At 34.4% G+C, this 72089-nt stretch overlaps 4 long non-coding RNA genes across 12 annotated transcripts; 1 reads left to right on the forward strand and 3 right to left on the reverse strand.

Moving 5' to 3' along the window:
• Positions 1-9902: 9902 nt before the first annotated feature.
• On the reverse strand, positions 9903-10282 carry LOC127069853 (uncharacterized). Its single transcript, XR_007783761.1, has 3 exons — positions 10227-10282; positions 9980-10115; positions 9903-9943 (listed from the first exon to the last, which is right to left on the reverse strand). It is a non-coding gene; the product is annotated as an uncharacterized LOC127069853 (long non-coding RNA).
• Positions 10283-13780: 3498 nt separating this feature from the next.
• On the reverse strand, positions 13781-18508 carry LOC127069836 (uncharacterized). The gene is made up of 3 exons (XR_007783757.1): positions 17857-18508; positions 17125-17308; positions 13781-13893 (listed from the first exon to the last, which is right to left on the reverse strand). It is a non-coding gene; the product is annotated as an uncharacterized LOC127069836 (long non-coding RNA).
• A 780-nt stretch (positions 18509-19288) lies between these two features.
• Positions 19289-30283, forward strand: LOC127069834 (uncharacterized). Of its 4 annotated transcripts, none has more exons than XR_007783750.1 (3): positions 19289-19528; positions 19596-19826; positions 29310-30283. It is a non-coding gene; the product is annotated as an uncharacterized LOC127069834 (long non-coding RNA). The 4 variants fall into 4 exon arrangements; XR_007783749.1 differs by lacking the exon at positions 29310-30283 and adding an exon at positions 27226-28143; XR_007783748.1 differs by lacking the exon at positions 29310-30283 and adding an exon at positions 25156-26063.
• LOC127069835 (uncharacterized) lies at positions 20411-56422 on the reverse strand. Of its 6 annotated transcripts, none has more exons than XR_007783756.1 (4): positions 56097-56422; positions 54181-54502; positions 39718-40000; positions 20411-23273 (listed from the first exon to the last, which is right to left on the reverse strand). It is a non-coding gene; the product is annotated as an uncharacterized LOC127069835 (long non-coding RNA). The 6 variants fall into 6 exon arrangements; XR_007783755.1 differs by lacking the exon at positions 39718-40000 and adding an exon at positions 43298-43580; XR_007783753.1 differs by lacking the exon at positions 54181-54502 and having other exon boundaries at positions 39718-40310.
• Between the last annotated feature and the right edge of the window lie 15667 nt (positions 56423-72089).

The raw sequence follows: 72089 nt of genomic DNA on the forward strand, positions 1-72089 counted from the left end.
GCAACCCAGACGCAACCCAGACGCAACCCAGACGCAACCCAGACGCAACCCAGACGCAACCCAGACGCAACCCAGACGCAACCCAGACGCAACCCAGACGCAACCCAGACGCAACCCAGACGCAACCCAGACGCAACCCAGACGCAACCCAGACGCAACCCAGACGCAACCCAGACGCAACCCAGACGCAACCCAGACGCAACCCAGACGCAACCCAGACGCAACCCAGACGCAACCCAGACGCAACCCAGACGCAACCCAGACGCAACCCAGACGCAACCCAGACGCAACCCAGACGCAACCCAGACGCAACCCAGACGCAACCCAGACGCAACCCAGACGCAACCCAGACGCAACCCAGACGCAACCCAGACGCAACCCAGACGCAACCCAGACGCAACCCAGACGCAACCCAGACGCAACCCAGACGCAACCCAGACGCAACCCAGACGCAACCCAGACGCAACCCAGACGCAACCCAGACGCAACCCAGACGCAACCCAGACGCAACCCAGACGCAACCCAGACGCAACCCAGACGCAACCCAGACGCAACCCAGACGCAACCCAGACGCAACCCAGACGCAACCCAGACGCAACCCAGACGCAACCCAGACGCAACCCAGACGCAACCCAGACGCAACCCAGACGCAACCCAGACGCAACCCAGACGCAACCCAGACGCAACCCAGACGCAACCCAGACGCAACCCAGACGCAACCCAGACGCAACCCAGACGCAACCCAGACGCAACCCAGACGCAACCCAGACGCAACCCAGACGCAACCCAGACGCAACCCAGACGCAACCCAGACGCAACCCAGACGCAACCCAGACGCAACCCAGACGCAACCCAGACGCAACCCAGACGCAACCCAGACGCAACCCAGACGCAACCCAGACGCAACCCAGACGCAACCCAGACGCAACCCAGACGCAACCCAGACGCAACCCAGACGCAACCCAGACGCAACCCAGACGCAACCCAGACGCAACCCAGACGCAACCCAGACGCAACCCAGACGCAACCCAGACGCAACCCAGACGCAACCCAGACGCAACCCAGACGCAACCCAGACGCAACCCAGACGCAACCCAGACGCAACCCAGACGCAACCCAGACGCAACCCAGACGCAACCCAGACGCAACCCAGACGCAACCCAGACGCAACCCAGACGCAACCCAGACGCAACCCAGACGCAACCCAGACGCAACCCAGACGCAACCCAGACGCAACCCAGACGCAACCCAGACGCAACCCAGACGCAACCCAGACGCAACCCAGACGCAACCCAGACGCAACCCAGACGCAACCCAGACGCAACCCAGACGCAACCCAGACGCAACCCAGACGCAACCCAGACGCAACCCAGACGCAACCCAGACGCAACCCAGACGCAACCCAGACGCAACCCAGACGCAACCCAGACGCAACCCAGACGCAACCCAGACGCAACCCAGACGCAACCCAGACGCAACCCAGACGCAACCCAGACGCAACCCAGACGCAACCCAGACGCAACCCAGACGCAACCCAGACGCAACCCAGACGCAACCCAGACGCAACCCAGACGCAACCCAGACGCAACCCAGACGCAACCCAGACGCAACCCAGACGCAACCCAGACGCAACCCAGACGCAACCCAGACGCAACCCAGACGCAACCCAGACGCAACCCAGACGCAACCCAGACGCAACCCAGACGCAACCCAGACGCAACCCAGACGCAACCCAGACGCAACCCAGACGCAACCCAGACGCAACCCAGACGCAACCCAGACGCAACCCAGACGCAACCCAGACGCAACCCAGACGCAACCCAGACGCAACCCAGACGCAACCCAGACGCAACCCAGACGCAACCCAGACGCAACCCAGACGCAACCCAGACGCAACCCAGACGCAACCCAGACGCAACCCAGACGCAACCCAGACGCAACCCAGACGCAACCCAGACGCAACCCAGACGCAACCCAGACGCAACCCAGACGCAACCCAGACGCAACCCAGACGCAACCCAGACGCAACCCAGACGCAACCCAGACGCAACCCAGACGCAACCCAGACGCAACCCAGACGCAACCCAGACGCAACCCAGACGCAACCCAGACGCAACCCAGACGCAACCCAGACGCAACCCAGACGCAACCCAGACGCAACCCAGACGCAACCCAGACGCAACCCAGACGCAACCCAGACGCAACCCAGACGCAACCCAGACGCAACCCAGACGCAACCCAGACGCAACCCAGACGCAACCCAGACGCAACCCAGACGCAACCCAGACGCAACCCAGACGCAACCCAGACGCAACCCAGACGCAACCCAGACGCAACCCAGACGCAACCCAGACGCAACCCAGACGCAACCCAGACGCAACCCAGACGCAACCCAGACGCAACCCAGACGCAACCCAGACGCAACCCAGACGCAACCCAGACGCAACCCAGACGCAACCCAGACGCAACCCAGACGCAACCCAGACGCAACCCAGACGCAACCCAGACGCAACCCAGACGCAACCCAGACGCAACCCAGACGCAACCCAGACGCAACCCAGACGCAACCCAGACGCAACCCAGACGCAACCCAGACGCAACCCAGACGCAACCCAGACGCAACCCAGACGCAACCCAGACGCAACCCAGACGCAACCCAGACGCAACCCAGACGCAACCCAGACGCAACCCAGACGCAACCCAGACGCAACCCAGACGCAACCCAGACGCAACCCAGACGCAACCCAGACGCAACCCAGACGCAACCCAGACGCAACCCAGACGCAACCCAGACGCAACCCAGACGCAACCCAGACGCAACCCAGACGCAACCCAGACGCAACCCAGACGCAACCCAGACGCAACCCAGACGCAACCCAGACGCAACCCAGACGCAACCCAGACGCAACCCAGACGCAACCCAGACGCAACCCAGACGCAACCCAGACGCAACCCAGACGCAACCCAGACGCAACCCAGACGCAACCCAGACGCAACCCAGACGCAACCCAGACGCAACCCAGACGCAACCCAGACGCAACCCAGACGCAACCCAGACGCAACCCAGACGCAACCCAGACGCAACCCAGACGCAACCCAGACGCAACCCAGACGCAACCCAGACGCAACCCAGACGCAACCCAGACGCAACCCAGACGCAACCCAGACGCAACCCAGACGCAACCCAGACGCAACCCAGACGCAACCCAGACGCAACCCAGACGCAACCCAGACGCAACCCAGACGCAACCCAGACGCAACCCAGACGCAACCCAGACGCAACCCAGACGCAACCCAGACGCAACCCAGACGCAACCCAGACGCAACCCAGACGCAACCCAGACGCAACCCAGACGCAACCCAGACGCAACCCAGACGCAACCCAGACGCAACCCAGACGCAACCCAGACGCAACCCAGACGCAACCCAGACGCAACCCAGACGCAACCCAGACGCAACCCAGACGCAACCCAGACGCAACCCAGACGCAACCCAGACGCAACCCAGACGCAACCCAGACGCAACCCAGACGCAACCCAGACGCAACCCAGACGCAACCCAGACGCAACCCAGACGCAACCCAGACGCAACCCAGACGCAACCCAGACGCAACCCAGACGCAACCCAGACGCAACCCAGACGCAACCCAGACGCAACCCAGACGCAACCCAGACGCAACCCAGACGCAACCCAGACGCAACCCAGACGCAACCCAGACGCAACCCAGACGCAACCCAGACGCAACCCAGACGCAACCCAGACGCAACCCAGACGCAACCCAGACGCAACCCAGACGCAACCCAGACGCAACCCAGACGCAACCCAGACGCAACCCAGACGCAACCCAGACGCAACCCAGACGCAACCCAGACGCAACCCAGACGCAACCCAGACGCAACCCAGACGCAACCCAGACGCAACCCAGACGCAACCCAGACGCAACCCAGACGCAACCCAGACGCAACCCAGACGCAACCCAGACGCAACCCAGACGCAACCCAGACGCAACCCAGACGCAACCCAGACGCAACCCAGACGCAACCCAGACGCAACCCAGACGCAACCCAGACGCAACCCAGACGCAACCCAGACGCAACCCAGACGCAACCCAGACGCAACCCAGACGCAACCCAGACGCAACCCAGACGCAACCCAGACGCAACCCAGACGCAACCCAGACGCAACCCAGACGCAACCCAGACGCAACCCAGACGCAACCCAGACGCAACCCAGACGCAACCCAGACGCAACCCAGACGCAACCCAGACGCAACCCAGACGCAACCCAGACGCAACCCAGACGCAACCCAGACGCAACCCAGACGCAACCCAGACGCAACCCAGACGCAACCCAGACGCAACCCAGACGCAACCCAGACGCAACCCAGACGCAACCCAGACGCAACCCAGACGCAACCCAGACGCAACCCAGACGCAACCCAGACGCAACCCAGACGCAACCCAGACGCAACCCAGACGCAACCCAGACGCAACCCAGACGCAACCCAGACGCAACCCAGACGCAACCCAGACGCAACCCAGACGCAACCCAGACGCAACCCAGACGCAACCCAGACGCAACCCAGACGCAACCCAGACGCAACCCAGACGCAACCCAGACGCAACCCAGACGCAACCCAGACGCAACCCAGACGCAACCCAGACGCAACCCAGACGCAACCCAGACGCAACCCAGACGCAACCCAGACGCAACCCAGACGCAACCCAGACGCAACCCAGACGCAACCCAGACGCAACCCAGACGCAACCCAGACGCAACCCAGACGCAACCCAGACGCAACCCAGACGCAACCCAGACGCAACCCAGACGCAACCCAGACGCAACCCAGACGCAACCCAGACGCAACCCAGACGCAACCCAGACGCAACCCAGACGCAACCCAGACGCAACCCAGACGCAACCCAGACGCAACCCAGACGCAACCCAGACGCAACCCAGACGCAACCCAGACGCAACCCAGACGCAACCCAGACGCAACCCAGACGCAACCCAGACGCAACCCAGACGCAACCCAGACGCAACCCAGACGCAACCCAGACGCAACCCAGACGCAACCCAGACGCAACCCAGACGCAACCCAGACGCAACCCAGACGCAACCCAGACGCAACCCAGACGCAACCCAGACGCAACCCAGACGCAACCCAGACGCAACCCAGACGCAACCCAGACGCAACCCAGACGCAACCCAGACGCAACCCAGACGCAACCCAGACGCAACCCAGACGCAACCCAGACGCAACCCAGACGCAACCCAGACGCAACCCAGACGCAACCCAGACGCAACCCAGACGCAACCCAGACGCAACCCAGACGCAACCCAGACGCAACCCAGACGCAACCCAGACGCAACCCAGACGCAACCCAGACGCAACCCAGACGCAACCCAGACGCAACCCAGACGCAACCCAGACGCAACCCAGACGCAACCCAGACGCAACCCAGACGCAACCCAGACGCAACCCAGACGCAACCCAGACGCAACCCAGACGCAACCCAGACGCAACCCAGACGCAACCCAGACGCAACCCAGACGCAACCCAGACGCAACCCAGACGCAACCCAGACGCAACCCAGACGCAACCCAGACGCAACCCAGACGCAACCCAGACGCAACCCAGACGCAACCCAGACGCAACCCAGACGCAACCCAGACGCAACCCAGACGCAACCCAGACGCAACCCAGACGCAACCCAGACGCAACCCAGACGCAACCCAGACGCAACCCAGACGCAACCCAGACGCAACCCAGACGCAACCCAGACGCAACCCAGACGCAACCCAGACGCAACCCAGACGCAACCCAGACGCAACCCAGACGCAACCCAGACGCAACCCAGACGCAACCCAGACGCAACCCAGACGCAACCCAGACGCAACCCAGACGCAACCCAGACGCAACCCAGACGCAACCCAGACGCAACCCAGACGCAACCCAGACGCAACCCAGACGCAACCCAGACGCAACCCAGACGCAACCCAGACGCAACCCAGACGCAACCCAGACGCAACCCAGACGCAACCCAGACGCAACCCAGACGCAACCCAGACGCAACCCAGACGCAACCCAGACGCAACCCAGACGCAACCCAGACGCAACCCAGACGCAACCCAGACGCAACCCAGACGCAACCCAGACGCAACCCAGACGCAACCCAGACGCAACCCAGACGCAACCCAGACGCAACCCAGACGCAACCCAGACGCAACCCAGACGCAACCCAGACGCAACCCAGACGCAACCCAGACGCAACCCAGACGCAACCCAGACGCAACCCAGACGCAACCCAGACGCAACCCAGACGCAACCCAGACGCAACCCAGACGCAACCCAGACGCAACCCAGACGCAACCCAGACGCAACCCAGACGCAACCCAGACGCAACCCAGACGCAACCCAGACGCAACCCAGACGCAACCCAGACGCAACCCAGACGCAACCCAGACGCAACCCAGACGCAACCCAGACGCAACCCAGACGCAACCCAGACGCAACCCAGACGCAACCCAGACGCAACCCAGACGCAACCCAGACGCAACCCAGACGCAACCCAGACGCAACCCAGACGCAACCCAGACGCAACCCAGACGCAACCCAGACGCAACCCAGACGCAACCCAGACGCAACCCAGACGCAACCCAGACGCAACCCAGACGCAACCCAGACGCAACCCAGACGCAACCCAGACGCAACCCAGACGCAACCCAGACGCAACCCAGACGCAACCCAGACGCAACCCAGACGCAACCCAGACGCAACCCAGACGCAACCCAGACGCAACCCAGACGCAACCCAGACGCAACCCAGACGCAACCCAGACGCAACCCAGACGCAACCCAGACGCAACCCAGACGCAACCCAGACGCAACCCAGACGCAACCCAGACGCAACCCAGACGCAACCCAGACGCAACCCAGACGCAACCCAGACGCAACCCAGACGCAACCCAGACGCAACCCAGACGCAACCCAGACGCAACCCAGACGCAACCCAGACGCAACCCAGACGCAACCCAGACGCAACCCAGACGCAACCCAGACGCAACCCAGACGCAACCCAGACGCAACCCAGACGCAACCCAGACGCAACCCAGACGCAACCCAGACGCAACCCAGACGCAACCCAGACGCAACCCAGACGCAACCCAGACGCAACCCAGACGCAACCCAGACGCAACCCAGACGCAACCCAGACGCAACCCAGACGCAACCCAGACGCAACCCAGACGCAACCCAGACGCAACCCAGACGCAACCCAGACGCAACCCAGACGCAACCCAGACGCAACCCAGACGCAACCCAGACGCAACCCAGACGCAACCCAGACGCAACCCAGACGCAACCCAGACGCAACCCAGACGCAACCCAGACGCAACCCAGACGCAACCCAGACGCAACCCAGACGCAACCCAGACGCAACCCAGACGCAACCCAGACGCAACCCAGACGCAACCCAGACGCAACCCAGACGCAACCCAGACGCAACCCAGACGCAACCCAGACGCAACCCAGACGCAACCCAGACGCAACCCAGACGCAACCCAGACGCAACCCAGACGCAACCCAGACGCAACCCAGACGCAACCCAGACGCAACCCAGACGCAACCCAGACGCAACCCAGACGCAACCCAGACGCAACCCAGACGCAACCCAGACGCAACCCAGACGCAACCCAGACGCAACCCAGACGCAACCCAGACGCAACCCAGACGCAACCCAGACGCAACCCAGACGCAACCCAGACGCAACCCAGACGCAACCCAGACGCAACCCAGACGCAACCCAGACGCAACCCAGACGCAACCCAGACGCAACCCAGACGCAACCCAGACGCAACCCAGACGCAACCCAGACGCAACCCAGACGCAACCCAGACGCAACCCAGACGCAACCCAGACGCAACCCAGACGCAACCCAGACGCAACCCAGACGCAACCCAGACGCAACCCAGACGCAACCCAGACGCAACCCAGACGCAACCCAGACGCAACCCAGACGCAACCCAGACGCAACCCAGACGCAACCCAGACGCAACCCAGACGCAACCCAGACGCAACCCAGACGCAACCCAGACGCAACCCAGACGCAACCCAGACGCAACCCAGACGCAACCCAGACGCAACCCAGACGCAACCCAGACGCAACCCAGACGCAACCCAGACGCAACCCAGACGCAACCCAGACGCAACCCAGACGCAACCCAGACGCAACCCAGACGCAACCCAGACGCAACCCAGACGCAACCCAGACGCAACCCAGACGCAACCCAGACGCAACCCAGACGCAACCCAGACGCAACCCAGACGCAACCCAGACGCAACCCAGACGCAACCCAGACGCAACCCAGACGCAACCCAGACGCAACCCAGACGCAACCCAGACGCAACCCAGACGCAACCCAGACGCAACCCAGACGCAACCCAGACGCAACCCAGACGCAACCCAGACGCAACCCAGACGCAACCCAGACGCAACCCAGACGCAACCCAGACGCAACCCAGACGCAACCCAGACGCAACCCAGACGCAACCCAGACGCAACCCAGACGCAACCCAGACGCAACCCAGACGCAACCCAGACGCAACCCAGACGCAACCCAGACGCAACCCAGACGCAACCCAGACGCAACCCAGACGCAACCCAGACGCAACCCAGACGCAACCCAGACGCAACCCAGACGCAACCCAGACGCAACCCAGACGCAACCCAGACGCAACCCAGACGCAACCCAGACGCAACCCAGACGCAACCCAGACGCAACCCAGACGCAACCCAGACGCAACCCAGACGCAACCCAGACGCAACCCAGACGCAACCCAGACGCAACCCAGACGCAACCCAGACGCAACCCAGACGCAACCCAGACGCAACCCAGACGCAACCCAGACGCAACCCAGACGCAACCCAGACGCAACCCAGACGCAACCCAGACGCAACCCAGACGCAACCCAGACGCAACCCAGACGCAACCCAGACGCAACCCAGACGCAACCCAGACGCAACCCAGACGCAACCCAGACGCAACCCAGACGCAACCCAGACGCAACCCAGACGCAACCCAGACGCAACCCAGACGCAACCCAGACGCAACCCAGACGCAACCCAGACGCAACCCAGACGCAACCCAGACGCAACCCAGACGCAACCCAGACGCAACCCAGACGCAACCCAGACGCAACCCAGACGCAACCCAGACGCAACCCAGACGCAACCCAGACGCAACCCAGACGCAACCCAGACGCAACCCAGACGCAACCCAGACGCAACCCAGACGCAACCCAGACGCAACCCAGACGCAACCCAGACGCAACCCAGACGCAACCCAGACGCAACCCAGACGCAACCCAGACGCAACCCAGACGCAACCCAGACGCAACCCAGACGCAACCCAGACGCAACCCAGACGCAACCCAGACGCAACCCAGACGCAACCCAGACGCAACCCAGACGCAACCCAGACGCAACCCAGACGCAACCCAGACGCAACCCAGACGCAACCCAGACGCAACCCAGACGCAACCCAGACGCAACCCAGACGCAACCCAGACGCAACCCAGACGCAACCCAGACGCAACCCAGACGCAACCCAGACGCAACCCAGACGCAACCCAGACGCAACCCAGACGCAACCCAGACGCAACCCAGACGCAACCCAGACGCAACCCAGACGCAACCCAGACGCAACCCAGACGCAACCCAGACGCAACCCAGACGCAACCCAGACGCAACCCAGACGCAACCCAGACGCAACCCAGACGCAACCCAGACGCAACCCAGACGCAACCCAGACGCAACCCAGACGCAACCCAGACGCAACCCAGACGCAACCCAGACGCAACCCAGACGCAACCCAGACGCAACCCAGACGCAACCCAGACGCAACCTTCAGACACAACCTCGGACACAACCTTCAGACACAACCTCGGACACAACCTCGGACACAACCTCGGACACAACCTCGGACACAACCTCGGACACAACCTTCAGACACAACCTCGGACACAACCTTCAGACACAACCTCGGACACAACCTCGGACACAACCTCGGACACAACCTTCAGACACAACCTCGGACACAACCTTCAGACACAACCTCGGACACAACCTCGGACGCAACCTCGGACACAACCTCGGACACAACCTTCAGACACAACCTCGGACACAACCTTCAGACACAACCTCGGACACAACCTTCAGACGCAACCTCGGACACAACCTCGGACACAACCTCGGACACAACCTTCAGACACAACCTCGGACATAACCTTCAGACACAACCTCGGACACAACCTCGGACGCAACCTCGGACACAACCTTCAGACACAACCTCGGACACAACCTTCGGACTAAACTTTTTACACAACTTCTACAGAATTTTCTCACAAGTTGTACGTATCTTTCACATAAGTCTCACACAACTTTTACACACATATTGGACTTCTTTCAAACAACGTTTTCTCAACTCTCATACTGTTCTTACACGTCTCTCTTACAATCTTTCCGCAGCTTATGACGCATAATTTAACATGAAACAGAAGAAAGTCTGGTAGAGTACTGATCGCAAATCAGACGTAACGCAAGTGGAATGTCATTGCTTCTCAGTCGCTTCTCTTATACAATAAAGACACAGGCTTGACGTAACCTTTTTCTCTTTAAGCGATTATTCGAAAGTGTCGTATAAATGATCAATAACAAACATTCCTATTCTGATGTCTACTTATAGCTTCTCCTGTGTTTAATATTATATAATAAAATCAGACAAATGTCATGCAAAAAATTAGACAAATATTATATATTAAAATAAAACAAAAATTATACAATAAAATCGGCAAATAGTATACAATAAAGTCAGACAAATATTATACTGTAGAATCAGACTAACACTGATTACTCGGAAATTACGGAGTCCCACTACCTGTTTCAGAAACCGGCCGATAGATGTACTCTACGCTCTCATTTTTACGTACACACGTTCACAGGCATATGGCGGTGCCCCTAGGATTATGCAAATATGTTGTCATTTTTCGATTCTACGTAATATTAAGAAAAATAAGCTGGGCATTACAGATAAACAGGAAATTATGCCTGCTTGCTAGGAGATATGAAATACCTATTAATTACCTAAGAGAGAGGAACATAAGAAAAATAATTACTCCACGTCACTGGATGGATTCGACACCATTTGTGTGGAATTACGTTTATCCACTGTAAACCAATGTAATACGAACTACAATTTTTGCAAAATTTGCTAGGGTACATAGAGACGAGCTTTATGGAAATGCTGATAGTTCCGCCGATTTTTCGATAATAACGCATACGCCACACGGTACATGCTTTTTATCAAATAATCACGTTAATATTTAGGATTAGTAAGTTGATGGAATAAGATACCCTGGAAATTACACGAACATCAACGAATGATGCAAAATTAACAAGAATTTTGACAAGCATTTGGTAAAAACATATTTATTCGCTTATGCGGACACTATGACGTTTCGCCTGACACTTGGAGGCCACCTAGATACGTTCTAGGATTGACGAAAAACTTGGGAATTGACGGCAAGTCAGGGACATCAGACGGACGTTGCGGACGTCAGAGACGTCAGACGGACGTCACGGCGTTGATACGGTCATCAGTGACATCACGGACCAGTGACAGAAATTAAGGCGTTGTTTCTATCATCTGTGACGTCACTGATCTCTGAGTGACGTTACGGCTTTGTTTCGACCATCTGTGACGTCACGGACCTGTGACAGAAATTACAGCGTTGTTTCTATCATCTGTGACGTCACCGATCTATTAGAGACGTTACGGCGTTGTTTTTCTATCATCTGTGACGTCACGGACTTGTGACAGAAATTACGGCGTTGTTTCTATCATCTGTGACGTCACGGACCTGTGACAGAAATTACGGCGTTGTTACGACCATCTGTGACGTCACGGACCTGTGACAGAAATTACGGCGTTGTTTCTATCATCTGTGACGTCACGGACCTGTGACAGAACTTACGGCGTTGTTTCTATCATCTGTGACGTCACAGATCTCTGAGAGACGTTACAGCGTTGTTTCGATCATCTATGACGTCACGGTCCTGTGACAGAAGTTACGGCCTTGTTTCGATCATCTGTGACGTCACGGACCTGTGACAGAAATTACGGCGTTGTTTCTATCATCTGTGACGTCACGGACCTGTGACAGAAATTACAGCGTTGTTTCTATCATCTGTGACGTCACCGATCTATTAGAGACGTTACGGCGTTGTTTTTCTATCATCCGTGACGTCACGGACTTGTGACAGAAATTACGGCGTTGTTTCTATCATTTGTGACGTCACGGACCTGTGACAGAAATTACAGCGTTGTTTCTATCATCTGTGACGTCACCGATCTATTAGAGACGTTACGGCGTTGTTTTTCTATCATCCGTGACGTCACGGACTTGTGACAGAAATTACGGCGTTGTTTCTATCATCTGTGACGTCACGGACCTGTGACAGAAATTACGCCGTTGTTTCTATCATCTGTGACGTCACGGACCTTTGACAGAAATTACAGCGTTGTTTCTATCATCTGTGACGTCACAGATCTATTAGAGATGTTACGGCGTTGTTTTTCTATCATCTGTGACGTCACGGACCTGTGACAGAAATTACGGCGCTGTTTCGACCATCTGTGACGTCACGGACCTTTGACAGAAATTACGGCGTTGTTTCTATCATCTGTGACGTCACGGACCTGTGAGAGAAATTACGGCGTTTTTTCTATCATCTGTGACGTCACAGATCTATTAGAGACGTTACGGCGTTGTTTATATCATCTGTGACGTCACCGATCTATTAGAGACGTTACGGCGTTGTTTTTCTATCATCTGTGACGTCACGTAGCTGTGACAGAAATTACGGCGCTGTTTCGACCATCTGTGAAGTCACGGACCTGTGACAGAAATTACGGCGTTGTTTCTATCATCTGTGACGTCACAGATCTATTAGAGACGTTGCGGCGTTGTTTCTACCATCTGTGACGTCACGGACCTGTGACAGAAATTACGGCGTTGTTTCTATCATCTGTGACGTCAACGATCTATTAGAGACGTTACGGCGTTGTTTTTCTATCATCTCTGACGTCACGGACCTGTAACAGAAATTACGGCGTTGTTTCTATCATCTGTGACGTCACGGACCTGTGACAGAAATTACGGCGTTGTTTCTATCATCTGTGACGTCTCAGATCTATTAGAGACGTTGCGGCGTTGTTTCTACCATCTGTGACGTCACGGACCTGTGACAGAAATTACGGCGTTGTTTCTATCATCTGTGACGTCAACGATCTATTAGAGACGTTACGGCGTTGTTTTTCTATCATCTCTGACGTCACGGACCTGTAACAGAAATTACGGCGTTGTTTCTATCATCTGTGACGTCACGGACCTGTGACAGAAATTACGGCGTTGTTTCTATCATCTGTGACGTCACAGATCTATTAGAGACGTTGCGGCGTTGTTTCTACCATCTGTGACGTCACGGACCTGTGACAGAAATTACGGCGTTGTTTCTATCATCTGTGACGTCACGGACATGTGACAGAAATTACGGCGTTGTTTCTATCATCTGTGACGTCACGGACCTGTTACAGAAATTACGGTGTTGTTTCTATCATCTGTGACGTCACAGATCTATTAGAGACGTTGCGGCGTTGTTTCTACCATCTGTGACGTCACGGACCTGTGACAGAAATTACGGCGTTGTTTCTATCATCTGTGACGTCACGGACCTGTTACAGGAGTTTCGGCGTTGTTTTTCTATCATCTGTGACGTCACAGATCTCTGAGATAAGTTACAGCGTTGTTTCGATCATCTATGACGTCACGGACCTGTGTCAGGACTTACGGCGTTGTTTTTCTATCATCTGTGACGTCACAGATCTCTGAGAGACGTTACGGCCTTGTTTCTATCATCTGTGACGTCACCGATCTATTAGAGACGTTACGGCGTTGTTTTTCTATCTTCTCTGACGTCACGGACCTGTAACAGAAATTACGGCGTTGTTTCTATCATCTGTGACGTCACGGACATGTGACAGAAATTACGGCGTTGTTTCTATCATCTGTGACGTCACGGACATGTGACAGAAATTACGGCGTTGTTTCTATCATCTGTGACGTCACGGACATGTGACAGAAATTACGGCCTTGTCTCTATCATCTGTGACGTCACAGATCTATTAGAGACGTTACAGCGTTGTTTTTCTATCATCTTTGACGACACGGACCTGTGACAGAAATTGCGACGTTTTTTCTATCATCTGTGACGTCACAAATCTATTAGAGACGTTACGGCGTTGTTTTTCTATCATCTGTGACGTCACGGACGTGTGACAGAAATTACGGCGTTGTTTCTATCATCTGTGACGTCACGGACATGTGACAGAAATTACGGCGTTGTTTCTATCATCTGTGACGTCACGGACATGTGACAGAAATTACGGCGTTGTCTCTATCATCTGTGACGTCACAGATCTATTAGAGACGTTACAGCGTTGTTTTTCTATCATCTTTGACGACACGGACCTGTGACAGAAATTGCGACGTTTTTTCTATCATCTGTGACGTCACAAATCTATTAGAGACGTTACGGCGTTGTTTTTCTATCATCTGTGACGTCACGGACGTGTGACAGAAATTACGGCGTTGTTTCTATCATCTGTGTCGTCACCGATCTATTAGAGACGTTACGGCGTTGTTTTTCTATCATCTGTGACGTCACGGAGCTGTGACAGAAGTTACGGCGTTGTCTCTATCATCTGTGACGTCACGGACCTGTGACAGAAATTACGGCGTTGTTTCGACCATCTGTGACGTCACGGACCTGTGACAGAAATTACGGCGTTGTTTCTATCATCTGTGACGTCACCGATCTATTAGAGACGTTACGGCGTTGTTTTTCTATCATCTGTGACGTCACGGACCTGTGACAGAAGTTACGGCGTTGTTTCTACCATCTCTGACGTCACCGATCTATCAGAGACGTTACGGCGTTGTTTTTCTATCACCTGTGACGTCACGGACCTGTGACAGAAGTTACGGCGTTGTTTCTATCATCTGTGACGTCACGGACCTGTGACAGAAATTACGGCGTTGTTTCTATCATCTGTGACGTCACGGACCTGTGACAGAAATTACGGCATTGTTTCTATCATCTGTGACGTCACAGATCTATTAGAGACGTTACGGCGATGTTTTTCTACCATCTGTGACGTCACGGACCTGTGACAGAAATTACGGCGTTGTTTCTATCATCTGTGACGTCACGGACCTGTGACAGAAGTTACGGCGTTGTTTATATCATCTGTGACGTCACAGATCTATTAGAGACGTTACGGCGTTGTTTTTTTATCATCTGTGACGTCACGGACCTGTTACAGAAGTTACGGCCTTGTTTCGATCATCTATGACGTCACGGACCTGTGTCAGGAGTTACGGCGTTGTTTTTCTATCATCTGTGACGTCACACATCTCTGAGAGACGTTACGGCCTTGCTTCTATCATCTGTGACGTCACGGACCTGTGACAGAAGTTACGGCGTTGTTTCTATCATCTGTGACGTCACGGACCTGTGACAGAAATTACGGCGTTGTTTCTATCATCTGTGACGTCACAGATCTATTAGAGCCGTTACGGCGTTGTTTTTCTATCATCTGTGACGTCACGGACCTGTGAAAGAAATTACGGCGTTGTTTCTATCATCTGTGACGTCACGGACCTGTGACAGAAATTACGGCGTTGTTTCTATCATCTGTGACGTCACAGATCTATTAGAGACGTTAAGGCCTTGTTTCTATCATCTGTGACGTCACGGACCTGTGACAGAAGTTACGGCGTTGTTTCTATCATCTGTGACGTCACGGACCTGTGACAGAAATTACGGCGTTGTTTCTATCATCTGTGACGTCACGGACCTGTGACAGAAATTACGGCGTTGTTTCTATCATCTGTGACGTCACAGATCTATTAGAGACGTTACGGCGTTGTTTTTCTGTCATCTGTGACGTCACGGACCTGTGACAGAAATTACGGCGTTGTTTCTATCATCTGTGACGTCACAGATCTATTAGAGCCGTTACGGCGTTGTTTTTCTATCATCTGTGACGTCACGGACCTGTGACAGAAATTACGGCGTTGTTTCTATCATCTGTGACGTCACGGACCTGTGACAGAAATTACGGCGATGTTTCTATCATCTGTGACGTCACAGATCTATTAGAGACGTTACGGCGTTGTTTTTCTATCATCTGTGACGTCACGGACCTGTGACAGAAATTACGGCGTTGTTTCTATCATCTGTGACGTCACCGATCTATTAGAGACGTTACGGCGTTGTTTTTCTATCATCTGTGACGTCACGGACCTGTGACAGAAGTTACGGCGTTGTTTCTATCATCTGTGACGTCACCGATCTATTAGAGACGTTACGGCGTTGTTTTTCTATCATCTGTGACGTCACGGACGTGTGACAGAAATTACGGCGTTGTTTCTATCATCTGTGACGTCACCGATCTATTAGAGACGTTACGGCGTTGTTTTTCTATCATCTGTGACGTCACGGACCTGTGACAGAAGTTACGGCGTTGTTTCTATCATCTGTGACGTCACCGATCTATTAGAGACGTTACGGCGTTGTTTTTCTATCATCTGTGACGTCACGGACGTGTGACAGAAATTACGGCGTTGTTTCTATCATCTGTGACGTCACCGATCTATTAGAGACGTTACGGCGTTGTTTTTCTATCATCTGTGACGTCACGGAGCTGTGACAGAAGTTACGGCGTTGTTTCTATCATTTGTGACGTCACGGACCTGTGACAGAAATTACGGTGTTGTTTCTATCATCTGTGAAGTCACAGATCTATTAGAGCCGTTACGGCGTTGTTTTTCTATCATCTGTGACGTCACGGACCTGTGACAGAAATTACGGCGTTGTTTCTATCATCTGTGACGTCACGGACCTGTGACAGAAATTACGGCGATGTTTCTATCATCTGTGACGTCACAGATCTATTAGAGACGTTACGGCGTTGTTTTTCTATCATCTGTGACGTCACGGACCTGTGACAGAAATTACGGCGTTGTTTCTATCATCTGTGACGTCACCGATCTATTAGAGACGTTACGGCGTTGTTTTTCTATCATCTGTGACGTCACGGACCTGTGACAGAAGTTACGGCGTTGTTTCTATCATCTGTGACGTCACCGATCTATTAGAGACGTTACGGCGTTGTTTTTCTATCATCTGTGACGTCACGGACGTGTGACAGAAATTACGGCGTTGTTTCTATCATCTGTGACGTCACCGATCTATTAGAGACGTTACGGCGTTGTTTTTCTATCATCTGTGACGTCACGGAGCTGTGACAGAAGTTACGGCGTTGTTTCTATCATTTGTGACGTCACGGACCTGTGACAGAAATTACGGTGTTGTTTCTATCATCTGTGAAGTCACAGATCTATTAGAGCCGTTACGGCGTTGTTTTTCTATCATCTGTGACGTCACGGACCTGTGACAGAAATTACGGCGTTGTATCCTATCATCTGTGACGTCACGGACCTGTGACAGGAATTACGGCGTTGTTTCGACCATCTGTGACGTCACGGACCTGTGACAGAAATTACGGCGTTGTTTCTATCATCTGTGACGTCACCGATCTATTAGAGACGTTACGGCGTTGTTTTTCTATCATCTGTGACGTCACGGACCTGTGACAGAAGTTACGGCGTTGTTTCTATCATCTGTGACGTCACCGATCTATTAGAGACGTTACGGCGTTGTTTTTCTATCACCTGTGACGTCACGGACCTGTGACAGAAGTTACGGCGTTGTTTCTATCATCTGTGACGTCACGGACCTGTGACAGAAATTACGGCGTTGTTTATATCATCTGTGACGTCACAGATCTATTAGAGACGTTACGGCGTTGTTTTTTTATCATCTGTGACGTCACGGACCTGTTACAGAAGTTACGGCCTTGTTTCGATCATCTATGACGTCACGGACCTGTGTCAGGAGTTACGGCGTTGTTTTTTTATCATCTGTGACGTCACGGACCTGTTACAGAAGTTACGGCCTTGTTTCGATCATCTATGACGTCACGGACCTGTGTCAGGAGTTACGGCGTTGTTTTTCTATCATCTGTGACGTCACAGATCTCTGAGAGACGTTACGGCCTTGTTTCTATCATCTGTGACGTCACGGACCTGTGACAGAAGTTACGGCGTTGTTTCTATCATCTGTGACGTCACGGACCTGTGACAGAAATTACGGCGTTGTTTCTATCATCTGTGACGTCACAGATCTATTAGAGACGTTACGGCGTTGTTTTTCTATCATCTGTGACGTCACGGACCTGTGACAGAAATTACGGCGTTGTTTCTATCATCTGTGACGTCACGGACCTGTGACAGAAGTTACGGCGTTGTTTATATCATCTGTGACGTCACAGATCTCTGAGAGACGTTACAGCGTTGTTTCGATCATCTATGACGTCACGGTCCTGTGACAGAAGTTACGGCCTTGTTTCGATCATCTGTGACGTCACGGACCAGTGACAGACTTTACGGCGTTGTTTCCATCATCTGTGACGTCACGGACCTGTGACAGACGTTACGGCGTTGTTTCGATCATCTGTGACGTCACGGACCTGTGACAGACGTTACGGCGTTGTTACGGACGTTACGGCGTTGTTTCCATCATCAGTGACGTCACGGACCTGTGACAGACGTTAAGGTGTTGTTATGGACGTCAGGGACTTCAGACGGACATTACGGCGTTGTTACGGTCGTCACGGACGTGTGACAGACGTTTCGGCGTTATTTCGATCATCTGTGATGTCACGGAGCTGTGACAGACGTTACGGCGATGTTACCGACGTTACGGATGTTCGACAGACGTTTCGGATGTTCGAGTGAGGTTACGGCACTCTTACGGACGTAAGACAGACGTTATGGATGTTCGAGTGATGTTACGGCACTTTTACGGACGTTAGGTAGTTGCGGCGATATTACGGACGTTATGGAAGTTCGAGTGAGGTTAGAGTACTCTTACGGACGTTACAGCGGTTTACTGAAACTATAGCACCTAGAAGAACGGGACCGGACTCATGGGTGAGCTCTCGTTGCGCCCTCTAGGCGGATTTTTTTTTGTCCAGATCCGACCAATCATGTACGAGTGAAGTCTACAAACGATCTATATATAGTTTGGAAATTCTTCAGTCAACGCCATCTATGAGTCAATGGAAAATCTTTCCAATCAACTACTTGTACGCTAATGGCGTAATGTATAATTGGAATTGAATTATTTCTGGATTTACAAAGAAAAACAGCAAGACTTGCCGCAGCCAAAAGTATATCAACCGCTTTTATAGCTTCGCAAAAGAAAGAATCATCATCCTGGACAATCAAGAACCAATGGATCAGATTTTCTTTCACCAAAACATTTTTGTATGCATTGAAAAAGGTCAGTTTTTATTTCACGTTGCATGACACACATAGCTATAACTTTTATTAATTTCTTTTTATTGTAGAAGTCAAAGTTACTTCTATGAAAGAATTACGAAACTTCTTAATTTCTGTTATCGTATTTTGTTGGAGATAGTTCTTGATCGATAAAAAAAGAGGCTATACGCGAAGCGTGTGACGTACAGTATGAAGAAAAGAATTGTGAAGCTGTGACAGATGAATGTCCAAAAAATAATCTTTTATAGGACCAAATCTTTCTGTAATAATTGGAGCATTTAAACCCGCAAAAATTGTCGGTATGTTTCCATCGTATATATTTCCATTTTAAACTATGCATTAACTTTCAAAAACCAGAAATAGCTACGTTACTTATTAGGTATTCCCAGAGGTTTGAAAAAACTTGTTTCCTCAAAAATGAAGAGTCTACGGTACACAGAACTTATATATTATATTATATAGAAATCCTTGGAATCCGCCACTTCTGAGTCTATTAAAAGTCTTTACAATCAATTACTTACCATACATGGCAGTAGTGTAATATAAATTTGAATGGAATTATTTCAGGACTTAGAAAGGTATCATAATCGGATATATGTGTAATCGTCTTTAATATGAATGGGTTTTTGATATAATTGTACTTTGGACGGCTCATGCTTCCTTATCGAGTGCCTCTTTGTCAAGAGCTAACAAAGTTTCATTTCAATTTAATCTCGATATCGTTCTTTGTTTTATTTCAATAATCGATTCGTTTACCCTTTCTTTCTCTCTCTCTCTCTCTCTCTCTCTTTCTCTCTCTGTATATATATATACATATAATATATATATATATATATATATATATATATATATATATATATATATATCTGTATATATCTCAATCTGTATCAGAAATAAACTCAGGGTTTATAAAAAAACATTATCATATACGTATTCATCTGCGTATCAATGCAAATACGACTTACATCTTGCATCGAAAAATGACAATAGTCGACTATAATTAGTGAATTTCTTAATCAGTGGTATTACATCTTACGTTGATACATTTGTGAAGAGCTTTGTTATCTACGGCCAGTTGAAAGGCACTTTAACTATTAACCGAGGTATTGAAATCTTTTATCAAAAGTCTTAACGTTAACGACAAACGAATAAAAGATTGTATTAGAGTTTAATTCGATATCTTCCATTGTATCTTCCAATATAATAATGTAAAGTTTATTAACGAGAAGTAGAATCATATATCTAATTAAAAATAAACAACTAATAGATTTCGTTCCATTACACAAATGTATATACATACATTTATGCGTACACATTAAAAGTATTGCTAATAAAAAATCAATGGAATTATAGAAAACATTTCATTGTAAATTGATGCCGACAATAACAAATACCCTTCAATAATGTGTAATTTTTTCTTTTTCTATCAAGTATTAATTTCTTTGTTAATCAATTTAAACATTTTTAGTTCATAATGAATTCTATCAATAACAATATCAGATATTTAATTTTGGCTCATTGCAGAAGAAAGGTTGCTCATTACTGTCTACACAATATAATAAACCTCAAGCAATACCCAAGGAAAGACTACTATATACTTTGTGTATGTGTGCGTGGGTGTGTATATTATGTATCTAGTTATGTACATATGTATCTATTTACAAACGTATGTTTATATGGGATCTTCCAACATTCCACCTTGGTGGTTGCCGAAAGACTGATCTCATACGATATTCGACAGAAAGTAAATAACATAAGGTGTATTTAGATATTTCACCTTATATAGAAACATATAAACATTGTAATAATTTTTGCTTTGTATATGTCAGCTAGTAAATGGTATAAACATTCTCTTTTTCTTTCAGTGTAATAATATTATATATATATATATATATATATATATATATATATATATATATTAAAATTTTTATAATTTAATTAGTTAATTAATCAAAATCAAAAAATAAAAGAAAGCAACAGGAATAGAAAAATACGAGACCTCATCGAAAACTCCGTTTGTTAGAAAACAATGTACTTTCATCTCTCTCTCTCTCTCTCTCTCTCTCTTCCTCGCTCTGTTTTGCTATTTTTTTCTTAATTTTTCTGTATACACGTGTACGCGTATGTACGTAATACGTATATGCCTTTTAACAAATGTAATATCGTTTGGTATCGATATATTTTATATATAGAAAGATCGTCGACGATCGAACGTGATGCGTGTACCTGATCGTGACACCCTTATTTCAATATTGTAAATTTAATTTGTCAACGAGGTATAAATTCTATATTCATTTAAATACACATACCTTGATATGTGTATGAATAATGCATATTAATCATAATACGCATTAAATGACACGTTTAAATGAAATCCCACATTAAAATTTACATTGTACTAGATACATATACTACATAAGAACAAGAAAGCAAAATTGAATATACCAAGATACTTTATTCTTCTTCTTCTTCTTCTTCTGCATATTATTGTTGTTGTTATTATTGTTATTATTATCCTTATTGTATTTAGAAATCTATCATAATTGAAGATATTGGGAAATAAAGATGAGATTTCTTTCTTATTCTTCTTATCTGTTTTTTTTTTCTTTTTCTTTTCTTTTATATGAATAATAAGAAATATAAGGTATCATAATCAGATACATATGTAATCTTCTTTAATTTGAATGGGTTTTTGATATAATTGTACTTTGGACGCCTAATGCTTCCTTATCGAATGCCTTTTTGTCAAGAGCTAACAAAGTTTCTTTTCAATTTAATCTCGATATCGTTCTTTGTTTTATTCAAATTCTCGATTCGTTTACCCTTTCTTTCTCTCTCTCTCTCTCTCTCTCTCTTTCTCTCTCTGTATATATATATACATATAATATATATATATATATATATATATATATATCTGTATATATCTCAATCTGTATCAGAAATAAACTCAGGGTTTATAAAAAAACATTATCATATACGTATTCATCTGCGTATCAATGCAAATACGACTTACATCTTGCATCGAAAAATGACAATAGTCGACTATAATTAGTGAATTTCTTAATCAGTGGTATTACATCTTACGTTGATACATTTGTGAAGAGCTTTGTTATCTACGGCCAGTTGAAAGGCACTTTAACTATTAACCGAGGTATTGAAATCTTTTATCAAAAGTCTTAACGTTAACGACAAACGAATAAAAGATTGTATTAGAGTTTAATTCGATATCTTCCATTGTATCTTCCAATATAATAATGTAAAGTTTATTAACGAGAAGTAGAATCATATATCTAATTAAAAATAAACAACTAATAGATTTCGTTCCATTACACAAATGTATATACATACATTTATGCGTACACATTAAAAGTATTGCTAATAAAAAATCAATGGAATTATAGAAAACATTTCATTGTAAATTGATGCCGACAATAACAAATACCCTTCAATAATGTGTAATTTTTTCTTTTTCTATTAAGTATTAATTTCTTTGTTAATCAATTTAAACATTTTTAGTTCATAATGAATTCTATCAATAACAATATCAGATATTTAATTTTGGCTCATTGCAGAAGAAAGGTTGCTCATTACTGTCTACACAATATAATAAACCTCAAGCAATACCCAAGGAAAGACTACTATATACTTTGTGTCTGTGTGCGTGGGTGTGTATATTATGTATCTAGTTATGTACATATGTATCTATTTACAAACGTATGTTTATATGGGATCTTCCAACATTCCACCTTGGTGGTTGCCGAAAGACTGATCTCATACGATATTCGACAGAAAGTAAATAACATAAGGTGTATTTAGATATTTCACCTTATATAGAAACATATAAACATTGTAATAATTTTTGCTTTGTATATGTCAGCTAGTAAATGGTATAAACATTCTCTTTTTCTTTCAGTGTAATAATATTATATATATATATATATATATATATATATATATTAAAATTTTTATAATTTAATTAGTTAATTAATCAAAATCAAAAAATAAAAGAAAGCAACAGGAATAGAAAAATACGAGACCTCATCGAAAACTCCGTTTGTTAGAAAACAATGTACTTTCATCTCTCTCTCTCTCTCTCTCTCTCTCTCTCTTCCTCGCTCTGTTTTGCTATTTTTTTCTTAATTTTTCTGTATGCACGTGTACGCGTATGTACGTAATACGTATATGCCTTTTAACAAATGTAATATCGTTTGGTATCGATATATTTTATATATAGAAAGATCGTCGACGATCGAACGTGATGCGTGTACCTGATCGTGACACCCTTATTTCAATATTGTAAATTTAATTTGTCAACGAGGTATAAATTCTATATTCATTTAAATACACATACATTGATATGTGTATGAATAATGCATATTAATCATAATACGCATTAAATGACACGTTTAAATGAAATCCCACATTAAAATTTACATTGTACTAGATACATATACTACATAAGAACAAGAAAGCAAAATTGAATATACCAAGATACTTTATTCTTCTTCTTCTTCTTCTTCTGCATATTATTGTTGTTGTTATTATTGTTATTATTATCCTTATTGTATTTAGAAATCTATCATAATTGAAGATATTGGGAAATAAAGATGAGATTTCTTTCTTATTCTTCTTATCTGTTTTTTTTTTCTTTTTCTTTTCTTTTATATGAATAATAAGAAATATAAGGTATCATAATCAGATACATATGTAATCTTCTTTAATTTGAATGGGTTTTTGATATAATTGTACTTTGGACGCCTAATGCTTCCTTATCGAATGCCTTTTTGTCAAGAGCTAACAAAGTTTCTTTTCAATTTAATCTCGATATCGTTCTTTGTTTTATTCAAATTCTCGATTCGTTTACCCTTTCTTTCTCTCTCTCTCTCTCTCTCTCTCTTTCTCTCTCTGTATATATATATACATATAATATATATATATATATATATATATATATATATATATATATATATCTGTATATATCTCAATCTGTATCAGAAATAAACTCAGGGTTTATAAAAAAACATTATCATATACGTATTCATCTGCGTATCAATGCAAATACGACTTACATCTTGCATCGAAAAATGACAATAGTCGACTATAATTAGTGAATTTCTTAATCAGTGGTATTACATCTTACGTTGATACATTTGTGAAGAGTTTTGTTATCTACGGCCAGTTGAAAGGCATTTTAACTATTAACCGAAGTATTGAAATCTTTTATCAAAAGTCTTAACGTTAACGACAAACGAATAAAAGATTGTATTAGAGTTTAATTCGATATCTTCCATTGTATCTTCCAATATAATAATGTAAAGTTTATTAACGAGAAGTAGAATCATATATCTAATTAAAAATAAACAACTAATAGATTTCGTTCCATTACACAAATGTATATACATACATTTATGCGTACACATTAAAAGTATTGCTAATAAAAAATCAATGGAATTATAGAAAACATTTCATTGTAAATTGATGCCGACAATAACAAATACCCTTCAATAATGTGTAATTTTTTCTTTTTCTATTAAGTATTAATTTCTTTGTTAATCAATTTAAACATTTTTAGTTCATAATGAATTCTATCAATAACAATATCAGATATTTAATTTTGGCTCATTGCAGAAGAAAGGTTGCTCATTACTGTCTACACAATATAATAAACCTCAAGCAATACCCAAGGAAAGACTACTATATACTTTGTGTATGTGTGTGTGGGTGTGTATATTATGTATCTAGTTATGTACATATGTATCTATTTACAAACGTATGTTTATATGGGATCTTCCAACATTCCACCTTGGTGGTTGCCGAAAGACTGATCTCATACGATATTCGACAGAAAGTACATAACATAAGGTGTATTTAGATATTTCACCTTATATAGAAACATATAAACATTGTAATAATTTTTGCTTTGTATATGTCAGCTAGTAAATGGTATAAACATTCTCTTTTTCTTTCAGTGTAATAATATTATATATATATATATATATATATATATATATTAAAATTTTTATAATTTAATTAGTTAATTAATCAAAATCAAAAAATAAAAGAAAGCAACAGGAATAGAAAAATACGAGACCTCATCGAAAACTCCGTTTGTTAGAAAACAATGTACTTTCATCTCTCTCTCTCTCTCTCTCTCTCTCTTCCTCGCTCTGTTTTGCTATTTTTTTCTTAATTTTTCTGTATGCACGTGTACGCGTATGTACGTAATACGTATATGCCTTTTAACAAATGTAATATCGTTTGGTATCGATATATTTTATATATAGAAAGATCGTCGACGATCGAACGTGATGCGTGTACCTGATCGTGACACCCTTATTTCAATATTGTAAATTTAATTTGTCAACGAGGTATAAATTCTATATTCATTTAAATACACATACCTTGATATGTGTATGAATAATGCATATTAATCATAATACGCATTAAATGACACGTTTAAATGAAATCCCACATTAAAATTTACATTGTACTAGATACATATACTACATAAGAACAAGAAAGCAAAATTGAATATACCAAGATACTTTATTCTTCTTCTTCTTCTTCTTCTGCATATTATTGTTGTTGTTATTATTGTTATTATTATCCTTATTGTATTTAGAAATCTATCATAATTGAAGATATTGGGAAATAAAGATGAGATTTCTTTCTTATTCTTCTTATCTGTTTTTTTTTTCTTTTTCTTTTCTTTTATATGAATAATAAGAAATATAAGGTATCATAATCAGATACATATGTAATCTTCTTTAATTTGAATGGGTTTTTGATATAATTGTACTTTGGACGCCTAATGCTTCCTTATCGAATGCCTTTTTGTCAAGAGCTAACAAAGTTTCTTTTCAATTTAATCTCGATATCGTTCTTTGTTTTATTCAAATTCTCGATTCGTTTACCCTTTCTTTCTCTCTCTCTCTCTCTCTCTCTCTTTCTCTCTCTGTATATATATATACATATAATATATATATATATATATATATATATATATATATATATATATATATATATATATATATATATATCTGTATATATCTCAATCTGTATCAGAAATAAACTCAGGGTTTATAAAAAAACATTATCATATACGTATTCATCTGCGTATCAATGCAAATACGACTTACATCTTGCATCGAAAAATGACAATAGTCGACTATAATTAGTGAATTTCTTAATCAGTGGTATTACATCTTACGTTGATACATTTGTGAAGAGCTTTGTTATCTACGGCCAGTTGAAAGGCACTTTAACTATTAACCGAGGTATTGAAATCTTTTATCAAAAGTCTTAACGTTAACGACAAACGAATAAAAGATTGTATTAGAGTTTAATTCGATATCTTCCATTGTATCTTCCAATATAATAATGTAAAGTTTATTAACGAGAAGTAGAATCATATATCTAATTAAAAATAAACAACTAATAGATTTCGTTCCATTACACAAATGTATATACATACATTTATGCGTACACATTAAAAGTATTGCTAATAAAAAATCAATGGAATTATAGAAAACATTTCATTGTAAATTGATGCCGACAATAACAAATACCCTTCAATAATGTGTAATTTTTTCTTTTTCTATTAAGTATTAATTTCTTTGTTAATCAATTTAAACATTTTTAGTTCATAATGAATTCTATCAATAACAATATCAGATATTTAATTTTGGCTCATTGCAGAAGAAAGGTTGCTCATTACTGTCTACACAATATAATAAACCTCAAGCAATACCCAAGGAAAGACTACTATATACTTTGTGTCTGTGTGCGTGGGTGTGTATATTATGTATCTAGTTATGTACATATGTATCTATTTACAAACGTATGTTTATATGGGATCTTCCAACATTCCACCTTGGTGGTTGCCGAAAGACTGATCTCATACGATATTCGACAGAAAGTAAATAACATAAGGTGTATTTAGATATTTCACCTTATATAGAAACATATAAACATTGTAATAATTTTTGCTTTGTATATGTCAGCTAGTAAATGGTATAAACATTCTCTTTTTCTTTCAGTGTAATAATATTATATATATATATATATATATATATATATATATATATATATTAAAATTTTTATAATTTAATTAGTTAATTAATCAAAATCAAAAAATAAAAGAAAGCAACAGGAATAGAAAAATACGAGACCTCATCGAAAACTCCGTTTGTTAGAAAACAATGTACTTTCATCTCTCTCTCTCTCTCTCTCTCTCTCTTCCTCGCTCTGTTTTGCTATTTTTTTCTTAATTTTTCTGTATACACGTGTACGCGTATGTACGTAATACGTATATGCCTTTTAACAAATGTAATATCGTTTGGTATCGATATATTTTATATATAGAAAGATCGTCGACGATCGAACGTGATGCGTGTACCTGATCGTGACACCCTTATTTCAATATTGTAAATTTAATTTGTCAACGAGGTATAAATTCTATATTCATTTAAATACACATACCTTGATATGTGTATGAATAATGCATATTAATCATAATACGCATTAAATGACACGTTTAAATGAAATCCCACATTAAAATTTACATTGTACTAGATACATATACTACATAAGAACAAGAAAGCAAAATTGAATATACCAAGATACTTTATTCTTCTTCTTCTTCTTCTTCTGCATATTATTGTTGTTGTTATTATTGTTATTATTATCCTTATTGTATTTAGAAATCTATCATAATTGAAGATATTGGGAAATAAAGATGAGATTTCTTTCTTATTCTTCTTATCTGTTTTTTTTTTCTTTTTCTTTTCTTTTATATGAATAATAAGAAATATAAGGTATCATAATCAGATACATATGTAATCTTCTTTAATTTGAATGGGTTTTTGATATAATTGTACTTTGGACGCCTAATGCTTCCTTATCGAATGCCTTTTTGTCAAGAGCTAACAAAGTTTCTTTTCAATTTAATCTCGATATCGTTCTTTGTTTTATTCAAATTCTCGATTCGTTTACCCTTTCTTTCTCTCTCTCTCTCTCTCTCTCTCTTTCTCTCTCTGTATATATATATACATATAATATATATATATATATATATATATATATATATATATATATATATATATATATATATATATATATATATCTGTATATATCTCAATCTGTATCAGAAATAAACTCAGGGTTTATAAAAAAACATTATCATATACGTATTCATCTGCGTATCAATGCAAATACGACTTACATCTTGCATCGAAAAATGACAATAGTCGACTATAATTAGTGAATTTCTTAATCAGTGGTATTACATCTTACGTTGATACATTTGTGAAGAGCTTTGTTATCTACGGCCAGTTGAAAGGCACTTTAACTATTAACCGAGGTATTGAAATCTTTTATCAAAAGTCTTAACGTTAACGACAAACGAATAAAAGATTGTATTAGAGTTTAATTCGATATCTTCCATTGTATCTTCCAATATAATAATGTAAAGTTTATTAACGAGAAGTAGAATCATATATCTAATTAAAAATAAACAACTAATAGATTTCGTTCCATTACACAAATGTATATACATACATTTATGCGTACACATTAAAAGTATTGCTAATAAAAAATCAATGGAATTATAGAAAACATTTCATTGTAAATTGATGCCGACAATAACAAATACCCTTCAATAATGTGTAATTTTTTCTTTTTCTATTAAGTATTAATTTCTTTGTTAATCAATTTAAACATTTTTAGTTCATAATGAATTCTATCAATAACAATATCAGATATTTAATTTTGGCTCATTGCAGAAGAAAGGTTGCTCATTACTGTCTACACAATATAATAAACCTCAAGCAATACCCAAGGAAAGACTACTATATACTTTGTGTCTGTGTGCGTGGGTGTGTATATTATGTATCTAGTTATGTACATATGTATCTATTTACAAACGTATGTTTATATGGGATCTTCCAACATTCCACCTTGGTGGTTGCCGAAAGACTGATCTCATACGATATTCGACAGAAAGTAAATAACATAAGGTGTATTTAGATATTTCACCTTATATAGAAACATATAAACATTGTAATAATTTTTGCTTTGTATATGTCAGCTAGTAAATGGTATAAACATTCTCTTTTTCTTTCAGTGTAATAATATTATATATATATATATATATATATATATATATTAAAATTTTTATAATTTAATTAGTTAATTAATCAAAATCAAAAAATAAAAGAAAGCAACAGGAATAGAAAAATACGAGACCTCATCGAAAACTCCGTTTGTTAGAAAACAATGTACTTTCATCTCTCTCTCTCTCTCTCTCTCTCTCTCTCTTCCTCGCTCTGTTTTGCTATTTTTTTCTTAATTTTTCTGTATGCACGTGTACGCGTATGTACGTAATACGTATATGCCTTTTAACAAATGTAATATCGTTTGGTATCGATATATTTTATATATAGAAAGATCGTCGACGATCGAACGTGATGCGTGTACCTGATCGTGACACCCTTATTTCAATATTGTAAATTTAATTTGTCAACGAGGTATAAATTCTATATTCATTTAAATACACATACCTTGATATGTGTATGAATAATGCATATTAATCATAATACGCATTAAATGACACGTTTAAATGAAATCCCACATTAAAATTTACATTGTACTAGATACATATACTACATAAGAACAAGAAAGCAAAATTGAATATACCAAGATACTTTATTCTTCTTCTTCTTCTTCTTCTGCATATTATTGTTGTTGTTATTATTGTTATTATTATCCTTATTGTATTTAGAAATCTATCATAATTGAAGATATTGGGAAATAAAGATGAGATTTCTTTCTTATTCTTCTTATCTGTTTTTTTTTTCTTTTTCTTTTCTTTTATATGAATAATAAGAAATATAAGGTATCATAATCAGATACATATGTAATCTTCTTTAATTTGAATGGGTTTTTGATATAATTGTACTTTGGACGCCTAATGCTTCCTTATCGAATGCCTTTTTGTCAAGAGCTAACAAAGTTTCTTTTCAATTTAATCTCGATATCGTTCTTTGTTTTATTCAAATTCTCGATTCGTTTACCCTTTCTTTCTCTCTCTCTCTCTCTCTCTCTGTATATATATATACATATTATATATAATATATATATATATATATATATATATATATATATATATATATCTGTATATATCTCAATCTGTATCAGAAATGAACTCAGGGTTTATAAAAAAACATTATCATATACATATTCATATACGCCTCAATGCAATTACGACTTACATCTTGCATCGAAAAATGACAATAGTCGACTATAATTAGTGAATTTCTTAATCAGTGGTATTACATCTTACGTTGATACATTTGTGAAGAGTTTTGTTATCTACGGCCAGTTGAAAGGCATTTTAACTATTAACCGAAGTATTGAAATCTTTTATCAAAAGTCTTAACGTTAACGACAAACGAATAAAAGATTGTATTAGAGTTTAATTCGATATCTTCCATTGTATCTTCCAATATAATAATGTAAAGTTTATTAACGAGAAGTAGAATCATATATCTAATTAAAAATAAACAACTAATAGATTTCGTTCCATTACACAAATGTATATACATACATTTATGCGTACACATTAAAAGTATTGCTAATAAAAAATCAATGGAATTATAGAAAACATTTCATTGTAAATTGATGCCGACAATAACAAATACCCTTCAATAATGTGTAATTTTTTCTTTTTCTATTAAGTATTAATTTCTTTGTTAATCAATTTAAACATTTTTAGTTCATAATGAATTCTATCAATAACAATATCAGATATTTAATTTTGGCTCATTGCAGAAGAAAGGTTGCTCATTACTGTCTACACAATATAATAAACCTCAAGCAATACCCAAGGAAAGACTACTATATACTTTGTGTATGTGTGTGTGGGTGTGTATATTATGTATCTAGTTATGTACATATGTATCTATTTACAAACGTATGTTTATATGGGATCTTCCAACATTCCACCTTGGTGGTTGCCGAAAGACTGATCTCATACGATATTCGACAGAAAGTACATAACATAAGGTGTATTTAGATATTTCACCTTATATAGAAACATATAAACATTGTAATAATTTTTGCTTTGTATATGTCAGCTAGTAAATGGTATAAACATTCTCTTTTTCTTTCAGTGTAATAATATTATATATATATATATATATATATATATATATATATATTAAAATTTTTATAATTTAATTAGTTAATTAATCAAAATCAAAAAATAAAAGAAAGCAACAGGAATAGAAAAATACGAGACCTCATCGAAAACTCCGTTTGTTAGAAAACAATGTACTTTCATCTCTCTCTCTCTCTCTCTCTCTCTCTTCCTCGCTCTGTTTTGCTATTTTTTTCTTAATTTTTCTGTATGCACGTGTACGCGTATGTACGTAATACGTATATGCCTTTTAACAAATGTAATATCGTTTGGTATCGATATATTTTATATATAGAAAGATCGTCGACGATCGAACGTGATGCGTGTACCTGATCGTGACACCCTTATTTCAATATTGTAAATTTAATTTGTCAACGAGGTATAAATTCTATATTCATTTAAATACACATACCTTGATATGTGTATGAATAATGCATATTAATCATAATACGCATTAAATGACACGTTTAAATGAAATCCCACATTAAAATTTACATTGTACTAGATACATATACTACATAAGAACAAGAAAGCAAAATTGAATATACCAAGATACTTTATTCTTCTTCTTCTTCTTCTTCTGCATATTATTGTTGTTGTTATTATTGTTATTATTATCCTTATTGTATTTAGAAATCTATCATAATTGAAGATATTGGGAAATAAAGATGAGATTTCTTTCTTATTCTTCTTATCTGTTTTTTTTTTCTTTTTCTTTTCTTTTATATGAATAATAAGAAATATAAGGTATCATAATCAGATACATATGTAATCTTCTTTAATTTGAATGGGTTTTTGATATAATTGTACTTTGGACGCCTAATGCTTCCTTATCGAATGCCTTTTTGTCAAGAGCTAACAAAGTTTCTTTTCAATTTAATCTCGATATCGTTCTTTGTTTTATTCAAATTCTCGATTCGTTTACCCTTTCTTTCTCTCTCTCTCTCTCTCTCTCTCTTTCTCTCTCTGTATATATATATACATATAATATATATATATATATATATATATATATATATATATATCTGTATATATCTCAATCTGTATCAGAAATAAACTCAGGGTTTATAAAAAAACATTATCATATACGTATTCATCTGCGTATCAATGCAAATACGACTTACATCTTGCATCGAAAAATGACAATAGTCGACTATAATTAGTGAATTTCTTAATCAGTGGTATTACATCTTACGTTGATACATTTGTGAAGAGCTTTGTTATCTACGGCCAGTTGAAAGGCACTTTAACTATTAACCGAGGTATTGAAATCTTTTATCAAAAGTCTTAACGTTAACGACAAACGAATAAAAGATTGTATTAGAGTTTAATTCGATATCTTCCATTGTATCTTCCAATATAATAATGTAAAGTTTATTAACGAGAAGTAGAATCATATATCTAATTAAAAATAAACAACTAATAGATTTCGTTCCATTACACAAATGTATATACATACATTTATGCGTACACATTAAAAGTATTGCTAATAAAAAATCAATGGAATTATAGAAAACATTTCATTGTAAATTGATGCCGACAATAACAAATACCCTTCAATAATGTGTAATTTTTTCTTTTTCTATTAAGTATTAATTTCTTTGTTAATCAATTTAAACATTTTTAGTTCATAATGAATTCTATCAATAACAATATCAGATATTTAATTTTGGCTCATTGCAGAAGAAAGGTTGCTCATTACTGTCTACACAATATAATAAACCTCAAGCAATACCCAAGGAAAGACTACTATATACTTTGTGTCTGTGTGCGTGGGTGTGTATATTATGTATCTAGTTATGTACATATGTATCTATTTACAAACGTATGTTTATATGGGATCTTCCAACATTCCACCTTGGTGGTTGCCGAAAGACTGATCTCATACGATATTCGACAGAAAGTAAATAACATAAGGTGTATTTAGATATTTCACCTTATATAGAAACATATAAACATTGTAATAATTTTTGCTTTGTATATGTCAGCTAGTAAATGGTATAAACATTCTCTTTTTCTTTCAGTGTAATAATATTATATATATATATATATATATATATATATATATATATATATATAAAAATTTTTATAATTTAATTAGTTAATTAATCAAAATCAAAAAATAAAAGAAAGCAACAGGAATAGAAAAATACGAGACCTCATCGAAAACTCCGTTTGTTAGAAAACAATGTACTTTCATCTCTCTCTCTCTCTCTCTCTCTCTTCCTCGCTCTGTTTTGCTATTTTTTTCTTAATTTTTCTGTATGCACGTGTACGCGTATGTACGTAATACGTATATGCCTTTTAACAAATGTAATATCGTTTGGTATCGATATATTTTATATATAGAAAGATCGTCGACGATCGAACGTGATGCGTGTACCTGATCGTGACACCCTTATTTCAATATTGTAAATTTAATTTGTCAACGAGGTATAAATTCTATATTCATTTAAATACACATACCTTGATATGTGTATGAATAATGCATATTAATCATAATACGCATTAAATGACACGTTTAAATGAAATCCCACATTAAAATTTACATTGTACTAGATACATATACTACATAAGAACAAGAAAGCAAAATTGAATATACCAAGATACTTTATTCTTCTTCTTCTTCTTCTTCTGCATATTATTGTTGTTGTTATTATTGTTATTATTATCCTTATTGTATTTAGAAATCTATCATAATTGAAGATATTGGGAAATAAAGATGAGATTTCTTTCTTATTCTTCTTATCTGTTTTTTTTTTCTTTTTCTTTTCTTTTATATGAATAATAAGAAATATAAGGTATCATAATCAGATACATATGTAATCTTCTTTAATTTGAATGGGTTTTTGATATAATTGTACTTTGGACGCCTAATGCTTCCTTATCGAATGCCTTTTTGTCAAGAGCTAACAAAGTTTCTTTTCAATTTAATCTCGATATCGTTCTTTGTTTTATTCAAATTCTCGATTCGTTTACCCTTTCTTTCTCTCTCTCTCTCTCTCTCTCTGTATATATATATACATATTATATATAATATATATATATATATATATATATATATATATCTGTATATATCTCAATCTGTATCAGAAATGAACTCAGGGTTTATAAAAAAACATTATCATATACATATTCATATACGCCTCAATGCAATTACGACTTACATCTTGCATCGAAAAATGACAATAGTCGACTATAATTAGTGAATTTCTTAATCAGTGGTATTACATCTTACGTTGATACATTTGTGAAGAGTTTTGTTATCTACGGCCAGTTGAAAGGCATTTTAACTATTAACCGAAGTATTGAAATCTTTTATCAAAAGTCTTAACGTTAACGACAAACGAATAAAAGATTGTATTAGAGTTTAATTCGATATCTTCCATTGTATCTTCCAATATAATAATGTAAAGTTTATTAACGAGAAGTAGAATCATATATCTAATTAAAAATAAACAACTAATAGATTTCGTTCCATTACACAAATGTATATACATACATTTATGCGTACACATTAAAAGTATTGCTAATAAAAAATCAATGGAATTATAGAAAACATTTCATTGTAAATTGATGCCGACAATAACAAATACCCTTCAATAATGTGTAATTTTTTCTTTTTCTATTAAGTATTAATTTCTTTGTTAATCAATTTAAACATTTTTAGTTCATAATGAATTCTATCAATAACAATATCAGATATTTAATTTTGGCTCATTGCAGAAGAAAGGTTGCTCATTACTGTCTACACAATATAATAAACCTCAAGCAATACCCAAGGAAAGACTACTATATACTTTGTGTCTGTGTGCGTGGGTGTGTATATTATGTATCTAGTTATGTACATATGTATCTATTTACAAACGTATGTTTATATGGGATCTTCCAACATTCCACCTTGGTGGTTGCCGAAAGACTGATCTCATACGATATTCGACAGAAAGTAAATAACATAAGGTGTATTTAGATATTTCACCTTATATAGAAACATATAAACATTGTAATAATTTTTGCTTTGTATATGTCAGCTAGTAAATGGTATAAACATTCTCTTTTTCTTTCAGTGTAATAATATTATATATATATATATATATATATATATATTAAAATTTTTATAATTTAATTAGTTAATTAATCAAAATCAAAAAATAAAAGAAAGCAACAGGAATAGAAAAATACGAGACCTCATCGAAAACTCCGTTTGTTAGAAAACAATGTACTTTCATCTCTCTCTCTCTCTCTCTCTCTCTCTCTCTTCCTCGCTCTGTTTTGCTATTTTTTTCTTAATTTTTCTGTATGCACGTGTACGCGTATGTACGTAATACGTATATGCCTTTTAACAAATGTAATATCGTTTGGTATCGATATATTTTATATATAGAAAGATCGTCGACGATCGAACGTGATGCGTGTACCTGATCGTGACACCCTTATTTCAATATTGTAAATTTAATTTGTCAACGAGGTATAAATTCTATATTCATTTAAATACACATACCTTGATATGTGTATGAATAATGCATATTAATCATAATACGCATTAAATGACACGTTTAAATGAAATCCCACATTAAAATTTACATTGTACTAGATACATATACTACATAAGAACAAGAAAGCAAACTTGAATATACCAAGATACTTTATTCTTCTTCTTCTTCTTCTTCTGCATATTATTGTTGTTGTTATTATTGTTATTATTATCCTTATTGTATTTAGAAATCTATCATAATTGAAGATATTGGGAAATAAAGATGAGATTTCTTTCTTATTCTTCTTATCTGTTTTTTTTTTCTTTTTCTTTTCTTTTATATGAATAATAAGAAATATAAGGTATCATAATCAGATACATATGTAATCTTCTTTAATTTGAATGGGTTTTTGATATAATTGTACTTTGGACGCCTAATGCTTCCTTATCGAATGCCTTTTTGTCAAGAGCTAACAAAGTTTCTTTTCAATTTAATCTCGATATCGTTCTTTGTTTTATTCAAATTCTCGATTCGTTTACCCTTTCTTTCTCTCTCTCTCTCTCTCTCTCTCTTTCTCTCTCTGTATATATATATACATATAATATATATATATATATATATATATATATATATATATATATATATATATCTGTATATATCTCAATCTGTATCAGAAATAAACTCAGGGTTTATAAAAAAACATTATCATATACGTATTCATCTGCGTATCAATGCAAATACGACTTACATCTTGCATCGAAAAATGACAATAGTCGACTATAATTAGTGAATTTCTTAATCAGTGGTATTACATCTTACGTTGATACATTTGTGAAGAGCTTTGTTATCTACGGCCAGTTGAAAGGCACTTTAACTATTAACCGAGGTATTGAAATCTTTTATCAAAAGTCTTAACGTTAACGACAAACGAATAAAAGATTGTATTACAGTTTAATTCGATATCTTCCATTGTATCTTCCAATATAATAATGTAAAGTTTATTAACGAGAAGTAGAATCATATATCTAATTAAAAATAAACAACTAATAGATTTCGTTCCATTACACAAATGTATATACATACATTTATGCGTACACATTAAAAGTATTGCTAATAAAAAATCAATGGAATTATAGAAAACATTTCATTGTAAATTGATGCCGACAATAACAAATACCCTTCAATAATGTGTAATTTTTTCTTTTTCTATTAAGTATTAATTTCTTTGTTAATCAATTTAAACATTTTTAGTTCATAATGAATTCTATCAATAACAATATCAGATATTTAATTTTGGCTCATTGCAGAAGAAAGGTTGCTCATTACTGTCTACACAATATAATAAACCTCAAGCAATACCCAAGGAAAGACTACTATATACTTTGTGTCTGTGTGCGTGGGTGTGTATATTATGTATCTAGTTATGTACATATGTATCTATTTACAAACGTATGTTTATATGGGATCTTCCAACATTCCACCTTGGTGGTTGCCGAAAGACTGATCTCATACGATATTCGACAGAAAGTAAATAACATAAGGTGTATTTAGATATTTCACCTTATATAGAAACATATAAACATTGTAATAATTTTTGCTTTGTATATGTCAGCTAGTAAATGGTATAAACATTCTCTTTTTCTTTCAGTGTAATAATATTATATATATATATATATATATATATATATATTAAAATTTTTATAATTTAATTAGTTAATTAATCAAAATCAAAAAATAAAAGAAAGCAACAGGAATAGAAAAATACGAGACCTCATCGAAAACTCCGTTTGTTAGAAAACAATGTACTTTCATCTCTCTCTCTCTCTCTCTCTCTCTCTCTCTTCCTCGCTCTGTTTTGCTATTTTTTTCTTAATTTTTCTGTATGCACGTGTACGCGTATGTACGTAATACGTATATGCCTTTTAACAAATGTAATATCGTTTGGTATCGATATATTTTATATATAGAAAGATCGTCGACGATCGAACGTGATGCGTGTACCTGATCGTGACACCCTTATTTCAATATTGTAAATTTAATTTGTCAACGAGGTATAAATTCTATATTCATTTAAATACACATACCTTGATATGTGTATGAATAATGCATATTAATCATAATACGCATTAAATGACACGTTTAAATGAAATCCCACATTAAAATTTACATTGTACTAGATACATATACTACATAAGAACAAGAAAGCAAAATTGAATATACCAAGATACTTTATTCTTCTTCTTCTTCTTCTTCTGCATATTATTGTTGTTGTTATTATTGTTATTATTATCCTTATTGTATTTAGAAATCTATCATAATTGAAGATATTGGGAAATAAAGATGAGATTTCTTTCTTATTCTTCTTATCTGTTTTTTTTTTCTTTTTCTTTTCTTTTATATGAATAATAAGAAATATAAGGTATCATAATCAGATACATATGTAATCTTCTTTAATTTGAATGGGTTTTTGATATAATTGTACTTTGGACGCCTAATGCTTCCTTATCGAATGCCTTTTTGTCAAGAGCTAACAAAGTTTCTTTTCAATTTAATCTCGATATCGTTCTTTGTTTTATTCAAATTCTCGATTCGTTTACCCTTTCTTTCTCTCTCTCTCTCTCTCTCTCTCTGTATATATATATACATATTATATATAATATATATATATATATATATATATATATATATCTGTATATATCTCAATCTGTATCAGAAATGAACTCAGGGTTTATAAAAAAACATTATCATATACATATTCATATACGCCTCAATGCAATTACGACTTACATCTTGCATCGAAAAATGACAATAGTCGACTATAATTAGTGAATTTCTTAATCAGTGGTATTACATCTTACGTTGATACATTTGTGAAGAGTTTTGTTATCTACGGCCAGTTGAAAGGCATTTTAACTATTAACCGAAGTATTGAAATCTTTTATCAAAAGTCTTAACGTTAACGACAAACGAATAAAAGATTGTATTAGAGTTTAATTCGATATCTTCCATTGTATCTTCCAATATAATAATGTAAAGTTTATTAACGAGAAGTAGAATCATATATCTAATTAAAAATAAACAACTAATAGATTTCGTTCCATTACACAAATGTATATACATACATTTATGCGTACACATTAAAAGTATTGCTAATAAAAAATCAATGGAATTATAGAAAACATTTCATTGTAAATTGATGCCGACAATAACAAATACCCTTCAATAATGTGTAATTTTTTCTTTTTCTATCAAGTATTAATTTCTTTTTAATCAATTTAAACATTTTTAGTTCATAATGAATTCTATCAATAACAATATCAGATATTTAATTTTGGCTCATTGCAGAAGAAAGGTTGCTCATTACTGTCTACACAATATAATAAACCTCAAGCAATACCCAAGGAAAGACTACTATATACTTTGTGTATGTGTGCGTGGGTGTGTATATTATGTATCTAGTTATGTACATATGTATCTATTTACAAACGTATGTTTATATGGGATCTTCCAACATTCCACCTTGGTGGTTGCCGAAAGACTGATCTCATACGATATTCGACAGAAAGTACATAACATAAGGTGTATTTAGATATTTCACCTTATATAGAAACATATAAACATTGTAATAATTTTTGCTTTGTATATGTCAGCTAGTAAATGGTATAAACATTCTCTTTTTCTTTCAGTGTAATAATATTATATATATATATATATATATATATTAAAATTTTTATAATTTAATTAGTTAATTAATCAAAATCAAAAAATAAAAGAAAGCAACAGGAATAGAAAAATACGAGACCTCATCGAAAACTCCGTTTGTTAGAAAACAATGTACTTTCATCTCTCTCTCTCTCTCTCTCTCTCTCTTCCTCGCTCTGTTTTGCTATTTTTTTCTTAATTTTTCTGTATGCACGTGTACGCGTATGTACGTAATACGTATATGCCTTTTAACAAATGTAATATCGTTTGGTATCGATATATTTTATATATAGAAAGATCGTCGACGATCGAACGTGATGCGTGTACCTGATCGTGACACCCTTATTTCAATATTGTAAATTTAATTTGTCAACGAGGTATAAATTCTATATTCATTTAAATACACATACCTTGATATGTGTATGAATAATGCATATTAATCATAATACGCATTAAATGACACGTTTAAATGAAATCCCACATTAAAATTTACATTGTACTAGATACATATACTACATAACAACAAGAAAGCAAAATTGAATATACCAAGATACTTTATTCTTCTTCTTCTTCTTCTTCTGCATATTATTGTTCTTGTTATTATTGTTATTATTATCCTTATTGTATTTAGAAATCTATCATAATTGAAGATATTGGGAAATAAAGATGAGATTTCTTTCTTATTCTTCTTATCTGTTTTTTTTTTCTTTTTCTTTTCTTTTATATGAGTAATAAGAAATATAAGGTATCATAATCAGATACATATGCAATCTTCTTTAATTTGAATGGTTTTTTTATATAATTGTAATTTGGACGCCTAATGTTTCCTTATCGAATGCCTTTATGTCAAGAGCTAACAAAGTTTCTTTTCAATTTAATCTCGATATCGTTCTTTGTTTTATTCAAATTCTCGATTCGTTTACCCTTTCTTTCTCTCTCTCTCTCTCTCTCTCTCTCTCTCTCTCTCTCTCTGTATATATATATACATATTATATATAATATATAATATATATATATATATATATATATATATATATATATATATATATAAATATATCTGTATATATCTCAATCTGTATCAGAAATGAGTAACTCAGGGTTTATAAAAAAACATTATCATATACGTATTCATCTGCGTATCAATGCAAATACGACTTACATCTTGCATCGAAAAATGACAATAGTCGACTATAATTAGTGAATTTCTTAATCAGTGGTATTACATCTAACGTTGATACATTTGTGAAGGGCTTTGTTATCTACGGCCAGTTGAAAGGCATATTAACTATTAACCGAAGTATTGAAATCTTTTATCAAAAGTCTTAACGTTAACGACAAACGAATAAAAGATTGTATTAGAGTTTATTTCCAATTTTCCAGCTCGGTGGTTGCCGAAAGACTGATCTCATACGATATTCGACAGAAAGTAAATAACGTAAAGTGTATTTAGATATTTCAGCTTATATAGAAACAAATAAACATTGTAATAAGATTTGCTTTCTATACGTCAGCTAATAAATGGTATAAACATTCTCTTTTTCTTTCAGTGTAATATATATATATATATATTAAAATTTTTATAATTTAATTAGTCAATTAATCAAAATCAAAAAATAAAAGAAAGCAACAGGAATAGAAAAATACGAGACCTCATCGAATACTCCGTTCGTTAGGACAGACGCCCTTCCTTGAAAACAATGTACTTTCATCTCTCTCTCTCTCTTTGTCTCTTCCTCGCTCTGTTTTGCTATTTTTTTCTTAATTTTTCTGTATGCACGAGTACGCGTATGTACGTAATACGTATATGCCTTTTAACAAATGTAATATCGTTTGGTATCGATATATTTTATATATAGAAAGATCGTCGAGGATCGAACGTGATGCGTGTACCTGATCGTGACACCCTTATTTCAATATTGTAAATTTAATTTGTCAACGAGGTATAAATTCTATATTCATTTAAATACACATACGTTGATATGTGTATGAATAATGCATATTAATCATAATACGCATTAAATGACACGTTTAAATGAAATCCCACATTAAAATTTACATTGTACTAGATACATATACCACATAAGAACAAGTAAGCAAAATTGAATATACCAAGATACTTTATTCTTCTTCTTCTTCTTCATATTTTTGTTGTTGTTATTATTGTTATTATTATCCTTATTGTATTTAGAAATCTATCATAATTGAAGATATTGGGAAATAAAGATGAGATTTCTATCTTATTCTTCATAACTGTTTTTTTTTCTTTTTCTTTTATTTTATATGAATAATAAGAAATATAAGGTATCATAATCAGATACATATGTAATCTTCTTTAATTTGAATGGGTTTTTGATATAATTGTACTTTGGAGGGCTAATGCTTCCTTATGGAACGCCTTTTTGTCAAGAGCTAACAAAGTTTCTTTTCAATTTAATCTCGATATCGTTCTTTGTTTTATTCAAATTCTCGATTCGTTTACCCTTTCTTTCTCTCTCTCTCTCTCTCTCTCTGTATATATATATACATATTATATATAATATATATATATATATATATATATATATATCTGTATATATCTCAATCTGTATCAGAAATGAACTCAGGGTTTATAAAAAAACATTATCATATACATATTCATATACGCCTCAATGCAATTACGACTTACATCTTGCATCGAAAAATGACAATAGTCGACTATAATTAGTGAATTTCTTAATCAGTGGTATTACATCTTACGTTGATACATTTGTGAAGAGTTTTGTTATCTACGGCCAGTTGAAAGGCATTTTAACTATTAACCGAAGTATTGAAATCTTTTATCAAAAGTCTTAACGTTAACGACAAACGAATAAAAGATTGTATTAGAGTTTAATTCGATATCTTCCATTGTATCTTCCAATATAATAATGTAAAGTTTATTAACGAGAAGTAGAATCATATATCTAATTAAAAATAAACAACTAATAGATTTCGTTCCATTACACAAATGTATATACATACATTTATGCGTACACATTAAAAGTATTGCTAATAAAAAATCAATGGAATTATAGAAAACATTTCATTGTAAATTGATGCCGACAATAACAAATACCCTTCAATAATGTGTAATTTTTTCTTTTTCTATCAAGTATTAATTTCTTTTTAATCAATTTAAACATTTTTAGTTCATAATGAATTCTATCAATAACAATATCAGATATTTAATTTTGGCTCATTGCAGAAGAAAGGTTGCTCATTACTGTCTACACAATATAATAAACCTCAAGCAATACCCAAGGAAAGACTACTATATACTTTGTGTATGTGTGCGTGGGTGTGTATATTATGTATCTAGTTATGTACATATGTATCTATTTACAAACGTATGTTTATATGGGATCTTCCAACATTCCACCTTGGTGGTTGCCGAAAGACTGATCTCATACGATATTCGACAGAAAGTACATAACATAAGGTGTATTTAGATATTTCACCTTATATAGAAACATATAAACATTGTAATAATTTTTGCTTTGTATATGTCAGCTAGTAAATGGTATAAACATTCTCTTTTTCTTTCAGTGTAATAATATTATATATATATATATATATATATATTAAAATTTTTATAATTTAATTAGTTAATTAATCAAAATCAAAAAATAAAAGAAAGCAACAGGAATAGAAAAATACGAGACCTCATCGAAAACTCCGTTTGTTAGAAAACAATGTACTTTCATCTCTCTCTCTCTCTCTCTCTCTCTCTTCCTCGCTCTGTTTTGCTATTTTTTTCTTAATTTTTCTGTATGCACGTGTACGCGTATGTACGTAATACGTATATGCCTTTTAACAAATGTAATATCGTTTGGTATCGATATATTTTATATATAGAAAGATCGTCGACGATCGAACGTGATGCGTGTACCTGATCGTGACACCCTTATTTCAATATTGTAAATTTAATTTGTCAACGAGGTATAAATTCTATATTCATTTAAATACACATACCTTGATATGTGTATGAATAATGCATATTAATCATAATACGCATTAAATGACACGTTTAAATGAAATCCCACATTAAAATTTACATTGTACTAGATACATATACTACATAACAACAAGAAAGCAAAATTGAATATACCAAGATACTTTATTCTTCTTCTTCTTCTTCTTCTGCATATTATTGTTCTTGTTATTATTGTTATTATTATCCTTATTGTATTTAGAAATCTATCATAATTGAAGATATTGGGAAATAAAGATGAGATTTCTTTCTTATTCTTCTTATCTGTTTTTTTTTTCTTTTTCTTTTCTTTTATATGAGTAATAAGAAATATAAGGTATCATAATCAGATACATATGCAATCTTCTTTAATTTGAATGGTTTTTTTATATAATTGTAATTTGGACGCCTAATGTTTCCTTATCGAATGCCTTTATGTCAAGAGCTAACAAAGTTTCTTTTCAATTTAATCTCGATATCGTTCTTTGTTTTATTCAAATTCTCGATTCGTTTACCCTTTCTTTCTCTCTCTCTCTCTCTCTCTCTCTCTCTCTCTCTCTCTCTGTATATATATATACATATTATATATAATATATAATATACATATATATATATATATATATATATATATATATATATATAAATATATCTGTATATATCTCAATCTGTATCAGAAATGAGTAACTCAGGGTTTATAAAAAAACATTATCATATACGTATTCATCTGCGTATCAATGCAAATACGACTTACATCTTGCATCGAAAAATGACAATAGTCGACTATAATTAGTGAATTTCTTAATCAGTGGTATTACATCTAACGTTGATACATTTGTGAAGGGCTTTGTTATCTACGGCCAGTTGAAAGGCATATTAACTATTAACCGAAGTATTGAAATCTTTTATCAAAAGTCTTAACGTTAACGACAAACGAATAAAAGATTGTATTAGAGTTTATTTCCAATTTTCCAGCTCGGTGGTTGCCGAAAGACTGATCTCATACGATATTCGACAGAAAGTAAATAACGTAAAGTGTATTTAGATATTTCAGCTTATATAGAAACAAATAAACATTGTAATAAGATTTGCTTTCTATACGTCAGCTAATAAATGGTATAAACATTCTCTTTTTCTTTCAGTGTAATATATATATATATATATATATATATATATATATATTAAAATTTTTATAATTTAATTAGTCAATTAATCAAAATCAAAAAATAAAAGAAAGCAACAGGAATAGAAAAATACGAGACCTCATCGAATACTCCGTTCGTTAGGACAGACGCCCTTCCTTGAAAACAATGTACTTTCATCTCTCTCTCTCTCTTTGTCTCTTCCTCGCTCTGTTTTGCTATTTTTTTCTTAATTTTTCTGTATGCACGAGTACGCGTATGTACGTAATACGTATATGCCTTTTAACAAATGTAATATCGTTTGGTATCGATATATTTTATATATAGAAAGATCGTCGACGATCGAACGTGATGCGTGTACCTGATCGTGACACCCTTATTTCAATAATGTAAATTTAATTTGTCAACGAGGTATAAACTCTATATTCATTTAAATACACATACATTGATATGTGTATGAATAATGCATATTAATCATAATACGCATTAAATGACACGTTTAAATAAAATCCCACATTAAAATTTACATTGTACTAGCTACATATACCACATAAGAACAAGAAAGCAAAATTGAATATACCAAGATACTTTGTTCTTCTTCTTCTTCTTCATATTATTGTTGTTATTATTATTGTTATTATTATTCTTATTGTCTTTATAAATCAATCATAATTGAAGATATTGGGAAATAAACATGAAATTTCTTTCTTAATCTTCTTAACTGTTTTTTTTCTTCTTCTTTTCTTTTATATGAATAATAAGAAGTATAAGGTATCATAATAGGATACCTATGTAATTGTCTTTCATTTGAATAGGTCTTTGATATAATTGTACTTTGGACGGCTAATGCTTCCTTATCGAATGCCTTTTTGTCAAGAGCTAACAAAGTTTCTTTTCAATTTAATCTCGATATCGTTCTTTGTTTCATTCAAATTCTCGATTCGTTTACCATTTCTTTCTCTCTCTCTCTCTCTCTCTCTCTCTCTCTCTCTCTCTGTATATATATATACATATTATATATAATATATAATACATATATATATCTGTATATATCTGAATCTGTATCAGAAATGAGTAACTCAGGGTTTATAAAAAAACATTATCATATACGTATTCATGTACGTATCAATGCAATTACAACTTACATTTTGCATCGAAGAATGACAATAGTCGACTCTAATTAGTGAATTTCTTAATCACTGGTATTACATCTTACGTTGATACATTTGTGAAGAGCTTTGTTATCTACGGCCAGTTGAAACGCATTGGAACTATTAACCGAAGTATCGAAATCATTTATCAAAACTCGTAACTTTAACGACAAACGATTAAAAGATTGTATTAGAGTTTATTTCAATATCTTCCAATGTATCTTCCAATATAATAATGTAAAGTTTATTAACGAGAAGTAGAATCATATATCTAATTAAAAATAAACAACTAATAGATTTCGTTCCATTACAAAAATATATATACATACATTTATGCGTACACATTAAAAGTATTGCTAATAAAAAATCAATGGAATTATAGAAAACATTTCATTGTAAATTGATGCCGAAAATAACAAATACCCTTCAATAATGTATAATTTTTTCTTTTTCTATCAAGCATTAATTCCTTTTTTAATCAATATAAGCATTCTTAGTTCATAATGAATTCTATCAATAACAATATCAGATATTTAATTTTGGGTCATTGCAGAACAAAGGTTGCTCGTTACTGTCTATACAATATAATAAAATCTCAAGCAATACCCAAGAGAAAGACTACTATATACTTTGTGTATGAGTGTGAGGGTGTGTATATTGTGTCTAGTTATGTACATATGTACATATATACATATCTATCTATTTACATACGTATGTTCATACGGGATCTTTCAAGTTTCCAACTCAGTGGTTGCCGAAAGAATGATCTCATACGATATTCGACCAAAATTAAATAAGATAAGGTGTATTTAGATACTTCAGCTTATATAGAAACATATAAACATTGTAATAAGATTTGCTTTGTATACGTCCGCTAGTAAATGCTATAAACATTCTCTTTTTCTTTCAGGGTAATAATATTATATATATATATATATATATATATATATATATATATTTAAATTTTTATAATTTAATTAGTTAATTAATCAAAATCAAAAAAAGAAAAGAAAGCAACAGGAATAGAAAAATACGAGACCTCATCGTAAACTTCGTTCGTTAGGACAGACGTCCTTCCTCGAAAACAATGAACTTTCATCTATCTCTCTCTCTCTCTCTCTTTCTCTCTCTGTATATATATATACATATTATATATATAATATATATATATATATATATATATATATCTGTATATATCTCAATCTGTATAAGAAATAAACTCAGGGTTTATAAAAAAACATTATCATATACGTATTCATCTGCGTATCAATGCAAATACGACTTACATCTTGCATCGAAAAATGACAATAGTCGACTATAATTAGTGAATTTCTTAATCAGTGGTATTACATCTTACGTTGATACATTTGTGAAGAGCTTTGTTATCTACGGCCAGTTGAAAGGCACTTTAACTATTAACCGAGGTATTGAAATCTTTTATCAAAAGTCTTAACGTTAACGACAAACGAATAAAAGATTGTATTAGAGTTTAATTCGATATCTTCCATTGTATCTTCCAATATAATAATGTAAAGTTTATTAACGAGAAGTAGAATCATATATCTAATTAAAAATAAACAACTAATAGATTTCGTTCCATTACAAAGATATATATACATACATTTATGCGTACACATTAAAAGTATTGCTAATAAAAAATCAATAGGATTATAGAAAACATTTCATTGTAAATTGATGCCGAAAATAACAAATACCCTTCAATAATGTGTAATTTTTTCTTTTTCTATCAAGTATTAATTTCTATTTAATCAATTTAAACATTTTTAGTTCATAATGAATTCTATCAATAACAATATCAGATATTTAAGTTTGGCTCATTGCAGAAGAAAGGTTGCTCGTTACTGTCTACACAATATAATAAATCTCAAGCAATACCCAAGGAAAGACTACTATATACTTTGTGTATGTGTGCGTGGGTGTGTATATTATGTATCTAGTTATGTACATATGTATCTATTTACAAATGTATGTTTGTATGGGATCTTCCAACATTCCACCTTGGTGGTTGCCGAAAGACTGATCTCATTCGATATTCGACAGAAAGTAAATAACATAAGTTGTATTTAGATATTTCAGCTTATATAGAAACATATAAACATTGTAATAAGATTTGCTTTGTATACGTCAGCTAGTAAATGGTATAAACATTCTCTTTTTCTTTCAGTGTAATAATATTATATATATATATATATATATATATATATATATATATATATATATATATATATTAAAATTTTTATAATTTAATTAGTTAATTAATCAAAATCAAAAAATAAAAGAAAGCAACAGGAATACAAAAATACGAGACCTCATCGAAAACTCCGTTTGTTATTACAGACGTCCTTCCTCGTAAACAATGAACTTTCATCTCTCTCTCTCTCTCTCTCTCTCTCTTCCTCGCTCTATTTTGCTATTTTTTTCTTAATTTTTCTGTATGCACGTGTACGCGTATGTACGTAATACGTATATGCCTTTCAACAAATGTAATATCGTTTGGTATCGATATATTTTATATATAGAAAGATCGTCGACTATCGAACGTGATGCGTGTACCTGATCGTGACACCCTTATTTCAATATTGTAAATTTAATTTGTCAACGAGGTATAAATTCTATATTCATTTAAATACACATACGTTGATATGTGTATGAATAATGCATATTAATCATAATACGCATTAAATGACACGTTTAAATGAAATCCCACATTAAAATTTACATTGTACTAGATACATATACTACATAAGAACAAGAAAGCAAAATTGAATATACCAAGATACTTTATTCTTCTTCTTCTTCTTCATATTATTGTTGTTGTCATTATTGTTATTATTATCCTTATTGTACTTAGAAATCAATCATAATTGAAGATATTGGGAAATAAAGATGAGATTTTTTTTCTTATTCATCTTAACTGTTTTTTTTTTCTTTTTCTTTTCTTTTATATGAGTAATAAGAAATATAAGGTATCATAATCAGATACATATGCAATCTTCTTTAATTTGAATGGGTTTTTGATATAATTGTACTTTGGACGCCTAATGCTTCCTTATCGAATGCGTTTTTGTCAAGAGCTAACAAAGTTTCTTCTCAATTTAATCTCGATATCGTTCTTTGTTTTATTCAAATTCTCGATTCGTTTACCCTTTCTTTCTCTCTCTCTCTCTCTCTCTCTCTCTCTCTCTGTATATATATATACATATTATATATAATATATAATATATATATATATATATATATATATATATATATATATATATATATATATATCTGTATATATCTCAATCTGTATCAGAAATAAACTCAGGGTTTATAAAAAAACATTATCATATACGTATTCATCTGCGTATCAATGCAAATACGACTTACATCTTGCATCGAAAAATGACAATAGTCGACTATAATTAGTGAATTTCTTAATCAGTGGTATTACATCTTACGTTGATACATTTGTGAAGAGCTTTGTTATCTACGGCCAGTTGAAAGGCATTTTAACTATTAACCGAAGTATTGAAATCTTTTATCAAAAGTCTTAACGTTAACGACAAACGAATAAAAGATTGTATTAGAGTTTAATTCGATATCTTCCATTGTATCTTCCAATATAATAATGTAAAGTTTATTAACGAGAAGTAGAATCATATATCTAATTAAAAATAAACAACTAATAGATTTCGTTCCATTACAAAGATATATATACATACATTTATGCGTACACATTAAAAGTATTGCTAATAAAAAATCAATAGGATTATAGAAAACATTTCATTGTAAATTGATGCCGAAAATAACAAATACCCTTCAATAATGTGTAATTTTTTCTTTTTCTATCAAGTATTAATTTCTTTTTAATCAATTTAAACATTTTTAGTTCATAATGTATCAATAACAATATCAGATATTTAATTTTGGCTCATTGCAGAACAAAGGTTGCTCGTTACTGTCCATACAATATAAGAAAATCTCAAGCAATACCCAAGAGAAAGACTACTGTATACTTTGTGTATGTGTGTGTGGGTGTGTATATTATGTATCTAGTTACGTACATATGTACATATAAACATATGTATCTATTTACAAATGTATGTTTGTATGGGATCTTCCAACATTCCGCCTCGGTGGTTGCCGAAAGACTGATCTCATACGATATTCGACAGAAAGTAAATAACATAAGTTGTATTTAGATATTTCAGCTTATATAGAAACATATAAACATTGTAATAAGATTTGCTTTGTATACGTCAGCTAGTAAATGGTATAAACATTCTCTTTTTCTTTCAGTGTAATAATATTATATATATATATATATATATATATATATATATATATTAAAATTTTTATAATTTAATTAGTCAATTAATCAAAATCAAAAAATAAAAGAAAGCAACAGGAATAGAAAAATACGAGACCTCATCGAAAACTCCGTTCGTTAGGACAGACGCCCTTCCTTGAAAACAATGTACTTTCATCTCTCTCTCTCTCTTTGTCTCCTCCTCGCACTGTTTTGCTATTTTTTTCTTAATTTTTCTGTATGCACGTGTACGCGTATGTACGTAATACGTATATGCATTTTAACAAATGTAATATCGTTTGGTATCGATATATTTTATATATAGAAAGATCGTCGAGGATCGAACGTGATGCGTGTACCTGATCGTGACACCCTTATTTCAATATTGTAAATTTAATTTGTCAACGAGGTATAAATTCTATATTCATTTAAATACACATACGTTGATATGTGTATGAATAATGCATATTAATCATAATACGCATTAAATGACACGTTTAAATGAAATCCCACATTAAAATTTACATTGTACTAGATACATATACCACATAAGAACAAGTAAGCAAAATTGAATATACCAAGATACTTTATTCTTCTTCTTCTTCTTCATATTTTTGTTGTTGTTATTATTGTTATTATTATCCTTATTGTATTTAGAAATCTATCATAATTGAAGATATTGGGAAATAAAGATGAGATTTCTATCTTATTCTTCATAACTGTTTTTTTTTCTTTTTCTTTTATTTTATATGAATAATAAGAAATATAAGGTATCATAATCAGATACATATGTAATCTTCTTTAATTTGAATGGGTTTTTGATATAATTGTACTTTGGAGGGCTAATGCTTCCTTATGGAATGCCTTTTTGTCAAGAGCTAACAAAGTTTCTTTTCAATTTAATCTCGATATCGTTCTTTGTTTTATTCAAATTCTCGATTCCTTTACCCTTTTTCTTTCTCTCTCTCTCTCTTTCTCTCTCTGTATATATATTTATATATATATAATATATAATATATAATATATATAGATATCTGTATATATCTGAATCTGTATCAGAAATGAGTAACTCAGGGTTTATAAAAAAACATTATCATATACGTATTCATCTGCCTATCAATGCAAATACGACTTACATCTTGCATCGAAAAATGACAATAGTCGACTATAATTAATGAATTTCTTAGTCAGTGGTATTACATCTTACGTTGATACATTTGTTAAGAGCTTTGTTATCTACGGCCAGTTGAAAGGCATTTTAACTATTATCCGAAGTATTGAAATCTTTTATCAAAAGTCGTAACGTTAACGACAAACGAATAAAAGATTGTATTAGAGTTTATTTCCAATTTTCCAGCTCGGTGGTTGCCGAAAGACTGATCTCATACGATATTCGACAGAAAGTAAATAACGTAAAGTGTATTTAGATATTTCAGCTTATATAGAAACAAATAAACATTGTAATAATTTTTGCTTTGTATATGTCAGCTAGTAAATGGTATAAACATTCTCTTTTTCTTTCAGTGTAATAATATTATATATATATATATATATATATTAAAATTTTTATAATTTAATTAGTTAATTAATCAAAATCAAAAAATAAAAGAAAGCAACAGGAATAGAAAAATACGAGACCTCATCGAAAACTCCGTTTGTTAGAAAACAATGTACTTTCATCTCTCTCTCTCTCTCTCTCTCTCTTCCTCGCTCTGTTTTGCTATTTTTTTCTTAATTTTTCTGTATGCACGTGTACGCGTATGTACGTAATACGTATATGCCTTTTAACAAATGTAATATCGTTTGGTATCGATATATTTTATATATAGAAAGATCGTCGACGATCGAACGTGATGCGTGTACCTGATCGTGACACCCTTATTTCAATATTGTAAATTTAATTTGTCAACGAGGTATAAATTCTATATTCATTTAAATACACATACCTTGATATGTGTATGAATAATGCATATTAATCATAATACGCATTAAATGACACGTTTAAATGAAATCCCACATTAAAATTTACATTGTACTAGATACATATACTACATAAGAACAAGAAAGCAAAATTGAATATACCAAGATACTTTATTCTTCTTCTTCTTCTTCTTCTGCATATTATTGTTGTTGTTATTATTGTTATTATTATCCTTATTGTATTTAGAAATCTATCATAATTGAAGATATTGGGAAATAAAGATGAGATTTCTTTCTTATTCTTCTTATCTGGTTTTTTTTTCTTTTTCTTTTCTTTTATATGAATAATAAGAAATATAAGGTATCATAATCAGATACATATGTAATCTTCTTTAATTTGAATGGGTTTTTGATATAATTGTACTTTGGACGCCTAATGCTTCCTTATCGAATGCCTTTTTGTCAAGAGCTAACAAAGTTTCTTTTCAATTTAATCTCGATATCGTTCTTTGTTTTATTCAAATTCTCGATTCGTTTACCCTTTCTTTCTCTCTCTCTCTCTCTCTCTCTCTCTCTCTCTCTCTCTGTATATATATATACATATTATATATAATATATATATATATATATATCTGTATATATCTCAATCTGTATCAGAAATAAACTCAGGGTTTATAAAAAAACATTATCATATACGTATTCATCTGCGTATCAATGCAAATACGACTTACATCTTGCATCGAAAAATGACAATAGTCGACTATAATTAGTGAATTTCTTAATCAGTGGTATTACATCTTACGTTGATACATTTGTGAAGAGCTTTGTTATCTACGGCCAGTTGAAAGGCACTTTAACTATTAACCGAGGTATTGAAATCTTTTATCAAAAGTCTTAACGTTAACGACAAACGAATAAAAGATTGTATTAGAGTTTAATTCGATATCTTCCATTGTATCTTCCAATATAATAATGTAAAGTTTATTAACGAGAAGTAGAATCATATATCTAATTAAAAATAAACAACTAATAGATTTCGTTCCATTACAAAGATATATATACATACATTTATGCGTACACATTAAAAGTATTGCTAATAAAAAATCAATAGGATCATAGAAAACATTTCATTGTAAATTGATGCCGAAAATAACAAATACCCTTCAATAATGTGTAATTTTTTCTTTTTCTATCAAGTATTAATTTCTATTTAATCAATTTAAACATTTTTAGTTCATAATGAATTCTATCAATAACAATATCAGATATTTAAGTTTGGCTCATTGCAGAAGAAAGGTTGCTCGTTACTGTCTACACAATATAATAAATCTGAAGCAATACCCAAGGAAAGACTACTATATACTTTGTGTATGTGTGCGTGGGTATGTATATTATGTATCTAGTTATGTACATATGTATCTATTTACAAACATATGTTTATATGGGATCTTCCAACATTCCACCTTGGTGGTTGCCGAAAGACTGATCTCATACGATATTCGACAGAAAGTAAATAACATAAGGTGGATTTAGATATTTCAGCTTATAGAGAAACATATAAACATTGTAATAAGATTTGCTTTGTATACGTCAGCTAGTAAATGGTATAAACATTCTCTTTTTCTTTCAGTGTAATAATATTATATATATATATATATATATATATATATATATATGAATATATATATATTAAAATTTTTATAATTTAATTAGTTAATTAATCAAAATCAAAAAATAAAAGAAAGCAACAGGAATACAAAAATACGAGACCTCATCGAAAACTCCGTTTGTTAGGACAGACGTCCTTCCTCGTAAACAATGAACTTTCATCTCTCTCTCTCTCTCTCTCTTCCTCGCTCTATTTTGCTATTTTTTTCTTAATTTTTCTGTATGCACGTGTACGCGTCTGTACGTAATACGTATATGCCTTTCAACAAATGTAATATCGTTTGGTATCGATATATTTTATATATAGAAAGATCGTCGACGATCGAACGTGATGCGTGTACCTGATCGTGACACCCTTATTTCAATATTGTAAATTTAATTTGTCAACGAGGTATAAATTCTATATTCATTTAAATACACATACCTTGATATGTGTATGAATAATGCATATTAATCATAATACGCATTAAATGACACGTTTAAATGAATCCCACATTAAAATTTACATTGTACTAGATACATATACTACATAAGAACAAGAAAGCAAAATTGAATATACCAAGATACTTTATTCTTCTTCTTCTTCTTCATATTATTGTTGTTGTCATTATTGTTATTATTATCCTTATTGTATTTAGAAATCAATCATAATTGAAGATATTGGGAAATAAAGATGAGATTTTTTTTCTTATTCATCTTAACTGTTTTTTTTTTCTTTTTCTTTTCTTTTATATGAGTAATAAGAAATATAAGGTATCATAATCAGATACATATGCAATCTTCTTTAATTTGAATGGTTTTTTTATATAATTGTAATTTGGACGCCTAATGTTTCCTTATCGAATGCCTTTATGTCAAGAGCTAACAAAGTTTCTTTTCAATTTAATCTCGATATCGTTCTTTGTTTTATTCAAATTCTCGATTCCTTTACCCTTTCTTTCTCTCTCTCTCTCTCTCTCTCTCTCTCTCTCTCTCTCTCTCTCTCTCTCTCTCTCTCTGTATATATATATACATATTATATATAATATATAATATACATATATATATATATATATATATATATATATATATAAATATATCTGTATATATCTCAATCTGTATCAGAAATGAGTAACTCAGGGTTTATAAAAAAACATTATCATATACGTATTCATCTGCGTATCAATGCAAATACGACTTACATCTTGCATCGAAAAATGACAATAGTCGACTATAATTAGTGAATTTCTTAATCAGTGGTATTACATCTAACGTTGATACATTTGTGAAGGGCTTTGTTATCTACGGCCAGTTGAAAGGCATATTAACTATTAACCGAAGTATTGAAATCTTTTATCAAAAGTCTTAACGTTAACGACAAACGAATAAAAGATTGTATTAGAGTTTATTTCCAATTTTCCAGCTCGGTGGTTGCCGAAAGACTGATCTCATACGATATTCGACAGAAAGTAAATAACGTAAAGTGTATTTAGATATTTCAGCTTATATAGAAACAAATAAACATTGTAATAAGATTTGCTTTCTATACGTCAGCTAATAAATGGTATAAACATTCTCTTTTTCTTTCAGTGTAATATATATATATATATATATATATATATATATATATATTTATTAAAATTTTTATAATTTAATTAGTCAATTAATCAAAATCAAAAAATAAAAGAAAGCAACAGGAATAGAAAAATACGAGACCTCATCGAATACTCCGTTCGTTAGGACAGACGCCCTTCCTTGAAAACAATGTACTTTCATCTCTCTCTCTCTCTTTGTCTCTTCCTCGCTCTGTTTTGCTATTTTTTTCTTAATTTTTCTGTATGCACGAGTACGCGTATGTACGTAATACGTATATGCCTTTTAACAAAGTAATATCGTTTGGTATCGATATATTTTATATATAGAAAGATCGTCGACGATCGAACGTGATGCGTGTACCTGATCGTGACACCCTTATTTCAATAATGTAAATTTAATTTGTCAACGAGGTATAAACTCTATATTCATTTAAATACACATACATTGATATGTGTATGAATAATGCATATTAATCATAATACGCATTAAATGACACGTTTAAATAAAATCCCACATTAAAATTTACATTGTACTAGCTACATATACCACATAAGAACAAGAAAGCAAAATTGAATATACCAAGATACTTTGTTCTTCTTCTTCTTCTTCATATTATTGTTGTTATTATTATTGTTATTATTATTCTTATTGTCTTTATAAATCAATCATAATTGAAGATATTGGGAAATAAACATGAAATTTCTTTCTTAATCTTCTTAACTGTTTTTTTTCTTCTTCTTTTCTTTTATATGAATAATAAGAAGTATAAGGTATCATAATAGGATACCTATGTAATTGTCTTTCATTTGAATAGGTCTTTGATATAATTGTACTTTGGACGGCTAATGCTTCCTTATCGAATGCCTTTTTGTCAAGAGCTAACAAAGTTTCTTTTCAATTTAATCTCGATATCGTTCTTTGTTTCATTCAAATTCTCGATTCGTTTACCATTTCTTTCTCTCTCTCTCTCTCTCTCTCTCTCTCTCTCTCTCTCTCTGTATATATATATACATATTATATATAATATATAATACATATATATATCTGTATATATCTGAATCTGTATCAGAAATGAGTAACTCAGGGTTTATAAAAAAACATTATCATATACGTATTCATGTACGTATCAATGCAATTACAACTTACATTTTGCATCGAAGAATGACAATAGTCGACTCTAATTAGTGAATTTCTTAATCACTGGTATTACATCTTACGTTGATACATTTGTGAAGAGCTTTGTTATCTACGGCCAGTTGAAACGCATTGGAACTATTAACCGAAGTATCGAAATCATTTATCAAAACTTGTAACTTTAACGACAAACGATTAAAAGATTGTATTAGAGTTTATTTCAATATCTTCCAATGTATCTTCCAATATAATAATGTAAAGTTTATTAACGAGAAGTAGAATCATATATCTAATTAAAAATAAACAACTAATAGATTTCGTTCCATTACAAAAATATATATACATACATTTATGCGTACACATTAAAAGTATTGCTAATAAAAAATCAATGGAATTATAGAAAACATTTCATTGTAAATTGATGCCGAAAATAACAAATACCCTTCAATAATGTATAATTTTTTCTTTTTCTATCAAGCATTAATTCCTTTTTTAATCAATATAAGCATTCTTAGTTCATAATGAATTCTATCAATAACAATATCAGATATTTAATTTTGGGTCATTGCAGAACAAAGGTTGCTCGTTACTGTCTATACAATATAATAAAATCTCAAGCAATACCCAAGAGAAAGACTACTATATACTTTGTGTATGAGTGTGAGGGTGTGTATATTGTGTCTAGTTATGTACATATGTACATATATACATATCTATCTATTTACATACGTATGTTCATACGGGATCTTTCAAGTTTCCAACTCAGTGGTTGCCGAAAGAATGATCTCATACGATATTCGACAAAAATTAAATAAGATAAGGTGTATTTAGATACTTCAGCTTATATAGAAACATATAAACATTGTAATAAGATTTGCTTTGTATACGTCCGCTAGTAAATGCTATAAACATTCTCTTTTTCTTTCAGGGTAATAATATTATATATATATATATATATATATATATATTTAAATTTTTATAATTTAATTAGTTAATTAATCAAAATCAAAAAAAGAAAAGAAAGCAACAGGAATAGAAAAATACGAGACCTCATCGTAAACTTCGTTCGTTAGGACAGACGTCCTTCCTCGAAAACAATGAACTTTCATCTATCTCTCTCTCTCTCTCTCTTTCTCTCTCTGTATATATATATACATATTATATATAATATATATATATATATATATATCTGTATATATCTCAATCTGTATAAGAAATAAACTCAGGGTTTATAAAAAAACATTATCATATACGTATTCATCTGCGTATCAATGCAAATACGACTTACATCTTGCATCGAAAAATGACAATAGTCGACTATAATTAGTGAATTTCTTAATCAGTGGTATTACATCTTACGTTGATACATTTGTGAAGAGCTTTGTTATCTACGGCCAGTTGAAAGGCACTTTAACTATTAACCGAGGTATTGAAATCTTTTATCAAAAGTCTTAACGTTAACGACAAACGAATAAAAGATTGTATTAGAGTTTAATTCGATATCTTCCATTGTATCTTCCAATATAATAATGTAAAGTTTATTAACGAGAAGTAGAATCATATATCTAATTAAAAATAAACAACTAATAGATTTCGTTCCATTACAAAGATATATATACATACATTTATGCGTACACATTAAAAGTATTGCTAATAAAAAATCAATAGGATTATAGAAAACATTTCATTGTAAATTGATGCCGAAAATAACAAATACCCTTCAATAATGTGTAATTTTTTCTTTTTCTATCAAGTATTAATTTCTATTTAATCAATTTAAACATTTTTAGTTCATAATGAATTCTATCAATAACAATATCAGATATTTAAGTTTGGCTCATTGCAGAAGAAAGGTTGCTCGTTACTGTCTACACAATATAATAAATCTCAAGCAATACCCAAGGAAAGACTACTATATACTTTGTGTATGTGTGCGTGGGTGTGTATATTATGTATCTAGTTATGTACATATGTATCTATTTACAAATGTATGTTTGTATGGGATCTTCCAACATTCCACCTCGGTGGTTGCCGAAAGACTGATCTCATTCGATATTCGACAGAAAGTAAATAACATAAGTTGTATTTAGATATTTCAGCTTATATAGAAACATATAAACATTGTAATAAGATTTGCTTTGTATACGTCAGCTAGTAAATGGTATAAACATTCTCTTTTTCTTTCAGTGTAATAATATTATATATATATATATATATATATATATATATATATATTAAAATTTTTATAATTTAATTAGTTAATTAATCAAAATCAAAAAATAAAAGAAAGCAACAGGAATACAAAAATACGAGACCTCATCGAAAACTCCGTTTGTTATTACAGACGTCCTTCCTCGTAAACAATGAACTTTCATCTCTCTCTCTCTCTCTCTCTCTCTCTTCCTCGCTCTATTTTGCTATTTTTTTCTTAATTTTTCTGTATGCACGTGTACGCGTATGTACGTAATACGTATATGCCTTTCAACAAATGTAATATCGTTTGGTATCGATATATTTTATATATAGAAAGATCGTCGACTATCGAACGTGATGCGTGTACCTGATCGTGACACCCTTATTTCAATATTGTAAATTTAATTTGTCAACGAGGTATAAATTCTATATTCATTTAAATACACATACGTTGATATGTGTATGAATAATGCATATTAATCATAATACGCATTAAATGACACGTTTAAATGAAATCCCACATTAAAATTTACATTGTACTAGATACATATACTACATAAGAACAAGAAAGCAAAATTGAATATACCAAGATACTTTATTCTTCTTCTTCTTCTTCATATTATTGTTGTTGTCATTATTGTTATTATTATCCTTATTGTACTTAGAAATCAATCATAATTGAAGATATTGGGAAATAAAGATGAGATTTTTTTTCTTATTCATCTTAACTGTTTTTTTTTTCTTTTTCTTTTCTTTTATATGAGTAATAAGAAATATAAGGTATCATAATCAGATACATATGCAATCTTCTTTAATTTGAATGGGTTTTTGATATAATTGTACTTTGGACGCCTAATGCTTCCTTATCGAATGCGTTTTTGTCAAGAGCTAACAAAGTTTCTTCTCAATTTAATCTCGATATCGTTCTTTGTTTTATTCAAATTCTCGATTCGTTTACCCTTTCTTTCTCTCTCTCTCTCTCTCTCTCTCTCTCTCTCTGTATATATATATACATATTATATATAATATATAATATATATGTATATATATATATATATATATATATATATATATATATATATATATATCTGTATATATCTCAATCTGTATCAGAAATAAACTCAGGGTTTATAAAAAAACATTATCATATACGTATTCATCTGCGTATCAATGCAAATACGACTTACATCTTGCATCGAAAAATGACAATAGTCGACTATAATTAGTGAATTTCTTAATCAGTGGTATTACATCTTACGTTGATACATTTGTGAAGAGCTTTGTTATCTACGGCCAGTTGAAAGGCATTTTAACTATTAACCGAAGTATTGAAATCTTTTATCAAAAGTCTTAACGTTAACGACAAACGAATAAAAGATTGTATTAGAGTTTAATTCGATATCTTCCATTGTATCTTCCAATATAATAATGTAAAGTTTATTAACGAGAAGTAGAATCATATATCTAATTAAAAATAAACAACTAATAGATTTCGTTCCATTACAAAGATATATATACATACATTTATGCGTACACATTAAAAGTATTGCTAATAAAAAATCAATAGGATTATAGAAAACATTTCATTGTAAATTGATGCCGAAAATAACAAATACCCTTCAATAATGTGTAATTTTTTCTTTTTCTATCAAGTATTAATTTCTTTTTAATCAATTTAAACATTTTTAGTTCATAATGTATCAATAACAATATCAGATATTTAATTTTGGCTCATTGCAGAACAAAGGTTGCTCGTTACTGTCCATACAATATAAGAAAATCTCAAGCAATACCCAAGAGAAAGACTACTGTATACTTTGTGTATGTGTGTGTGGGTGTGTATATTATGTATCTAGTTACGTACATATGTACATATAAACATATGTATCTATTTACAAATGTATGTTTGTATGGGATCTTCCAACATTCCGCCTCGGTGGTTGCCGAAAGACTGATCTCATACGATATTCGACAGAAAGTAAATAACATAAGTTGTATTTAGATATTTCAGCTTATATAGAAACATATAAACATTGTAATAAGATTTGCTTTGTATACGTCAGCTAGTAAATGGTATAAACATTCTCTTTTTCTTTCAGTGTAATAATATTATATATATATATATATATATATATATATATATATTAAAATTTTTATAATTTAATTAGTCAATTAATCAAAATCAAAAAATAAAAGAAAGCAACAGGAATAGAAAAATACGAGACCTCATCGAAAACTCCGTTCGTTAGGACAGACGCCCTTCCTTGAAAACAATGTACTTTCATCTCTCTCTCTCTCTTTGTCTCCTCCTCGCACTGTTTTGCTATTTTTTTCTTAATTTTTCTGTATGCACGTGTACGCGTATGTACGTAATACGTATATGCATTTTAACAAATGTAATATCGTTTGGTATCGATATATTTTATATATAGAAAGATCGTCGAGGATCGAACGTGATGCGTGTACCTGATCGTGACACCCTTATTTCAATATTGTAAATTTAATTTGTCAACGAGGTATAAATTCTATATTCATTTAAATACACATACGTTGATATGTGTATGAATAATGCATATTAATCATAATACGCATTAAATGACACGTTTAAATGAAATCCCACATTAAAATTTACATTGTACTAGATACATATACCACATAAGAACAAGTAAGCAAAATTGAATATACCAAGATACTTTATTCTTCTTCTTCTTCTTCATATTTTTGTTGTTGTTATTATTGTTATTATTATCCTTATTGTATTTAGAAATCTATCATAATTGAAGATATTGGGAAATAAAGATGAGATTTCTATCTTATTCTTCATAACTGTTTTTTTTTCTTTTTCTTTTATTTTATATGAATAATAAGAAATATAAGGTATCATAATCAGATACATATGTAATCTTCTTTAATTTGAATGGGTTTTTGATATAATTGTACTTTGGAGGGCTAATGCTTCCTTATGGAATGCCTTTTTGTCAAGAGCTAACAAAGTTTCTTTTCAATTTAATCTCGATATCGTTCTTTGTTTTATTCAAATTCTCGATTCCTTTACCCTTTTTCTTTCTCTCTCTCTCTCTTTCTCTCTCTGTATATATATTTATATATATATAATATATAATATATAATATATATAGATATCTGTATATATCTGAATCTGTATCAGAAATGAGTAACTCAGGGTTTATAAAAAAACATTATCATATACGTATTCATCTGCCTATCAATGCAAATACGACTTACATCTTGCATCGAAAAATGACAATAGTCGACTATAATTAATGAATTTCTTAGTCAGTGGTATTACATCTTACGTTGATACATTTGTTAAGAGCTTTGTTATCTACGGCCAGTTGAAAGGCATTTTAACTATTATCCGAAGTATTGAAATCTTTTATCAAAAGTCGTAACGTTAACGACAAACGAATAAAAGATTGTATTAGAGTTTATTTCCAATTTTCCAGCTCGGTGGTTGCCGAAAGACTGATCTCATACGATATTCGACAGAAAGTAAATAACGTAAAGTGTATTTAGATATTTCAGCTTATATAGAAACAAATAAACATTGTAATAAGATTTGCTTTCTATACGTCAGCTAATAAATGGTATAAACATTCTCTTTTTCTTTCAGTGTAATATATATATATATATATATATTAAAATTTTTATAATTTAATTAGTTAATTAATCAAAATCAAAAAATAAAAGAAAGCAACAGGAATACAAAAATACGAGACCTCATCGAAAACTCCGTTTGTTAGGACAGACGTCCTTCCTCGTAAACAATGAACTTTCATCTCTCTCTTTCTCTCTCTTCCTCGCTCTATTTTGCTATTTTTTTCTTAATTTTTCTGTATGCACGTGTACGTGGATGTACGTAATACGTATATGCCTTTCAACAAATGTAATATCGTTTGGTATCGATATATTTTATATATAGAAAGATCGTCGACGATCGAACGTGATGCGTGTACCTGATCGTGACACCCTTATTTCAATATTGTAAATTTAATTTGTCAACGAGGTATAAATTCTATATTCATTTAAATACACATACGTTGATATGTGTATGAATAATGCATATTAATCATAATACGCATTAAATGACACGTTTAAATGAAATCCCACATTAAAATTTACATTGTACTAGATACATATACTACATAAGAACAAGAAAGCAAAATTGAATATACCAAGATACTTTATTCTTCTTCTTCTTCTTCTTCTTCATATTTTTGTTGTTATTATTATTGTTATTATTATTCTTATTGTCTTTATAAATCAATCATAATTGAAGATATTGGGAAATAAAGATGAGATTTCTTTCTTATTTTTCTTAACTATTTTTTTTTCTTTTTCTTTTCTTTTATAGGAATAATAAGAAATATATGGTATCATAATCGGATACATATGTAATCGTCTTTAATTTGAATGGGTTTTTGATATAATTGTACTTTGGATGGCTGATGTTTCCCTTATAGAGTGCCTTTTTGTCAAGAAGCTAACAAAGTTTCCTTTCAATTTAATCTCGATATCGTTCTATGTTTTATTCAAAATTCTCGATTTGTTTACCCTTCCTCTTTCTCTCTCTCTCTCTCTCTCTGTATTTATATATACATAATATATAATATATAATATATATATATATATATATCTGTATATATCTCAATCTGTATCAGAAATGAGTAACTCAGGGTTTATAAAAAAACATTATCATATACGTATTCATCTGCGTATCAATGCAAATACGACTTACACCTTGCATCGAAAAATGACAATAGTCGACTATAATTAGTGAATTTCTTAATCAGTGGTATTACATCTTACGTTGATACATTTGTGAAGAGCGTTGTTATCTACGGCCATTTGAAAGGCATTTTAACTATTAACCGAAGAATTGAAATCTTTTATCAAAATTCTTAACGTTAACGACAAATGAATAAAAGATTGTATTAGAGTTTAATTCGATATCTTCCATTGTGTCTTCCAATATAATAATGAAAAGTTTATTATCGAGAAGGAGAATCATATATCTAATTAAAAATAAACAACTAATAGATTTCGGTCCATTACAAAAATATATATACATACATTTATGCGTACACATTAAAAGTATTGCTAATAAAAAATCAATGGTATTATAGAAAACATTTCATTGTAAATTGATGCCGAATATAACAAATACCCTTCAATAATGTGTAATTTTTTCTTTTTCTACCAAGTATTAATTTCTTTTTAATCAACTTAAACATTTTTAGTTCATAATGTATCAATAACAATATCAGATATTTAATTTTGGCTCATTGCAGAAGAAAGGTTGCTCGTTACTGTCTATACAATATAATAAAATCTCAAGCAATACCCAAGAGAAAGACTACTATATACTTTGTGTATGAGTGTGTGGGTGTGTATATTGTGACTAGTTATGTACATATGTACATATATACATATCTATCTATTTACAAACGTATGTTTAAACGGGATCTTTCAAGTTTCCAACTCGGTGGTTGCCGAAAGACTGATCTCATACGATATTCGACAGAAAGTAAATAACATAAGTTGTATTTAGATATTTCAGCTTATATAGAAACATATAAACATTGTAATAAGATTTGCTTTGTTTACGTCAGCTAGTAAATGGTATAAACATTCTCTTTTTCTTTCAGTGTGATAATATTATATATATATATATGTATATATATATATATATATATATATATGTATATATATATATATATATATATATATATATATATATATATATATTAAAATTTTAATAATTTAATTAGTTAAATAATCAAAATCAAAAAATAAAAGAAAGCAACAGGAATAGAAAAATACGAGACCTCATCGAAAACTCCGTTTGTTAGGACAGACATCCTTCCTCGTAAACAATGAACTTTCATCTCTCTCTCTCTCTCTCTCTTCCTCGCTCTATTTTGCTATTTTTTTCTTAATTTTTCTGTATGCACGTGTACGCGTATGAACGTAATACGTATATGCCTTTTAACAAATGTAATATCGTTTGGTATCGATATATTTTATATATAGAGAGATCGTCGACGATCGAACGTGATGCGTGTACCTGATCGTGACACCCTTATTTCAATATTGTAAATTTAATTTGTCAACGAGGTATGAATTCTATATTCATTTAAATATACATACATTCATATGTGTATGAATAATACATATTAATCATAATACGCATTAAATGACACGTTTAAATGAAATCCCACATTAAAATTTACATTGTACTAGATACATATACTACATAAGAACAAGAAAGCAAAATTGAATATACCAAGATACTTTATTCTTCTTCTTCTTCTTCTTCATATTATTGTTGTTGTTATTATTGTTATTATTATCCTTATTGTATTTAGAAATCAATCATAATTGAAGATATTGGGAAATAAACATGAAATTTCTTTCTTAATCTTCTTAACTGTTTTTTTTCTTCTTCTTTTCTTTTATATGAATAATAAGAAGTATAAGGTATCATAATAGGATACCTATGTAATCGTTTTTCCTTTGAATAGGTCTTTGATATAATTGTACTTTGGATGGCTGATGTTTCCCTTATAGAGTGCCTTTTTGTCAAGAAGCTAACAAAGTTTCCTTTCAATTTAATCTCGATATCGTTCTATGTTTTATTCAAAATTCTCGATTCGTTTACCCTTCCTCTTTCTCTCACTCTCTCTCTCTCTCTCTGTATTTATATATACATAATATATAATATATAATATATATATATATCTGTATATATCTCAATCTGTATCAGAAATGAGTAACTCAGGGTTTATAAAAAAAACATTATCATATACGTATTCATCTGCGTATCAATGCAAATACGACTTACATCTTGCATCGAAGAATGACAATAGTCGACTATAATTAGTGAATTTCTTAATCAGTGGTATTACATCTTACGTTGATACATTAGTGAAGAGCTTTGTTATCTACGGCCAGTTGAAAGGCATCTTAACTATTAACCGAAGTACTGAAATCTTTTATCAAAAGTCTTAACGTTAACGACAAACGAATAAAACATTGTATTAGAGTTTAATTCGATATCTTCCATTGTATCTTCCGATATAATAATGTAAAGTTTATTAACCAGAAGTAGAATCATATATCTAATTAAAAATAAACAACTAATAGATTTCGTTCCATTACAAAAATATATATACATACACTTATGCGTACACATTAAAAGTATTGCTAATAGAAAATCAATGGAATTATAGAAAACATTTCATTGTAAATTGATGCCGAAAATAACAAATACCCTTCAATAATGTAAAATTTTTTCTTTGTCTATCAAGTTTTAATTTCTTTTCTAATCAATTTAAACATTTTTAGTTCATAATGAATTGTATCAATAACAATATCAGACATGTAATTTTGGCTCCTTGCAGCACAAAGGTTGCTCGTTACTGTCTATACAATATAATAAAATCTCAAGTAATACCCAAGAGAAAGACTATTATAAACTTTGTGTATGTGTGTGTGGGTGTGTATATTATGTATCTAGTTATGTACATATGTACATATATACATATCTATCTATTTACAAACGTATGTTTAAACGGGATCTTTCAAGTTTCCAACTCGGTGGTTGCGGAAAGACTGATATCATACGATATTCGACCAAAAGTAAATAAGATAAGGTGTATTTAGATACATCAGCTGATAAAGAAACATATAAACATTGTAATAAGATTTGTTTTGTATACGCCCGCTAGTAAATGCTATAAACATTCTCTTTTTCTTTCAGGGTAATAATATTATATATATATATATATATATATATATATATATATATATTAAAATTTTTATAATTTAATTAGTTAAATAATCAAAATCAAAAAATAAAAGAAAGCAACAGGAATAGAAAAATACGAGACCTCATCGAAAACTCCGTTTGTTAGGACAGATGTCCTTCCTCGTAAACAATGAACTTTCATCTCTCTCTCTCTCTCTTCCTCGCTCTATTTTGCTATTTTTTTCTCAATTTTTCTGTATGCACGTGTACGCGTATGTACGTAATACGTAAATGCCTTTTAACAAATGTAATATCGTTTGGTATCGATATATTTTATATATTGAAAGATCGTCGACGATCGAACGTGATGCGTGTACCTGATCGTGACACCCTTATTTCAATATTGTAAATTTAATTTATCAACGAGGTATAAATTCTATATTCATTTAAATACACATACATTGATATGTGTTTGAATAATGCATATTAATCATAATACGGATTAAATGACACGTTTAAATAAAATCCCACATTAAAATTTACATTGTACTAGCTACATATACCACATAAGAACAAGAAAGCAAAATTGAATATACCAAGATACTTTGTTCTTCTTCTTCTTCTTCATATTATTGTTGTTATTATTATTGTTATTATTATTCTTATTGTCTTTATAAATCAATCATAATTGAAGATATTGGGAAATAAACATGAAATTTCTTTCTTAATCTTCTTAACTGTTTTTTTTCTTCTTCTTTTCTTTTATATGAATAATAAGAAGTATAAGGTATCATAATAGGATACCTATGTAATCGTCTTTCATTTGAATAGGTCTTTGATATAATTGTACTTTGGACGGCTAATGCTTCCTTATCGAATGCCTTTTTGTCAAGAGCTAACAAAGTTTCTTTTCAATTTGATCTCGATATCGTTCTTTGTTTCATTCAAATTCTCGATTCGTTTACCCTTTCTCTCTCTCTCTCTCTCTCTCTCTCTCTCTCTCTCTCTCTGTATATATATATACATATTATATATAATATATAATACATATATATATCTGTATATATCTGAATCTGTATCAGAAATGAGTAACTCAGGGTTTATAAAAAAACATTATCATATACGTATTCATGTACGTATCAATGCAATTACAACTTACATTTTGCATCGAAAAACGACAATAGTCGACTCTAATTAGTGAATTTCTTAATCACTGGTATTACATCTTACGTTGATACATTTGTGAAGAGCTTTGTTATCTACGGCCAGTTGAAACGCATTTTAACTATTAACCGAAGTATCGAAATCATTTATCAAAACTCGTAACTTTAACGACAAACGAATAAAAGATTGTATTAGAGTTTATTTCAATATCTTCCAATGTATCTTCCAATATAATAATGTAAAGTTTATTAACGAGAAGTAGAATCATATATCTAATTAAAAATAAACAACTAATAGATTTCGTTCCAATACAAAAATATATATACATACATTTATGCGTACACATTAAAAGTATTGCTAATAAAAAATCAATGGAATTATAGAAAACATTTCATTGTAAATTGATGCCGAAAATAACAAATACCCTTCAATAATGTGTAATTTTTTCTTTCTCTATCAAGTTTTAATTTCTTTTCTAATCAATTTAAACATTTTTAGTTCATAATGAATTGTATCAATAACAATATCAGACATGTAATTTTGGCTCCTTGCAGCACAAAGGTTGCTCGTTACTGTCTATACAATATAATAAAATCTCAAGTAATACCCAAGAGAAAGACTACTATATACTTTGTGTATGTGTGTGTGGGTGTGTATATTATGTATCTAGTTATGTACTTATGTACATATATACATATCTATCTATTTACAAACGTATGTTTAAACGGGATCTTTCAAGTTTCCAACTCGGTGGTTGCAGAAAGACTGATATCATACGATATTCGACCAAAAGTAAATAAGATAAGGTGTATTTAGATACATCAGCTGATAAAGAAACATATAAACATTGTAATAAGATTTGCTTTGTATACGCCCGCTAGTAAATGCTATAAACATTCTCTTTTTCTTTCAGGGTAATAATATTATATATATATATATATATATATATATATATATATATATTAAAATTTTAATAATTTAATTAGTTAAATAATCAAAATCAAAAAATAAAAGAAATCAACAAGAATAGAAAAATACGAGACCTCATCGAAAACTCCGTTTGTTAGGACAGATGTCCTTCCTCGTAAACAATGAACTTTCATCTCTCTCTCTCTCTCTTCCGCGCTCTATTTTGCTATTTTTTTCTCAATTTTTCTGTATGCACGTGTACGCGTATGTACGTAATACGTATATGCCTTTTAACAAATGTAATATCGTTTGGTATCGATATATTTTATATATAGAAAGATCGTCGACGATCGAACGTGATGCGTGTACCTGATCGTGACACCCTTATTTCAATATTGTAAATTTAATTTGTCAACGAGGTATGAATTCTATATTCATTTAAATATACATACATTCATATGTGTATGAATAATACATATTAATCATAATACGCATTAAATGACACGTTTAAATGAAATCCCACATTAAAATTTACATTGTACTAGATACATATACTACATAAGAACAAGAAAGCAAAATTGAATATACCAAGATACTTTATTCTTCTTCTTCTTCTTCTTCATATTATTGTTGTTGTTATTATTGTTATTATTATCCTTATTGTATTTAGAAATCAATCATAATTGAAGATATTGGGAAATAAACATGAAATTTCTTTCTTAATCTTCTTAACTGTTTTTTTTCTTCTTTTCTTTTATATGAATAATAAGAAGTATAAGGTATCATAATAGGATACCTATGTAATCGTTTTTCCTTTGAATAGGTCTTTGATATAATTGTACTTTGGATGGCTGATGTTTCCCTTATAGAGTGCCTTTTTGTCAAGAAGCTAACAAAGTTTCCTTTCAATTTAATCTCGATATCGTTCTATGTTTTATTCAAAATTCTCGATTCGTTTACCCTTCCTCTTTCTCTCACTCTCTCTCTCTCTCTCTGTATTTATATATACATAATATATAATATATAATATATATATATATATCTGTATATATCTCAATCTGTATCAGAAATGAGTAACTCAGGGTTTATAAAAAAAACATTATCATATACGTATTCATCTGCGTATCAATGCAAATACGACTTACATCTTGCATCGAAAAATGACAATAGTCGACTATAATTAGTGAATTTCTTAATCAGTGGTATTACATCTTACGTTGATACATTAGTGAAGAGCTTTGTTATCTACGGCCAGTTGAAAGGCATCTTAACTATTAACCGAAGTACTGAAATCTTTTATCAAAAGTCTTAACGTTAACGACAAACGAATAAAACATTGTATTAGAGTTTAATTCGATATCTTCCATTGTATCTTCCGATATAATAATGTAAAGTTTATTAACGACAAGTAGAATCATATATCTAATTAAAAATAAACAACTAATAGATTTCGTTCCATTACAAAAATATATATACATACATTTATGCGTACACATTAAAAGTATTGCTAATAAAAAATCAATGGAATTATAGAAAACATTTTATTGTAAATTGATGCCGAAAATAACAAATACCCTTCAATAATGTGTAATTTTTTCTTTCTCTATCAAGTTTTAATTTCTTTTCTAATCAATTTAAACATTTTTAGTTCATAATGAATTGTATCAATAACAATATCAGACATGTAATTTTGGCTCCTTGCAGCACAAAGGTTGCTCGTTACTGTCTATACAATATAATAAAATCTCAAGTAATACCCAAGAGAAAGACTACTATATACTTTGTGTATGTGTGTGTGGGTGTGTATATTATGTATCTAGTTATGTACTTATGTACATATATACATATCTATCTATTTACAAACGTATGTTTAAACGGGATCTTTCAAGTTTCCAACTCCCTGGTTGCAGAAAGACTGATATCATACGATATTCGACCAAAAGTAAATAAGATAAGGTGTATTTAGATACATCAGCTGATAAAGAAACATATAAACATTGTAATAAGATTTGCTTTGTATACGCCCGCTAGTAAATGCTATAAACATTCTCTTTTTCTTTCAGGGTAATAATATTATATATATATATATATATATATATATATATATATATATATATATATTAAAATTTTAATAATTTAATTAGTTAAATAATCAAAATCAAAAAATAAAAGAAATCAACAAGAATAGAAAAATACGAGACCTCATCGAAAACTCCGTTTGTTAGGACAGATGTCCTTCCTCGTAAACAATGAACTTTCATCTCTCTCTCTCTCTCTTCCTCGCTCTATTTTGCTATTTTTTTCTCAATTTTTCTGTATGCACGTGTACGCGTATGTACGTAATACGTATATGCCTTTTAACAAATGTAATATCGTTTGGTATCGATATATTTTATATATTGAAAGATCGTCGACGATCGAACGTGATGCGTGTACCTGATCGTGACACCCTTATTTCAATATTGTAAATTTAATTTGTCAACGAGGTATAAATTCTATATTCATTTAAATACACATACATTGATATGTGTATGAATAATGCATATTAATCATAATACGCATTAAATGACACGTTTAAATAAAATCCCACATTAAAATTTACATTGTACTAGCTACATATACCACATAAGAACAAGAAAGCAAAATTGAATATACCAAGATACTTTGTTCTTCCTCTTCTTCTTCATATTATTGTTGTTATTATTATTGTTATTATTATTCTTATTGTCTTTATAAATCAATCATAATTGAAGATATTGGGAAATAAACATGAAATTTCTTTCTTAATCTTCTTAACTGTTTTTTTTCTTCTTCTTTTCTTTTATATGAATAATAAGAAGTATAAGGTATCATAATAGGATACCTATGTAATCGTCTTTCATTTGAATAGGTCTTTGATATAATTGTACTTTGGACGGCTAATGCTTCCTTATCGAATGCCTTTTTGTCAAGAGCTAACAAAGTTTCTTTTCAATTTGATCTCGATATCGTTCTTTGTTTCATTCAAATTCTCGATTCGTTTACCCTTTCTCTCTCTCTCTCTCTCTCTCTCTCTCTCTCTCTCTGTATATATATATACATATTATATATAATATATAATACATATATATATCTGTATATATCTGAATCTGTATCAGAAATGAGTAACTCAGGGTTTATAAAAAAACATTATCATATACGTATTCATGTACGTATCAATGCAATTACAACTTACATTTTGCATCGAAAAACGACAATAGTCGACTCTAATTAGTGAATTTCTTAATCA

Source organism: Vespula vulgaris, chromosome 16 (genome assembly GCF_905475345.1).
Source record: "Vespula vulgaris chromosome 16, iyVesVulg1.1, whole genome shotgun sequence".
Taxonomy (NCBI): domain Eukaryota; kingdom Metazoa; phylum Arthropoda; class Insecta; order Hymenoptera; family Vespidae; genus Vespula; species Vespula vulgaris.